Here is a 72089-nt window from a genome sequence, read left to right as displayed (position 1 = left end):
TGCCACTTAGTCACAGTCCCTATCTCAGTTGAGCCACCCACGACCCAGGTCTTTGAGATTACCGGGAGCATCCTTGATGAGGAGCCATTCCCAAGCCTATCACACCTGGAGTTGTCATCAGACCTATGTCTAGACACACTTTTGGGCCGTGAGTTGGATGCAGGATGTAGTGACCCAAACTTTTCCATGTTTATATATATTAACTGAGATTGATATTTACATGATTAAATGTTTCCAACATGTTAAGCAATCAAACTTGTTAAGACTTGATTAATTGAAATAGGTTTCATATAGACAATTGACCACCCAAGTTGACCGGTGATTCACGAACGTTAAAACTTGTAAAAACTATATGATGACATATATATGGTTATATATATAGTTAACATGATATTATGATAAGTAAACATATCATTAATTATATTAACAATGAAATACATATGTAAAAACAAGACTACTAACTTAATGATTTTGAAACGAGACATATATGTAACTATTATCGTTGTAACGACATTTAATGTATATATATCATATTAAGAGATATTCGTACATCATAATATCATGATAATATAATAATTTAAAATCTCTTTTGATATTATAAACATTGGGTTAACAACATTTAACAAGATCGTTAACCTAAAGGTTTCAAAACAACATTTACATGTAACGACTAACGATGACTTAACGACTCAGTTAAAATGTATATACATGTAGTGTTTTAATATGTATTCATACACTTTTGAAAGACTTCAAGACACTTATCAAAATACTTCTACTTAACAAAAATGCTTACAATTACATCCTCGTTCAGTTTCATCAACAATTCTACTCGTATGCACCCGTATTCGTACTCGTACAATACACAGCTTTTAGATGTATGTACTATTGGTATATACACTCCAATGATCAGCTCTTAGCAGCCCATGTGAGTCACCTAACACATGTGGGAACCATCATTTGGCAACTAGCATGAAATATCTCATAAAATTACAAAAATATGAGTAATCATTCATGACTTATTAACATGAAAACAAAATTACATATCCTTTATATCTAATCCATACACCAACAACCAAAAACACCTACAAACACTTTCATTCTTCAATTTTCTTCATCTAATTGATCTCTCTCAAGTTCTATCTTCAAGTTCTAAGTGTTCTTCATAAATTCCAAAAGTTCTAGTTTCATAAAATCAAGAATACTTTCAAGTTTGCTAGCTCACTTCCAATCTTGTAAGGTGATCATCCAACCTCAAGAAATCTTTGTTTCTTATAGTAGGTTATCATTCTAATATAAGGTAATAATCATATTCAAACTTTGGTTCAATTTCTATAACTATAACAATCTTATTTCAAGTGATGATCTTACTTGAACTTGTTTTCGTGTCATGATTCTGCTTCAAGAACTTCGTGCCATCCAAGGATCCATTGAAGCTAGATCCATTTTTCTATTTTCCAGTAGGTTTATCCAAGGAACTTAAGGTAGTAATGATGTTCATAACATCATTCAATTCATACATATAAAGCTATCTTATTCGGAGGTTTAAACTTGTAATCACTAGAACATAGTTTAGTTAATTCTAAACTTGTTCGCAAACAAAAGTTAATCCTTCTAACTTGACTTTTAAAATCAACTAAACACATGTTCTATATCTATATGATATGCTAACTTAATGATTTAAAACCTGGAAACACGAAAAACACCGTAAAACCGGATTTACGCCGTCGTAGTAACACCGCGGGCTGTTTTGGGTTAGTTAATTAAAAACTATGATAAACTTTGATTTAAAAGTTGTTATTCTGAGAAAATTATTTTTATTATGAACATGAAACTATATCCAAAAATTATGGTTAAACTCAAAGTGGAAGTATGTTTTCTAAAATGGTCATCTAGACGTCGTTCTTTCGACTGAAATGACTACCTTTACAAAAACGACTTGTAACTTATTTTTCCGACTATAAACCTATACTTTTTCTGTTTAGATTCATAAAATAGAGTTCAATATGAAACCATAGCAATTTGATTCACTCAAAACGGATTTAAAATGAAGAAGTTATGGGTAAAACAAGATTGGATAATTTTTCTCATTTTAGCTACGTGAAAATTTGTAACAAATCTATTCCAACCATAACTTAATCAACTTGTATTGTATATTATGTAATCTTGAGATACCATAGACACGTATACAATGTTTCGACCTATCATGTCGACACATCTATATATATTTCGGAACAACCATAGACACTCTATATGTGAATGTTGGAGTTAGCTATACAGGGTTGAGGTTGATTCCAAAATATATATAGTTTGAGTTGTGATCAATACTGAGATACGTATACACTGGGTCGTGGATTGATTCAAGATAATATTTATCGATTTATTTCTGTACATCTAACTGTGGACAACTAGTTGTAGGTTACTAACGAGGACAGCTGACTTAATAAACTTAAAACATCAAAATATATTAAAAGTGTTGTAAATATATTTTGAACATACTTTGATATATATGTATATATTGTTATAGGTTCGTGAATCAACCAGTGGCCAAGTCTTACTTCCCGACGAAGTAAAAATCTGTGAAAGTGAGTTATAGTCCCACTTTTAAAATCTAATATTTTTGGGATGAGAATACATGCAGGTTTTATAAATGATTTACAAAATAGACACAAGTACGTGAAACTACATTCTATGGTTGAATTATCGAAATCGAATATGCCCCTTGTTATTAAGTCTGGTAATCTAAGAATTAGGGAACAAACACCCTAATTGACGCGAATCCTAAAGATAGATCTATTGGGCTTAACAAACCCCATCCAAAGTACCGGATGCTTTAGTACTTCGAAATTTATATCATATCCGAAGGGTGTCCCGGAATGATGGGGATATTCTTATATATGCATCTTGTTAATGTCGGTTACCAGGTGTTCACCATATGAATGATTTTTATCTCTATGTATGGGATGTGTATTGAAATATGAAATCTTGTGGTCTATTATTATGATTTGATATATATAGGTTAAACCTATAACTCACCAACATTTTTGTTGACGTTTTAAGCATGTTTATTCTCAGGTGATTATTAAGAGCTTCCGCTGTCGCATACTTAAATAAGGACGAGATTTGGAGTCCATGCTTGTATGATATTGTGTAAAAACTGCATTCAAGAAACTTATTTTGTTGTACCATATTTGTATTATAAACCATTATGGTTTACACAATATCCTATTTGTATTGTAAACCATTATGTAAACCATTATTGTAAACCATTATGATATTGTGTAAACAGGATATTTTAGATTATCAAAGACTGACCATTACATAATGGTTTACAATACAAATAGGATATTGTGTAAACCATAATGGTTTACAATACAAATATGTTACAACAAAATAAGTTTCTTGAATGCAGTTTTTACACAATATCATACAAGCATGGACTCCAAATCTCGTCCTTATTTAAGTATGCGACAGCGGAAGCTCTTAATAATTACCTGAGAATAAACATGCTTAAAACGTCAACAAAAATGTTGGTGAGTTATAGGTTTAACCTATATATATCAAATCATAATAATAGACCACAAGATTTCATATTTCAATACACATCCCATACATAGAGATAAAAATCATTCATATGGTGAACACCTGGTAACCGACATTAACAAGATGCATATATAAGAATATCTCCATCATTCCGGGACACCCTTCGGATATGATATAAATTTCGAAGTACTAAAGCATCCGGTACTTTGGATGGGGTTTGTTAAGCCCAATAGATCTATCTTTAGGATTCGCGTCAATTAGGGTGTCTGTTCCCTAATTCTTAGATTACCAGACTTAATAACAAGGGGCATATTTTATTTCGATAATTCAACCATAGAATGTAGTTTCACGTACTTGTGTCTATTTTGTAAATCATTTATAAAACCTGCATGTATTCTCATCCCAAAAATATTAGATTTTAAAAGTGGGACTATAACTCACTTTCACAGATTTTTACTTCGTCGGGAAGTAAGACTTGGCCACTGGTTGATTCACGAACCTATAACAATATATACATATATATCAAAGTATGTTCAAAATATATTTACAACACTTTTAATATATTTTGATGTTTTAAGTTTATTAAGTCAGCTGTCCTCGTTAGTAACCTACAACTAGTTGTCCACAGTTAGATGTACAGAAACAAATCGATAAATATTATCTTGAATCAATCCACGACCCAGTGTATACGTATCTCAGTATTGATCACAACTCAAACTATATATATTTTGGAATCAACCTCAACCCTGTATAGCTAACTCCAACATTCACATATAGAGTGTCTATGGTTGTTCCGAAATATATATAGATGTGTCGACATGATAGGTCGAAACATTGTATACGTGTCTATGGTATCTCAAGATTACATAATATACAATACAAGTTGATTAAGTTATGGTTGGAATAGATTTGTTACAAATTTTCACGTAGCTAAAATGAGAAAAATTATCCAATCTTGTTTTACCCATAACTTCTTCATTTTAAATCCGTTTTGAGTGAATCAAATTGCTATGGTTTCATATTGAACTCTATTTTATGAATCTAAACAGAAAAAGTATAGGTTTATAGTCGAAAAAATAAGTTACAAGTCGTTTTTGTAAAGGTACTCATTTCAGTCGAAAGAACGACGTCTAGATGACCATTTTAGAAAACATACTTCCACTTTGAGTTTAACCATAATTTTTGGATATAGTTTCATGTTCATAATAAAAATAATTTTCTCAGAATAACAACTTTTAAATCAAAGTTTATCATAGTTTTTAATTAACTAACCCAAAACAGCCCGCGGTGTTACTACGACGGCGTAAATCCGGTTTTACGGTGTTTTTCGTGTTTCCAGGTTTTAAATCATTAAGTTAGCATATCATATAGATATAGAACATGTGTTTAGTTGATTTTAAAAGTCAAGTTAGAAGGATTAACTTTTGTTTGCGAACAAGTTTAGAATTAACTAAACTATGTTCTAGTGATTACAAGTTTAAACCTCCGAATAAGATAGCTTTATATGTATGAATTGAATGATGTTATGAACATCATTACTACCTTAAGTTCCTTGGATAAACCTACTGGAAAAGAGAAAAATGGATCTAGCTTCAATGGATCCTTGGATGGCTCGAAGTTCTTGAAGCAGAATCATGACACGAAAACAAGTTCAAGTAAGATCATCACTTGAAATAAGATTGTTATAGTTATAGAAATTGAACCAAAGTTTGAATATGATTATTACCTTGTATTAGAATGATAATATACTGTAAGAAACAAAGATTTCTTGAGGTTGGATGATCACCTTACAAGATTGGAAGTGAGCTAGCAAACTTGAAAGTATTCTTGATTTTATGAAACTAGAACTTTTGGAATTTATGAAGAACACTTAGAACTTGAAGATAGAACTTGAGAGAGATCAATTAGATGAAGAAAATTGAAGAATGAAAGTGTTTGTAGGTGTTTTTGGTCGTTGGTGTATGGATTAGATATAAAGGATATGTAATTTTGTTTTAATGTAAATAAGTCATGAATGATTACTCATATTTTTGTAATTTTATGAGATATTTCATGCTAGTTGCCAAATGATGGTTCCCACATGTGTTAGGTGACTCACATGGGCTGCTAAGAGCTGATCATTGGAGTGTATATACCAATAGTACATACATCTAAAAGCTGTGTATTGTACGAGTACGAATACGGGTGCATACGAGTAGAATTGTTGATGAAACTGAACGAGGATGTAATTGTAAGCATTTTTGTTAAGTAGAAGTATTTTGATAAGTGTCTTGAAGTCTTTCAAAAGTGTATGAATACATATTAAAACACTACATGTATATACATTTTAACTGAGTCGTTAAGTCATCGTTAGTCGTTACATGTAAATGTTGTTTTGAAACCTTTAGGTTAACGATCTTGTTAAATGTTGTTAACCCAATGTTTATAATATCAAAAGAGATTTTAAATTATTATATTATCATGATATTATGATGTACGAATATCTCTTAATATGATATATAAACATTAAATGTCGTTACAACGATAATCGTTACATATATGTCTCGTTTCAAAATCATTAAGTTAGTAGTCTTGTTTTTACATATGTATTTCATTGTTAATATTATTAATGATATGTTTACTTATCATAATATCATGTTAACTATATATATAACCATATATATGTCATCATATAGTTTTTACAAGTTTTAACGTTCGTGAATCACCGGTCAACTTGGGTGGTCAATTGTCTATATGAAACCTATTTCAATTAATCAAGTCTTAACAAGTTTGATTGCTTAACATGTTGGAAACATTTAATCATGTAAATATCAATCTCAGTTAATATATATAAACATGGAAAAGTTCGGGTCACTACAGTACCTACCCGTTAAATAAATTTCGTCCCGAAATTTTAAGCTGTTGAAGGTGTTGACGAATCTTCTGGAAATAGATGCGGGTATTTCTTCTTCATCTGATCTTCACGCTCCCAGGTGAACTCGGGTCCTCTACGAGCATTCCATCGAACCTTAACAATTGGTATCTTGTTTTACATAAGTCTTTTAACTTCACGATCCATTATTTCGACGGGTTCTTCGATGAATTGAAGTTTTTCGTTGATTTGGATTTCATCTAACGGAATAGTGAGATCTTCTTTAGCAAAACATTTCTTCAAATTTGAGACGTGGAAAGTGTTATGTACAGCCGCGAGTTGTTGAGGTAACTCTAGTCGGTAAGCTACTGTTCCGACACGATCAATAATCTTGAATGGTCCAATATACCTTGGATTTAATTTCCCTCGTTTACCAAATCGAACAACGCCTTTCCAAGGTGCAACTTTAAGCATGACCATCTCTCTAATTTCAAATTCTATATCTTTTCTTTTAATGTCAGCGTAGCTCTTTTGTCGACTTTGGGCGGTTTTCAACCGTTGTTGAATTTGGATGATCTTCTCGGTAGTTTCTTATATAATCTCCGGACCCGTAATCTGTCTATCCCCCACTTCACTCCAACAAATCGGAGACCTGCACTTTCTACCATAAAGTGCTTCAAACGGCGCCATCTCAATGCTTGAATGGTAGCTTTTGTTGTAGGAAAATTCTGCTAACGGTAGATGTCGATCCTAACTGTTTCCGAAATCAATAACACATGCTCGTAGCATGTCTTCAAGCGTTTGTATCGTCCTTTCGCTCTGCCCATCAGTTTGTGGATGATAGGCAGTACTCTTGTCTAGACGAGTTCCTAATGCTTTCTGTAATGTCTGCCAGAATCTTGAAATAAATCTGCCATCCCTATCAGAGATAATAGAGATTGGTATTCCATGTCTGGAGACGACTTCCTTCAAATACAGTCGTGCTAACTTCTCCATCTTGTCATCTTCTCTTATTGGTAGGAAGTGTGCTGATTTGGTGAGACGATCAACTATTACCCAAATAGTATCAAAACCACTTGCAGTCCTTGGCAATTTAGTGATGAAATCCATGGTAATGTTTTCCCATTTCCATTCCGGGATTTCGGGTTGTTGAAGTAGACCTGATGGTTTCTGATGCTCAGCTTTGACCTTAGAACACGTCAAACATTCTCCTACGTATTTAGCAACATCGGCTTTCATACCCGGCCACCAAAAATGTTTCTTGAGATCCTTATACATCTTCCCCGTTCCAGGATGTATTGAGTATCTGGTTTTATGAGCTTCTCTAAGTACCATTTCTCTCATATCTCCAAATTTTGGTACCCAAATCCTTTCAGCCCTATACCGGGTTCCGTCTTCCCAAATATTAAGATGCTTCTCCGATCCTTTGGGTATTTCATCCTTTAAATTTCCCTCTTTTAAAACTCCTTGTTGCGCCTCCTTTATTTGAGTAGTAATGTTATTATGAATCATTATATTCATAGATTTTACTCGAATGGGTTCTCTGTCCTTCCTGCTCAAGGCATCGGCTACCACATTTGCCTTCCCCGGGTGGTAACGAATCTCAAAGTCGTAATCATTCAACAATTCAATCCACCTACGCTGCCTCATATTCAGTTGTTTCTGATTAAATATGTGTTGAAGACTTTTGTGGTCGGTATATATAATACTTTTGACCCCATATAAGTATTGCCTCCAAGTCTTTAATGCAAAAACAACCGCGCCTAATTCCAAATCATGCGTTGTATAATTTTGTTCGTGAATCTTCAATTGTCTAGATGCTTAAGCAATCACCTTCGTTCGTTGCATTAATACACAACCGAGACCTTGCTTTGATGCATCACAATAAATCACAAAATCATCATTCCCTTCAGGCAATGACAATATAGGTGCCGTAGTTAGCTTTTTCTTCAATAACTGAAACGCTTTCTCTTGTTCATCATTCCATTCAAATTTCTTCCCTTTATGCGTTAATGCAGTCAAGGGTTTTGCTATTCTGGAAAAGTCTTGGATGAACCTTCTGTAGTAACCAGCTAGTCCTAAAAACTGGCGTATGTGTTTTGGAGTTTTCGGGGTTTCCCACTTTTCAACAGTTTCTATCTTTGCCAGATCCACCTTAATACCTTCTTTGTTCACTATGTGACCGAGGAATTGAACTTCTTCCAACCAAAATGCACACTTTGAAAACTTAGCGTACAATTCTTCCTTCCTCAATACTTCTAACACCTTTCTCAAATGTTCACCGTGTTCTTGGTCATTCTTTGAGTAAATAAGTATGTCATCAATGAAAACAATGACAAACTTGTCAAGGTATGGTCCACACACTCGGTTCATAAGGTCCATGAACACAGCTGGTGCATTAGTTAAACCAAACGGCATGACCATAAACTCGTAATGACCGTAACGTGTTCTGAAAGCAGTCTTTGGAATATCATCTTCTTTCACCCGCATTTGATGATACCCGGAACGTAAGTCAATCTTTGAATAAACAGACGAGCCTTGTAGTTGATCAAATAAGTCGTCGATTCTCGGTAGTGGGTAGCGATTCTTGATGGTAAGTTTGTTCAACTCTCGGTAGTTGATACACAACCTGAATGTACCATCTTTCTTCTTGACAAACAAAACAGGAGCTCCCCAAGGTGATGTGCTTGGTCGAATGAAACCACGCTCTAAAAGTTCTTGTAATTGGCTTTGCAGTTCTTTCATCTCACTGGGTGCGAGTCTGTAAGGAGCACGAGCTATTGGTGCAGCTCCTGGTATAAGATCTATTTGAAATTCAACGGATCGATGTGGGGGTAATCCCGGTAATTCTTTCGGAAATACATCGGGAAATTCTTTTGCGACGGGAACATCATTGATGCTCTTTTCTTCAGTTTGTACTTTCTCGACGTGTGCTAGAACAGCATAGCAACCTTTTCTTATTAGTTTTTGTGTCTTCAAATTACTAATAAGATGTAGCTTCGTGTTGCCCTTTTCTCCGTACACCATTAAGGGTTTTCCTTTTTCTCGTATAATGCGAATTGCATTTTTGTAACAAACGATCTCTGCTTTCACTTCTTTCAACCAGTCCATACCAATTATCACATCAAAACTCCCTAACTCTACTGGTATCAAATCAATCTTAAATGTTTCGCTAACCAGTTTAATTTCTCGATTTCGACATATATTATCTGCTGAAATTAATTTACCATTTGCTAATTCGAGTAAAAATTTACTATCCAAAGGCGTCAATGGACAACTTAATTTAGCACAAAAATCTCTACTCATATAGCTTCTATCCGCACCCGAATCAAATAAAACGTAAGCAGATTTATTGTCAATAAGAAACGTACCCGTAACAAGCTCCGGATCTTCCTGTGCCTCTGCCGCATTAATATTGAAAACTCTTCCGCGGCCTTGTCCATTCGTGTTCTCCTGGTTCGGGCAATTTCTAATAATGTGGCCCGGTTTTCCACATTTATAACAAACTACATTGGCATAGCTTGCTCTGACACTACTTGCTCCGCCATTACTCGTTCCGACACCATTTGTTCCTTTTGTTCTATTAACCCCTGGTCCGTAGACCTCACACTTCACCGCGCTATGACCATTTCTTTTACACTTGTTGCAAAATTTGGTGCAGAACCCCGAGTGATACTTTTCACACCTTTGGCATAGCTGTTTCTGATTGTTGTTGTTGTTGCGGTTATTATTGTTGTTGGGATGATTGTTGTAGTTGCTGTTGTTGTTGTTGTTGTTGTTGTTGTTGTTGAGCCGTTTGTTGTAGTTGCGATTGTTGTTGTTGTTGTTGTATTGGTGATTCTTATCACCATTTTCCTCCCACTTTCTTTTGACTTGCTTCACATTGACCTCTTCAGCAGTCTGTTCTTTAATTCTTTCTTCAATCTGGTTCACTAGTTTGTGAGCCATTCTACATGCCTGTTGTATGGAGGCGGGCTCGTGTGAACTTATATCTTCTTGGATTCTTTCCGGTAATCCTTTCACAAACGCGTCGATCTTCTCTTCCTCATCTTCGAATGCTCCCGGACACAATAGGCACAATTCTGTGAATCGTCTTTCGTACGTGGTAATATCAAATCCTTGGGTTCGTAACCCTCTAAGTTCTGTCTTGAGCTTATTGACCTCGGTTCTGGGACGGTACTTCTCGTTCATCAAGTGCTTGAATGCTGACCACGGTAGTGCGTACGCATCGTCTTGTCCCACTTGCTCTAGATAGGTATTCCACCATGTTAACATAGAACCTGTGAAGGTATGCGTAGCGTACTTCACTTTGTCCTCTTCAGTACACTTACTTATGGCAAACACCGATTCGACCTTCTCGGTCCACCGTTTCAATCCGATCGGTCCTTCAGTTCCATCAAATTCCAAAGGTTTGCAGGCAGTGAATTCTTTGTAGGTGCATCCTACACGATTTCCTGTACTGCTAGATCCAAGGTTATTGTTGGTATGTAGCGCAGCCTGTACTGCGGCTATGTTTGAAGCTAGAAAGGTACGGAATTCCTCTTCATTCATATTCACGGTGTGTCGAGTAGTCGGTGCCATTTCCTTCAAAATAGTTAAATGGAACAAGTTAATCATACATAATATTAAGAGTAGTTAATAGTATTTCGTAGCATAATATGAACTCATTTATAAAAGCTTTTTCTTCATATTAGCGTTTTATAAGTTTAAATTCGGGTAGTACCTACCCGTTAAGTTCATACTTAGTAGATAATATACAATTCAACTACTACAATTCTATATGAAAAACTGATTATAATAATATTTCGCGTTCAAACTTTTACACATAGCATGAAATATAGCACATAATAAATTTCGCGTTCAAACTTTTACAAACTTACAATACCGCTTATTTTACATATAGCATGAAATATAGCACATAATAAATTTGATACAAGATGGTTGTGAAGATAATTCTAGCTAGTACACAAGTCGTTCAGCAAAGGCAATAAAGACACGTAATTCATACGTCCAGAAACAAGTCATGCATTCTGGTTTTACTAGGATTACTTCCCATCCTTGGTCTTGTGGAACATAACCGTTATGGCCGTTGATAAGACAGCGTGTTGTAACGTCGTCAAAGGGACGAGGGTTACGTAATGTCCAACAGTCCCGTAATAATCTAAAAACCTCATTTCTTACCCCAATTACCGACTCCGTCACTTGTGGAAATGTTTTGTTTACTAGTTGTAGCCCGATGTTCTTGTTCTCACTTTGGTGAGAAGCGAACATTACTAATCCGTAAGCATAACATGCTTCTTTATGTTGCATGTTAGCCGCTTTTTCTAAATCACGAAGTCCAATATTCGGATATATTGAGTCAAAATAATTTCTTAACCCGTTGCGTAAAATAGCATTTGGGTTCCCCGCAATATATGCGTCAAAGTAAACACATCGTAACTTATGGGTTTCCCAATGTGATATCCCCCATCTTTCAAACGAAAGTCTCTTATAAACCAAGACATTCTTGGAACGTTCTTCGAATGTCTTACAAACTGATCTCGCCTTAAATAGTTGTGCCGAGGAATTCTGGCCGACTCTAGACAAGATTTCATCAATCATGTCTCCGGGTAGGTCTCTTAAAATATTGGGTTGTCTATCCATTTTGTGTTTTTAAACTGTAAAATAGACAAGAGTTAGATTCATAAAAAAAATACTTATTAATACAAGCAATTTTTACATATATCATAAAGCATAAGAACACTATATTACATATATTACACCACACGAATACAACTATCTTATTCCGACTCGTTCGTTTCTTCTTCTTCGATTTTCGTTCGTTTTGCCAAGTTTCTAGGGATATATGATGTTCCCCTAATACGAGCCGTCGTTATCCACATTGGTTTAGAAAAACCTGGTGGTTTAGAGGTTCCCGGGTCATTGTTACAACTTAAGGACTTCGGGGGTTGACGATACATATACAGTTCATCGGGGTTGGAATTAGATTTCTCTATTTTTATGCCCTTTCCCTTATTATTTTCTTTTGCCTTTTTAAATTCAGTTGGGGTAATTTCTATAACATCATCGGAATTCTCGTCGGAATCTGATTCATCGGAGAATTGGTAATCCTCCCAATATTTTGCTTCCTTGGCGGAAACACCATTGACCATAATTAACCTTGGTCGGTTGGTTGAGGATTTTCTTTTACTTAACCGTTTCATTATTTCCCCCACCGGTTCTATTTCTTCATCCGGTTCCGATTCTTCTTCCGGTTCCGATTCTTCTTCCGGTTCAGACTCTTCTTCCGGTTCCTCTTCGAGAACTTGTGAATCAGTCCACGAATCATTCCAATTTACATTTGACTCTTCATTATTATTAGGTGAGTCAATGGGACTTGTTCTAGAGGTAGACATCTATCACATAATATCAAACGCGTTAAGAGATTAATATATCACATAATATTCACATGTTAAAAATATATAGTTTCCAACAAAATTTGTTAAGCAATCATTTTTCAAGTAAACACGGTCGAAGTCCAGACTCACTAATGCATCCTAACAAACTAGATAAGACACACTAATACAAAATTCTGGTTCTCTAAGACCATCGCTCGGATACCAACTGAAATGTCCCGTTCTTATTGATTAAAAACGTTCCATATTAATTGATTTCTTTGCGAGGTTTTGACCTCTATATGAGACGTTTTTCAAAGATTACATTCATTTTTAAAACAAACCATAACCTTTATTTCATCAATAAAGGTTTAAAAAGCTTTACGTAGATTATCAAATAATGATAATCTAAAATATCCTGTTTACACACGACCATTACATAATGGTTTACAATACAAATATGTTACATCGAAATCTGTTTCTTGAATGCAGTTTTTACACAATATCATACAAGCATGGACTCCAAATCTCGTCCTTATTTTAGTATGCGACAGCGGAAGCTCTTAATATTCACCTGAGAATAAACATGCTTAAAACGTCAACAAAAATGTTGGTGAGTTATAGGTTTAACCCATATATATCAAATCGTAACAATAGACCACAAGATTTCATATTTCAATACACATCCCATACATAGAGATAAAAATCATTCATATGGTGAACACCTGGTAACCGACATTAACAAGATGCATATATAAGAATATCCCCATCATTCCGGGACACCCTTCGGATATGATATAAATTTCGAAGTACTAAAGCATCCGGTACTTTGGATGGGGTTTGTTAAGCCTAATAGATCTATCTTTAGGATTCGCGTCAATTAGGGTGTCTGTTCCCTAATTCTTAGATTACCAGACTTAATAACAAGGGGCATATTCGATTTCGATAATTCAACCATAGAATGTAGTTTCACGTACTTGTGTCTATTTTGTAAATCATTTATAAAACCTGCATGTATTCTCATCCCAAAAATATTAGATTTTAAAAGTGGGACTATAACTCACCTTCACAGATTTTTACTTCGTCGGGAAGTAAGACTTGGCCACTGGTTGATTCACGAACCTATAACAATATATACATATATATCAAAGTATGTTCAAAATATATTTACAACACTTTTAATATATTTTGATGTTTTAAGTTTATTAAGTCAGCTGTCCTCGTTAGTAACCTATAACTAGTCTATATGTGAATGTTGGAGTTAGCTATACAGGGTTGAGGTTGATTCCAAAATATATATAGTTTGAGTTGTGATCAATACTGAGATATGTATACACTGGGTCGTGGATTGATTCAAGATAATATTTATCGATTTATTTCTGTACATCTAACTATCGTAACATCATCATCATCTTTTTCATCATATTCGTTCTCATGCTTCACCATCATCTTCGTGATTAATAGAAGTCGTAACAGAAACGTAGAGTAACCATCGTTAGCGATTAGGGATCGAAAAAGAGAATAGCAAAATAAAATAAAATAAAGTAAAGAAAGTCGAGTGACGGTTGATGTGGGTTCGTGGTGGGAGGAGAGGGTGTCCCGGTGGTGGCAGCCGGTTAACAGTGGTGGTTGATAATCCACGGTGGTGGTGACCGTATGTGGTGGAGAGAGGTTGATGCCATGTGTACGTTCGTGTATATATGTATACATAGAAGAGAGGGAGAGTTAGAGAGAGAAGGAGGTGGTTGCGGTGGTTTGCGGCAGTCAGTGGTGGGGATTGGATGATGGTGGTGATGTTACGAAGATGATGATGGAGATGTTGTATGATGATGATCACGATGGTTACTGAGAAGATGAGGATCATGATAACGATGGCTATGACGATAGGTATAATGATGTACGTGATGATGATCACGATGATGATGATATTCATGGACAATTAGGATGATGTGGATAAGAAGATGATGATGATAATTGTCATGTACTGTAACAATAATAGGATGATACCAACTTCAAAAAAAAAAAAAAAGTCGTGAGTTTGCTTTTACAGGATCCCACTTGCGTTTTTTTTTATGGTATATTTCTTCTTTAAGTTACTCTTAATATTAATTATCATTATTATTATTATTACTATTTTTATTAATATTATTATTAATATGTTACTATGATTTGTTTTTAGTTAATATAATTAGTATTTTTATTATTATCATCATTATCCTTAATATTAGTATTATTATTAACAATATTAAAAGAATTACTATAAGAATTATAATTACACTTATAAGTGATAAACTGCTTTTGACATATTAAATAAATAAAAGTGCAAAATAAAACAAGAAAGTAATTAATGGTTCATTGGTTTAGTAGTGGGTTTGTTGGACAGGAGGGCCTGGGTTCAAAACCAGGCAACAACAAAATAATTTTTTTTTTTATTTAAAACCAAAGAAGCTGTCTTGATAAGTATGGGCCTGCTGGGCCGAAATTGTTCCTAGACCGAAATAAGACATGATTTTAATTGGGCCGTGTAGGAATTAATTTGTTGGGCCGAAATAGAATTAAGCGGGTTAAATAAATGAAAGTCTGGCTATTAATCAGGAAAATAGAATTGGAGCAATGGTTAAGGGGTGTTATAGGTAAGCATGAGGTCGCGGGTTCGAGTCCGAACTGGGTCATTAACATTCTTTTTAAAAGCTTATCACTATGAGATAGCTATGTTTTTATTATTATTATTATTATTATTAATTATTATTTTCAGCATTAACATGATTTATATTATTATTATTATTAACATCCTTTTATCTAATAAATATTAGATACATAAAGGCATAATTGATACATAGCATAATTATATTAGTATTACGTAACAATTAGAGAATAAACACTATACAACTATAAATATATATATATATATATATATATATATATATATATATATATATATATATATATATATATATATATATATATATATATATATATATAATATATATTAATAAATAAAATTATGTGATTTCCATTATATATTTTAATATATATACAAATGATATAGGTTCGTGAATCAGAGGCCAACCCTACATTTGTTCAATATCGTAATATGTATTTTTACTACAAAATACATTAGGTGAGTTTTCATTACTCCCTTTTTATATATATTTTTGGGACTGAGAATACATGCGCTGCTTTTATAAATGTTTTACGATATAGACACAAGTAATTGAAACTACATTCTATGGTTGAATTATCGAAATCGAATATGCCCCTTTTTATTAAGTCTGGTAATCTAAGAATTAGGGAACAGACACCCTAATTGACGCGAACTCTAAAGATAGATCTATCGGGCCCAACAAGCCCCATCCAAAGTACCGGATGCTTTAGTACTTCGAAATTTATATCATGTCCGAAGGAGGATCCCGGAATGATGGGGATATTCTTATATGCATATTGTGAATGTCGGTTACCAGGTGTTCAATCCATATGAATGATATTTTTGTCTCTATGCATGGGACGTATATTTATGAGAAATGAAAATCTTGTGGTCTATTAAAATGATGTAAATAATTATTTATGTTAAACTAATGAACTCACCAACCTTTTGGTTGACATTTGAAAGCATGTTTATTCTCAGGTACGAAAGAAATCTTCCGCTGTGCATTTGCTCATGTTATAGATATTATTTGGAGTCATTCATGGCATATTTCAAAAGACGTTGCATTCGAGTCGTCGAGTTCATCAAGATTATTATTAAGTCAATTACAGTTGGATATATTATGAAATGGTATGCATGCCTGTCAACTTTCGATGTAATGAAAGATTGTCTTTTTAAAAACGAATGCAATGTTTGTAAAACGTATCATATAGAGGTCAAGTACCTCGCGATGTAATCAATTGATGTGAATCGTTTATAATCGATATGGACTTCGTCCGGATGGATTAGGACGGGTCTTCACAGTTGGTATCTATATTAATTGAGATTGATATTTACATGATTAAATGTTTCCAACATGTTAAGCAATCAAACTTGTTAAGACTTGATTAATTGAAATATGTTTCATATAGACAATTGACCACCCAAGTTGACCGGTGATTCACGAACGTTAAAACTTGTAAAAACTATATGATGACATATATATGGATATATATATAGTTAACATGATACTATGATAAGTAAACATATCATTAAGTATATTAACAATGAACTACATATGTAAAAACAAGACTACTAACTTAATGATTTTTAAACGAGACATATATGTAACGATTATCGTTGTAAAGACATTTAATGTATATGTATCATATTAAGATATATTCATACATGATAATATCATGATAATATAATAATTTAAAATCTCATTTGATATTATAAACATTGGGTTAACAACATTTAACAAGATCGTTAACCTAAAGGTTTCAAAACAACACTTACATGTAACGACTAACGATGACTTAACGACTCAGTTAAAATGTATATACATGTAGTGTTTTAATATGTATAATATTAAGTTATGGTTGATACCAACTGAAATGTCCCGTTCTTATTGATTAACAACGTTCCATATTAATTGATTTCGTTGCGAGGTTTTGACCTCTATATGAGACGTTTTTCAAAGACTGCATTCATTTTAAAACAAACCATAACCTTTATTTCATCAATAAAGGTTTAAAAAGCTTTACGTAGATTATCAAATAATGATAATCTAAAATATCCTGTTTACACACGACCATTACATAATGGTTTACAATACAAATATGTTACAACAAAATAAGTTTCTTGAATGCAGTTTTTACACAATATCATACAAGCATGGACTCCAAATCTCGTCCTTATTTAAGTATGCGATAGCGGAAGCTCTTAATAATCACCTGAGAATAAACATGCTTAAAACGTCAACAAAAATGTTGGTGAGTTATAGGTTTAACCTATATATATCAAATCATAATAATAGACCACAAGATTTCATATTTCAATACACATCCCATACATAGAGATAAAAATCATTCATATGGTGAACACCTGGTAACCGACATTAACAAGATGCATATATAAGAATATCCCTATCATTCCGGGACACCCTTCGGATATGATATAAATTTCGAAGTACTAAAGCATCCGGTACTTTGGATGGGGTTTGTTAAGCCCAATAGATCTATCTTTAGGATTCGCGTCAATTAGGGTGTCTGTTCCCTAATTCTTAGATTACCAGACTTAATAACAAGGGGCATATTCGATTTCGATAATTCAACCATAGAATGTAGTTTCACGTACTTGTGTCTATTTTGTAAATCATTTATAAAACCTGCATGTATTCTCATCCCAAAAATATTAGATTTTAAAAGTGGGACTATAACTCATTTTCACAGATTTTTACTTCGTCGGGAAATAAGACTTGGCCACTGGTTGATTCACGAACCTATAACAATATATACATATATATCAAAGTATGTTCAAAATATATTTACAACAGTTTTAATATATTTTGATGTTTTAAGTTTATTAAGTCAGCTGTCCTCGTTAGTAACCTACAACTAGTTGTCCACAGTTAGATGTACAGAAATAAATCGATAAATATTATCTTGAATCAATCCACGACCCAGTTTATACGTATCTCAGTATTGATCTCAACTCAAACTATATATATTTTGGAATCAACCTCAACCCTGTATAGCTAACTCCAACATTCACATATAGAGTGTCTATGGTTGTTCCGAAATATATATAGATGTGTCGACATGATAGGTCGAAACATTGTATACGTGTCTATGGTATCTCAAGATTACATAATATACAATACAAGTTGATTAAGTTATGGTTGGAATAGATTTGTTACAAATTTTCACGTAGCTAAAATGAGAAAAATTATCCAATCTTGTTTTACCCATAACTTCTTCATTTTAAATCCGTTTTGAGTGAATCAAATTGCTATGGTTTCATATTGAAATCTATTTTATGAATCTAAACAGAAAAAGTATAGGTTTATAGTCAGAAAAATAAGTTACAAGTCGTTTTTGTAAAGGTAGTCATTTCAGTCGAAAGAACGACGTCTAGATGACCATTTTAGAAAACATACTTCCACTTTGAGTTTAACCATAATTTTTGGATATAGTTTCATGTTCATAATAAAAATAATTTTCTCAGAATAACAACTTTTAAATCAAAGTTTATCATAGTTTTTAATTAACTAACCCAAAACAGCCCGCGGTGTTACTACGACGGCGTAAATCCGGTTTTACGGTGTTTTTCGTGTTTCCAGGTTTTAAATCATTAAGTTAGCATATCATATAGATATAGAACATGTGTTTAGTTGATTTTAAAAGTCAAGTTAGAAGGATTAACTTTTGTTTGCGAACAAGTTTAGAATTAACTAAACTATGTTCTAGTGATTACAAGTTTAAACCTCCGAATAAGATAGCTTTATATGTATGAATTGAATGATGTTATGAACATCATTACTACCTTAAGTTCCTTGGATAAACCTACTGGAAAAGAGAAAAATAGATCTAGCTTCAATGGATCCTTGGATGGCTCGAAGTTCTTAAAGCAGAATCATGACACGAAAACAAGTTCAAGTAAGATCATCACTTGAAATAAGATTGTTATAGTTATAGAAATTGAACCAAAGTTTGAATATGATTATTACCTTGTATTAGAATGATAACCTACTGTAAGAAACAAAGATTTCTTGAGGTTGGATGATCACCTTACAAGATTGGAAGTGAGCTAGCAAACTTGAAAGTATTCTTGATTTTATGAAACTAGAACTTTTGGAATTTATGAAGAACACTTAGAACTTGAAGATAGAACTTGAGAGAGATCAATTAGATGAAGAAAATTGAAGAATGAAAGTGTTTGTAGGTGTTTTTGGTCGTTGGTGTATGGATTAGATATAAAGGATATGTAATTTTGTTTTCATGTAAATAAGTCATGAATGATTACTCATATTTTTGTAATTTTATGAGATATTTCATGCTAGTTGCCAAATGATGGTTCCCACATGTGTTAGGTGACTCACATGGGCTGCTAAGAGCTGATCATTGGAGTGTATATACCAATAGTACATACATCTAAAAGCTGTGTATTGTACGAGTACGAATACGGGTGCATACGAGTAGAATTGTTGATGAAACTGAACGAGGATGTAATTGTAAGCATTTTTGTTAAGTAGAAGTATTTTGATAAGTGTCTTGAAGTCTTTCAAAAGTGTATGAATACATATTAAAACACTACATGTATATACATTTTAACTGAGTCGTTAAGTCATCGTTAGTCGTTACATGTAAATGTTGTTTTGAAACCTTTAGGTTAACGATCTTGTTAAATGTTGTTAACCCAATGTTTATAATATCAAAAGAGATTTTAAATTATTATTTTATCATGATATTATGATGTACGAATATCTCTTAATATGATATATATACATTAAATGTCGTTACAACGATAATAGTTACATATATGTCTCGTTTCAAAATCATTAAGTTAGTAGTCTTGTTTTTACATATGTATTTCATTGTTAATATAATTAATGATATGTTTACTTATCATAATATCATGTTAACTATATATATAACCATATATATGTCATCATATAGTTTTTACAAGTTTTAACGTTCGTGAATCACCGGTCAACTTGGGTGGTCAATTGTCTATATGAAACCTATTTCAATTAATCAAGTCTTAACAAGTTTAATAAAGGTTTAAAAAGCTTTACGTAGATTATAAAATAATGATAATCTAAAATATCATGTTTACACACGACCATTACATAATGGTTTACAATACAAATATGTTACAACAAAATAAGTTTCTTGAATGCAGTTTTTACACAATATCATACAAGCATGGACTCCAAATCTCGTCCTTAAATAAGGTTACTAACGATTATATCTAATCCATACACCAACGACCAAAAACACCTACAAACACTTTCATTCTTCAATTTTCTTCATCTAATTGATCTCTCTCAAGTTCTATCTTCAAGTTCTAAGTGTTCTTCATAAATTCCAAAAGTTCTAGTTTCATAAAATCAAGAATACTTTCAAGTTTGCTAGCTCACTTCCAATCTTGTAAGGTGATCATCCAACCACAAGAAATCTTTGTTTCTTACAGTAGGTTATCATTCTAATACAAGGTAATAATCATATTCAAACTTTGGTTCAATTTCTATAACTATAACAATCTTATTTCAAGTGATGATCTTACTTGAACTTGTTTTCGTGTCATGATTCTACTTCAAGAACTTCGAGCCATCCAAGGATCCATTGAAGCTAGATCCATTTTTCTATTTTCCAGTAGGTTTATCCAAGGAACTTAAGGTAGTAATGATGTTCATAACATCATTCGATTCATACATATAAAGCTATCTTATTCGAAGGTTTAAACTTGTAATCACTAGAACATAGTTTAGTTAATTCTAAACTTGTTCGCAAACAAAAGTTAATCCTTCTAACTTGACTTTTAAAATCAACTAAACACATGTTCTATATCTATATGATATGCTAACTTAATGATTTAAAACCTGGAAACACGAAAAACACCGTAAAACCGGATTTACGCCGTCGTAGTAACACCGCGGGCTGTTTTAGGTTAGTTAATTAAAAACTATGATAAACTTTGATTTAAAAGTTGTTATTCTGAGAAAATGATTTTTATTATGAACATGAAACTATATCCAAAAATTATGGTTAAACTCAAAGTGGAAGTATGTTTTCTAAAATGGTCATCTAGACGTCGTTCTTTCGACTGAAATGACTACCTTTACAAAAACGACTTGTAACTTATTTTTCCTACTATAAACCTATACTTTTTCTGTTTAGATTCATAAAATAGAGTTCAATATGAAACCATAGCAATTTGATTCACTCAAAACGGATTTAAAATGAAGAAGTTATGGGTAAAACAAGATTGGATAATTTTTCTCATTTTAGCTACGTGAAAATTGGTAACAAATCTATTCCAACCATAACTTAATCAACTTGTATTGTATATTATGTAATCTTGAGATACCATAGACACGTATACAATGTTTCGACCTATCATGTCGACACATCTATATATATTTCGGAACAACCATAGACACTCTATATGTGAATGTTGGAGTTAGCTATACAGGGTTGAGGTTGATTCCAAAATATATATAGTTTGAGTTGTGATCAATACTGAGATACGTATACACTGGGTCGTGGATTGATTCAAGATAATATTTATCGATTTATTTCTGTACATCTAACTGTGGACAACTAGTTATAGGTTACTAACGAGGACAGCTGACTTAATAAACTTAAAACATCAAAATATATTAAAAGTGTTGTAAATATATTTTGAACATACTTTGATATATATGTATATATTGTTATAGGTTCGTGAATCAACCAGTGGCCAAGTCTTACTTCCCGACGAAGTAAAAATCTGTGAAGGTGAGTTATAGTCCCACTTTTAAAATCTAATATTTTTGGGATGAGAATACATGCAGGTTTTATAAATGATTTACAAAATAGACACAAGTACGTGAAACTACATTCTATGGTTGAATTATCAAAATCGAATATGCCCCTTTTTATTAAGTCTGGTAATCTAAGAATTAGGGAACAGACACCCTAATTGACGCGAATCCTAAAGATAGATCTATTGGGCCTAACAAACCCCATCCAAAGTACCGGATGCTTTAGTACTTCGAAATTTATATCATATCCGAAGGGTGTCCCGGAATGATGAGGATATTCTTATATATGCATCTTGTTAATGTCGGTTACCAGGTGTTCACCATATGAATGATTTTTATCTCTATGTATGGGATGTGTATTGAAATATGAAATCTTGTGGTCTATTGTTACGATTTGATATATATGGGTTAAACCTATAACTCACCAACATTTTTGTTGACGTTTAAAGCATGTTTATTCTCAGGTGAATATTAAGAGCTTCCGCTGTTGCATACTAAAATAAGGACTAGATTTGGAGTCCATGTTTGTATGATATTGTGTAAAAAATGCATTCAAGAAACTGATTTCGATGTAACATATTTGTATTGTAAACCATTATGTAATGGTCGTGTGTAAACAGGATATTTTAGATTATCATTATTTGATAATCTACGTAAAGCTTTTTAAACCTTTATTTATGAAATAAAGGTTATGGTTTGTTTTAATTATTTCCTAATCGTTTCTTTTAATAGATTTTAATCGTCTTTTATATCGTGTTCATAATAATGATAATAATAGTAATCAAAATAATTAGGTGTTACAAATATTTATTTTAATTACACTAATATTAATAATGATAGTTACTATAACATTATTAACGATAATACTAATAATTATCTTAATGATAATATAGTAATAATAATAATAACAATAACAATAACCATTTTTAAATAATGATATATATATTAATAATGATAATAATAATAATAATTATAATAATAATAATAATAATAATACCAATAATAATAATAATAATAATAATAATAATAATAATAATAATAATAATAATAATAATAATAATAATAATAATAATAATAATAATAATATTAATAATAATAATTGGATAATAATAATAATACTAATTATAACTTTAACGATAATCAATATTAATATAAGTTCACCTAACTATTATATATACCGACCACAAAAGTCTTCAACACATATTTAATCAGAAACAACTGAATATGAGGCAGCGTAGGTGGATTGAATTGTTGAATGATTACGACTTTGAGATCCGTTACCACCCGGGGAAGGCAAATGTGGTAGCTGATGCCTTGAGCAGGAAGGACAGAGAACCCATTCGAGTAAAATCTATGAATATAATGATTCATAATAACATTACTACTCAAATAAAGGAGGCGCAACAAGGAGTTTTAAAAGAGGGAAATTTAAAGGATGAAATACCCAAAGGATCGGAGAAGCATCTTAATATTCGGGAAGACGAAACCCGGTATAGGGCTGAAAGGATTTGGGTACCAAAATTTAGAGATATGAGAGAAATGGTACTTAGAGAAGCTCATAAAACCAGATACTCAATACATCCTGGAACGGGGAAGATGTACAAGGATCTCAAGAAACATTTTTGGTGGCCGGGTATGAAAGCCGATGTTGCTAAATACGTAGGAGAATGTTTGACGTGTTCTAAGGTCAAAGCTGAGCATCAGAAACCATCAGGTCTACTTCAACAACCCGAAATCCCGAAATGGAAATGGGAAAACATTACCATGGATTTCATCACTAAATTGCCAAGGACTGCAAGTGGTTTTTATACTATTTGGGTAATAGTTGATCGTCTCACCAAATCATCACACTTCCTACCAATAAGAGAAGATGACAAGATGGAGAAGTTAGCACGACTGTATTTGAAGGAAGTCGTCTCCAGACATGGAATACCAATCTCTATTATCTCTGATAGGGATGGCAGATTTATTTCAAGATTCTGGCAGACATTACAGCAAGCATTAGGAACTCGTCTAGACATGAGTACTGCCTATCATCCACAAACTGATGGGCAGAGCAGTTTCTTGAATGCAGTTTTTACACAATATCATACAAGCATGGACTCCAAATCTCGTCCTTATTTAAGTATGCGACAGCGGAAGCTCTTAATAATCACCTGAGAATAAACATGCTTAAAACGTCAACAAAAATGTTGGTGAGTTATAGGTTAAACCTATATATATCAAATCATAATAATAGACCACAAGATTTCATATTTCAATACACATCCCATACATAGAGATAAAAATCATTCATATGGTGAACACCTGGTAACCGACATTAACAAGATGAATATATAAGAATATCCCCATCATTCCGGGACACCCTTCGGATATGATATAAATTTCGAAGTACTAAAGCATCCGGTACTTTGGATGGGGTTTGTTAAGCCCAATAGATCTATCTTTAGGATTCGCGTCAATTAGGGTGTCTGTTCCCTAATTCTTAGATTACCAGACTTAATAACAAGGGGCATATTCGATTTCGATAATTCAACCATAGAATGTAGTTTCACGTACTTGTGTCTATTTTGTAAATCATTTATAAAACCTGCATGTATTCTCATCCCAAAAATATTAGATTTTAAAAGTGGGACTATAACTCACTTTCACAGATTTTTACTTCGTCGGGAAGTAAGACTTGGCCACTGGTTGATTCACGAACCTATAACAATATATACATATATATCAAAGTATGTTCAAAATATATTTACAACACTTTTAATATATTTTGATGTTTTAAGTTTATTAAGTCAGCTGTCCTCGTTAGTAACCTACAACTAGTTGTCCACAGTTAGATGTACAGAAATAAATCGATAAATATTATCTTGAATCAATCCACGACCCAGTGTATACGTATCTCAGTATTGATCACAACTCAAACTATATATATTTTGGAATCAACCTCAACCCTGTATAGCTAACTCCAACATTCACATATAGAGTGTCTATGGTTGTTCCGAAATATATATAGATGTGTCGACATGATAGGTCGAAACATTGTATACGTGTCTATGGTATCTCAAGATTACATAATATACAATACAAGTTGATTAAGTTATGGTTGGAATAGATTTGTTACAAATTTTCACGTAGCTAAAATGAGAAAAATTATCCAATCTTGTTTTACCCATAACTTCTTCATTTTAAATCCGTTTTGAGTGAATCAAATTGCTATGGTTTCATATTGAACTCTATTTTATGAATCTAAACAGAAAAAGTATAGGTTTATAGTCAGAAAAATAAGTTACAAGTCGTTTTTGTAAAGGTAGTCATTTCAGTCGAAAGAACGACGTCTAGATGACCATTTTAGAAAACATACTTCCACTTTGAGTTTAACCATAATTTTTGGATATAGTTTCATGTTCATAATAAAAATAATTTTCTCAGAATAACAACTTTTAAATCAAAGTTTATCATAGTTTTTAATTAACTAACCCAAAACAGCCCGCGGTGTTACTACGACGGCGTAAATCCGGTTTTACGGTGTTTTTCGTGTTTCCAGGTTTTAAATCATTAAGTTAGCATATCATATAGATATAGAACATGTGTTTAGTTGATTTTAAAATTCAAGTTAGAAGGATTAACTTTTGTTTGCGAACAAGTTTAGAATTAACTAAACTATGTTCTAGTGATTACAAGTTTAAACCTCCGAATAAGATAGCTTTATATGTATGAATTGAATGATGTTATGAACATCATTACTACCTTAAGTTCCTTGGATAAACCTACTGGAAAAGAGAAAAATGGATCTAGCTTCAATGGATCCTTGGATGGCTCGAAGTTCTTGAAGCAGAATCATGACACGAAAACAAGTTCAAGTAAGATCATCACTTGAAATAAGATTGTTATAGTTATAGAAATTGAACCAAAGTTTGAATATGATTATTACCTTATATTAGAATTATAACCTACTGTAATAAACAAAGATTTCTTGAGGTTGGATGATCACCTTACAAGATTGGAAGTGAGCTAGCAAACTTGAAAGTATTCTTGATTTTATGAAACTAGAACTTTTGGAATTTATGAAGAACACTTAGAACTTGAAGATAGAACTTGAGAGAGATCAATTAGATGAAGAAAATTGAAGAATGAAAGTGTTTGTTGGTGTTTTTGGTCGTTGGTGTATGGATTAGATATAAAGGATATGTAATTTTGTTTTCATGTAAATAAGTCATGAATGATTACTCATATTTTTGTAATTTTATGAGATATTTCATGCTAGTTGCCAAATGATGGTTCCCACATGTGTTAGGTGACTCACATGGGCTGCTAAGAGCTGATCATTGGAGTGTATATACCAATAGTACATACATCTAAAAGCTGTGTATTGTACGAGTACGAATACGGGTGCATACGAGTAAGTTATGTTAATTAATTAGAAATATACACTGGTATTAATTAATGGTTGTGTAGATACCAATTGTTAAGGTTCGATGGAATGCTCGTAGAGGACCCGAGTTCACCTGGGAGCGTGAAGATCAGATGAAGAAGAAATACCCGCATCTATTTCCAGAAGATTCGTCAACACCTTCAACAGCTTAAAATTTCGGGACGAAATTTATTTAACGGGTAGGTACTGTAGTGACCCGAACTTTTCTATGTTTATATATATTAACTGAGATTGATATTTACATGATTAAATGTTTCCAACATGTTAAGCAATCAAACTTGTTAAGACTTGATTAATTGAAATAGGTTTCATATAGACAATTGACCACCCAAGTTGACCGGTGATTCACGAACGTTAAAACTTGTAAAAACTATATGATGACATATATATGGTTATATATATATTTAACATGATATTATGATAAGTAAACATATCATTAATTATATTAACAATGAAATACATATGTAAAAACAAGACTACTAACTTAATGATTTTGAAACGAGACATATATGTAACGATTATCGTTGTAACGACATTTAATGTATATATATCATATTAAGAGATATTCGTACATCATAATATCATGATAATATAATAATTTAAAATCTCTTTTGATATTATAAACATTGGGTTAACAACATTTAACAAGATCGTTAACCTAAAGGTTTCAAAACAACATTTACATGTAACGACTAACGATGACTTAACGACTCAGTTAAAATGTATATACATGTAGTGTTTTAATATGTATTCATACACTTTTGAAAGACTTCAAGACACTTATCAAAATACTTCTACTTAACAAAAATGCTTACAATTACATCCTCGTTCAGTTTCATCAACAATTCTACTCGTATGCACCCGTATTCGTACTCGTACAATACACAGCTTTTAGATGTATGTACTATTGGTATATACACTCCAATGATCAGCTCTTAGCAGCCCATGTGAGTCACCTAACACATGTGGGAACCATCATTTGGCAACTAGCATGAAATATCTCATAAAATTACAAAAATATGAGTAATTATTCATGACTTATTTACATGAAAAAAAAATTACATATCCTTTATATCTAATCCATACACCAACGACCAAAAACACCTACAAACACTTTTATTCTTCAATTTTCTTCATCTAATTGATCTCTCTCAAGTTCTATCTTCAAGTTCTAAGTGTTCTTCATAAATTCCAAAAGTTCTAGTTTCATAAAATCAAGAATACTTTCAAGTTTGCTAGCTCACTTCCAATCTTGTAAGGTGATCATCCAACCTCAAGAAATCTTTGTTTCTTACAGTAGGTTATCATTCTAATACAAGGTAATAATCATATTCAAACTTTGGTTCAATTTCTATAACTATAACAATCTTATTTCAAGTGATGATCTTACTTGAACTTGTTTTCGTGTCATGATTCTGCTTCAAGAACTTCGAGCCATCCAAGCATCCATTGAAGCTAGATCCATTTTTCTCTTTTCCAGTAGGTTTATCCAAGGAACTTAAGGTAGTAATGATGTTCATAACATCATTCAATTCATACATATAAAGCTATCTTATTCGGAGGTTTAAACTTGTAATCACTAGAACATAGTTTAGTTAATTCTAAACTTGTTCGCAAACAAAAGTTAATCCTTCTAACTTGACTTTTAAAATCAACTAAACACATGTTCTATATCTATATGATATGCTAACTTAATGATTTAAAACCTGGAAACACGAAAAACACCGTAAAACCGGATTTACGCCGTCGTAGTAACACCGCGGGCTGTTTTGGGTTAGTTAATTAAAAACTATGATAAACTTTGATTTAAAAGTTGTTATTCTGAGAAAATTATTTTTATTATGAACATGAAACTATATCCAAAAATTATGGTTAAACTCAAAGTGGAAGTATGTTTTCTAAAATGGTCATCTAGACGTCGTTCTTTCGACTGAAATGACTACCTTTACAAAAACGACTTGTAACTTATTTTTCCGACTATAAACCTATAGTTCTTCTATTTAGATTCATAAAATAGAGTTCAATATGAAACCATAGCAATTTGATTCATTCAAAACGGATTTAAAATGAAGAAGTTATGGGTAAAACAAGATTGGATAATTTTTCTCATTTTAGCTACGTGAAAATTTGTAACAAATCTATTCCAACCATAACTTAATCAACTTGTATTGTATATTATGTAATCTTGAGATACCATAGACACGTATACAATGTTTCGACCTATCATGTCGACACATCTATATATATTTCGGAACAACCATAGACACTCTATATTTGAATGTTGGAGTTAGCTATACAGGGTTGAGGTTGATTCCAAAATATATATAGTTTGAGTTGTGATCAATACTGAGATACGTATACACTGGGTCGTGGATTGATTCAAGATAATATTTATCGATTTATTTCTGTACATCTAACTGTGGACAACTAGTTATAGGTTACTAACGAGGACAGCTGACTTAATAAACTTAAAACATCAAAATATATTAAAAGTGTTGTAAATATATTTTGAACATACTTTGATATATATGTATATATTGTTATAGGTTCGTGAATCGACCAGTGGCCAAGTCTTACTTCCCGACGAAGTAAAAATCTGTGAAGGTGAGTTATAGTCCCACTTTTAAAATCTAATATTTTTGGGATGAGAATACATGCAGGTTTTATAAATGATTTACAAAATAGACACAAGTACGTGAAACTACATTCTATGGTTGAATTATCGAAATCGAATATGCCCCTTTTTATTAAGTCTGGTAATCTAAGAATTAGGGAACATACACCCTAATTGACGCGAATCCTAAAGATAGATCTATTAGGCCTAACAAACCCCATCCAAAGTACCGGATGCTTTAGTACTTCGAAATTTATATCATATCCGAAGGGTGTCCCGGAATGATGGGGATATTCTTATATATGCATCTTGTTAATGTCGGTTACCAGGTGTTCACCATATGAATGATTTTTATCTCTATGTATGGGATGTGTATTGAAATATGAAATCTTATGGTCTATTGTTACGATTTGATATATATGGGTTAAACCTATAACTCACCAACATTTTTGTTGACGTTTAAAGCATGTTTATTCTCAGGTGAATATTAAGAGCTTCCGCTGTTGCATACTAAAATAAGGACTAGATTTGGAGTCCATGTTTGTATGATATTGTGTAAAAACTGCATTCAAGAAACTGATTTCGATGTAACATATTTGTATTGTAAACCATTATGTAATGGTCGTGTGTAAACAGGATATTTTAGATTATCATTATTTGATAATCTACGTAAAGCTTTTTAAACCTTTATTTATGAAATAAAGGTTATGGTTTGTTTTAAAAATGAATGCAATCTTTGAAAAACGTCTCATATAGAGGTCAAAACCTCGCAACGAAATCAATTAATATGGAACGGTTTTAATCAATAAGAATGGGACATTTCAGTTGGTATCAGAGCAACTAAAATGTCCCGTTCTTATTGATTAACAACGTTCCATATTAATTGATTTCGTTGCGAGGTTTTGACCTCTATATGAGACGTTTTTCAAAGACTGCATTCATTTTAAAACAAACCATAACCTTTATTTCATCAATAAAGGTTTAAAAAGCTTTACGTAGATTATCAAATAATGATAATCTAAAATATCCTGTTTACACACGACCATTACATAATGGTTTACAATACAAATATGTTACAACAAAATAAGTTTCTTGAATGCAGTTTTTACACAATATCATACAAGCATGGACTCCAAATCTCGTCCTTATTTAAGTATGCGACAGCGGAAGCTCTTAATAATCACCTGAGAATAAACATGCTTAAAACGTCAACAAAAATGTTGGTGAGTTATAGGTTTAACCTATATATATCAAATCATAATAATAGACCACAAGATTTCATATTTCAATACACATCCCATACATAGAGATAAAAATCATTCATATGGTGAACACCTGGTAACCGACATTAACAAGATGCATATATAAGAATATCCCCATCATTCCGGGACACCCTTCGGATATGATATAAATTTCGAAGTACTAAAGCATCCGGTACTTTGGATGGGGTTTGTTAAGCCCAATAGATCTATCTTTAGGATTCGCGTCAATTAGGGTGTGTGTTCCCTAATTCTTAGATTACCAGACTTAATAACAAGGGGCATATTCGATTTCGATAATTCAACCATAGAATGTAGTTTCACGTACTTGCTTCTATTTTGTAAATCATTTATAAAACCTGCATGTATTCTCATCCCAAAAATATTAGATTTTAAAAGTGGGACTATAACTCACTTTCACAGATTTTTACTTCGTCGGGAAGTAAGACTTGGCCACTGGTTGATTCACGAACCTATAACAATATATACATATATATCAAAGTATGTTCAAAATATATTTACAACACTTTTAATATATTTTGATGTTTTAAGTTTATTAAGTCAGCTGTCCTCGTTAGTAACCTACAACTAGTTGTCCACAGTTAGATGTACAGAAATAAATCGATAAATATTATCTTGAATCAATCCACGACCCAGTGTATACGTATCTCAGTATTGATCACAACTCAAACTATATATATTTTGGAATCAACCTCAACCCTGTATAGCTAACTCCAACATTCACATATAGAGTGTCTATGGTTGTTCCAAAATATATATAGATGTGTCGACATGATAGGTCGAAACATTGTATACGTGTCTATGGTATCTCAAGATTACATAATATACAATACAAGTTGATTAAGTTATGGTTGGAATAGATTTGTTACAAATTTTCACGTAGCTAAAATGAGAAAAATTATCCAATCTTGTTTTACCCATAACTTCTTCATTTTAAATCCGTTTTGAGTGAATCAAATTGCTATGGTTTCATATTGAACTCTATTTTATGAATCTAAACAGAAAAAGTATAGGTTTATAGTCGGAAAAATAAGTTACAAGTCTTTTTTGTAAAGGTAGTCATTTCAGTCGAAAGAACGACGTCTAGATGACCATTTTAGAAAACATACTTCCACTTTTAGTTTAACCATAATTTTTGGATATAGTTTCATGTTCATAATAAAAATAATTTTCTAAGAATAACAACTTTTAAATCAAAGTTTATCATAGTTTTTAATTAACTAACCCAAAACAGACCGCGGTGTTACTACGACGGCGTAAATCCGGTTTTACGGTGTTTTTCGTGTTTCCAGGTTTTAAATCATTAAGTTAGCATATCATATAGATATAGAACATGTGTTTAGTTGATTTTAAAAGTCAAGTTAGAAGGATTAACTTTTGTTTGCGAACAAGTTTAGAATTAACTAAACTATGTTCTAGTGATTACAAGTTTAAACCTCCGAATAAGATAGCTTTATATGTATGAATTGAATGATGTTATGAACATCATTACTACCTTAAGTTCCTTGGATAAACCTACTGGAAAAGAGAAAAATGGATCTAGCTTCAATGGATCCTTGGATGGCTCGAAGTTCTTGAAGCAGAATCATGACACGAAAACAAGTTCAAGTAAGATCATCACTTGAAATAAGATTGTTATAGTTATAGAAATTGAACCAAAGTTTGAATATGATTATTACCTTGTATTAGAATGATAACCTACTGTAAGAAACAAAGATTTCTTGAGGTTGGATGATCACCTTACAAGATTGGAAGTGAGCTAGCAAACTTGAAAGTATTCTTGATTTTATGAAACTAGAACTTTTGGAATTTATGAAGAACACTTAGAACTTGAAGATAGAACTTGAGAGAGATCAATTAGATGAAGAAAATTGAAGAATGAAAGTGTTTTTAGGTGTTTTTGGTCGTTGGTGTATGGATTAGATATAAAGGATATGTAATTTTGTTTTCATGTAAATAAGTCATGAATGATTACTCATATTTTTGTAATTTTATGAGATATTTCATGCTAGTTGCCAAATGATGGTTCCCACATGTGTTAGGTGACTCACATGGGCTGCTAAGAGCTGATCATTGGAGTGTATATACCAATAGTACATACATCTAAAAGCTGTGTATTGTACGAGTACGAATACGGGTGCATACGAGTAGAATTGTTGATGAAACTGAACGAGGATGTAATTGTAAGCATTTTTGTTAAGTAGAAGTATTTTGATAAGTGTCTTGAAGTCTTTCAAAAGTGTATGAATACATATTATATCAAATCGTAACAATAGACCACAAGATTTCATATTTCAATACACATCCCATACATAGAGATAAAAATCATTCATATGGTGAACACCTGGTAACCGACATTAACAAGATGCATATATAAGAATATCCCCATCATTCCGGGACACCCTTCGGATATGATATAAATTTCGAAGTACTAAAGCATCCGGTACTTTGGATGGGGTTTGTTAGGCCCAATAGATCTATCTTTAGGATTCGCGTCAATTAGGGTGTCTGTTCCCTAATTCTTAGATTACCAGACTTAATAACAAGGGGCATATTCGATTTCGATAATTCAACCATAGAATGTAGTTTCACGTACTTGTGTCTATTTTGTAAATCATTTATAAAACCTGCATGTATTCTCATCCCAAAAATATTAGATTTTAAAAGTGGGACTATAACTCACCAACTTTTTTGTTGACGTTTAAAGCATGTTTATTCTCAGGTGAATATTAAGAGCTTCCGCTGTTGCATACTAAAATAAGGACTAGATTTGGAGTCCATGTTTGTATGATATTGTGTAAAAACTGCATTCAAGAAACTGATTTCGATGTAACATATTTGTATTGTAAACCATTATGTAATGGTCGTGTGTAAACAGGATATTTTAGATTATCATTATTTGATAATCTACGTAAAGCTTTTTAAACCTTTATTTATGAAATAAAGGTTATGGTTTGTTTTAAAAATGAATGCAATCTTTGAAAAACGTCTCATATAGAGGTCAAAACCTCGCAACGAAATCAATTAATATGGAACGTTTTTAATCAATAAGAACGGGACATTTCAGTCCCAAAAATATTAGATTTTAAAAGTGGGACTATAACTCACTTTCACAGATTTTTACTTCGTCGGGAAGTAAGATTTGGCCACTGGTTGATTCACGAACCTATAACAATATATACATATATATCAAAGTATGTTCAAAATATATTTACAACACTTTTAATATATTTTGATGTTTTAAGTTTATTAAGTCAGCTGTCCTCGTTAGTAACCTACAACTAGTTGTCCACAGTTAGATGTACAGAAATAAATCGATAAATATTATCTTGAATCAATCCACGACCCAGTGTATACGTATCTCAGTATTGATCACAACTCAAACTATATATATTTTGGAATCAACCTCAACCCTGTATAGCTAACTCCAACATTCACATATAGAGTGTCTATGGTTGTTCCGAAATATATATAGATGTGTCGACATGATAGGTCGAAACATTGTATACGTGTCTATGGTATCTCAAGATTACATAATATACAATACAAGTTGATTAAGTTATGGTTGGAATAGATTTGTTACAAATTTTCACGTAGCTAAAATGAGAAAAATTATCCAATCTTGTTTTACCCATAACTTCTTCATTTTAAATCCGTTTTGAGTGAATCAAATTGCTATGGTTTCATATTGAACTCTATTTTATGAATCTAAACAGAAAAAGTATAGGTTTATAGTCGGAAAAATAAGTTACAAGTCATTTTTGTAAAGGTAGTCATTTCAGTCGAAAGAACGACGTCTAGATGACCATTTTAGAAAACTTACTTCCACTTTGAGTTTAACCATAATTTTTGGATATAGTTTCATGTTCATAATAAAAATAATTTTCTCAGAATAACAACTTTTAAATCAAAGTTTATCATAGTTTTTAATTAACTAACCCAAAACAGCCCGCGGTGTTACTACGACGGCGTAAATCCGGTTTTACGGTGTTTTTCGTGTTTCCAGGTTTTAAATCATTAAGTTAGCATATCATATAGATATAGAACATGTGTTTAGTTGATTTTAAAAGTCAAGTTAGAAGGATTAACTTTTGTTTGCGAACAAGTTTAGAATTAACTAAACTATGTTCTAGTGATTACAAGTTTAAACCTCCGAATAAGATAGCTTTATATGTATGAATTGAATGATGTTATGAACATCATTACTATCTTAAGTTCCTTGGATAAACCTACTAGAAAAGAGAAAAATGGATCTAGCTTCAATGGATCCTTGGATGGCTCGAAGTTCTTGAAGCAGAATCATGACACGAAAACAAGTTCAAGTAAGATCATCACTTGAAATAAGATTGTTATAGTTATAGAAATTGAACCAAAGTTTGAATATGATTATTACCTTGTATTAGAATGATAACCTACTGTAAGAAACAAAGATTTCTTGAGGTTGGATGATCACCTTACAAGATTGGAAGTGAGCTAGCAAACTTGAAAGTATTCTTGATTTTATGAAACTAGAACTTTTGGAATTTATGAAGAACACTTAGAACTTGAAGATAGAACTTGAGAGAGATCAATTAGATGAAGAAAATTGAAGAATGAAAGTGTTTGTAGGTGTTTTTGGTCGTTGGTGTATGGATTAGATATAAAGGATATGTAATTTTGTTTTCATGTAAATAAGTCATGAATGATTACTCATATTTTTGTAATTTTATGAGATATTTCATGCTAGTTGCCAAATGATGGTTCCCACATGTGTTAGGTGACTCACATGGGCTGCTAAGAGCTGATCATTGGAGTGTATATACCAATAGTACATACATCTAAAAGCTATGTATTGTACGAGTACGAATACGGGTGCATACGAGTAGAATTGTTGATGAAACTGAACGAGGATGTAATTGTAAGCATTTTTGTTAAGTAGAAGTATTTTGATAAGTGTCTTGAAGTCTTTCAAAAGTGTATGAATACATATTAAAACACTACATGTATATACATTTTAACTGAGTCGTTAAGTCATCGTTAGTCGTTACATGTAAATGTTGTTTTGAAACCTTTAGGTTAACGATCTTGTTAAATGTTGTTAACCCAATGTTTATAATATCAAAAGAGATTTTAAATTATTATATTATCATGATATTATGATGTACGAATATCTCTTAATATGATATATATACATTAAATGTCGTTACAACGATAATCGTTACATATATGTCTCGTTTCAAAATCATTAAGTTAGTAGTCTTGTTTTTACATATGTATTTCATTGTTAATATAATTAATGATATGTTTACTTATCATAATATCATGTTAACTATATATATAACCATATATATGTCATCATATAGTTTTTACAAGTTTTAACGTTCGTGAATCACCGGTCAACTTGGGTGGTCAATTGTCTATATGAAACCTATTTCAATTAATCAAGTCTTAACAAGTTTGATTGCTTAACATGTTGGAAACATTTAATCATGTAAATATCAATCTCAGTTAATATATATAAACATGGAAAAGTTCGGGTCACTACAGTACCTACCCGTTAAATAAATTTCGTCCCGAAATTTTAAGCTGTTGAAGGTGTTGACGAATCTTCTGGAAATAGATGCGGGTATTTCTTCTTCATCTGATCTTCACGCTCCCAGGTGAACTCGGGTCCTCTACGAGCATTCCATCGAACCTTAACAATTGGTATCTTGTTTTGCTTAAGTCTTTTAACCTCACGATCCATTATTTCGACGGGTTCTTCGATGAATTGAAGTTTTTCGTTGATTTGGATTTCATCTAACGGAATAGTGAGATCTTCTTTAGCAAAACATTTCTTCAAATTCGAGACGTGGAAAGTGTTATGTACAGCCGCGAGTTGTTGACGTAACTCTAGTCGGTAAGCTACTGTTCCGACACGATCAATAATCTTGAATGGTCCAATATACCTTGGATTTAATTTCCCTCGTTTACCAAATCGAACAACGCCTTTCCAAGGTGCAACTTTAAGCATGACCATCTATCCAATTTCAAATTCTATATCTTTTCTTTTAATGTCAGCGTAGCTCTTTTGTCGACTTTAGGCGGTTTTCAACCGTTGTTGAATTTGGATGATCTTCTCGGTAGTTTCTTGTATAATCTCCGAACCCGTAATCTGTCTATCCCCCACTTCACTCCCACAAATCGGAGACCTGCACTTTCTACCATAAAGTGCTTCAAACGGCGCCATCTCAATGCTTGAATGGTAGCTGTTGTAGGAAAATTCTGCTAACGGTAGATGTCGATCCCAACTGTTTCCGAAATCAATAACACATGCTCGTAGCATGTCTTCAAGCGTTTGTATCGTCCTTTCGCTCTGCCCATCAGTTTGTGGATGATAGGCAGTACTCATGTCTAGACGAGTTCCTAATGCTTGCTGTAATGTCTGCCAGAATCTTGAAATAAATCTGCCATCCCTATCAGAGATAATAGAGATTGGTATTCCATGTCTGGAGACGACTTCCTTCAAATACAGTCGTGCTAACTTCTCCATCTTGTCATCTTCTCTTATTGGTAGGAAGTGTGCTGATTTGGTGAGACGATCAACTATTACCCAAATAGTATCAAAACCACTTGCAGTCCTTGGCAATTTAGTGATGAAATCCATGGTAATGTTTTCCCATTTCCGTTCCGGGATTTCGGGTTGTTGAAGTAGACCTGATGGTTTCTGATGCTCAGCTTTGACCTTAGAACATGTCAAACATTCTCCTACGTATTTAGCAACATCGGCTTTCATACCCGGCCACCAAAAATGTTTCTTGAGATCCTTGTACATCTTCCCCGTTCCAGGATGTATTGAGTATCTGGTTTTATGAGCTTCTCTAAGTACCATTTCTCTCATATCTCCAAATTTTGGTACCCAAATCCTTTCAGCCCTATACCGGGTTCCGTCTTCCCGAATATTAAGATGCTTCTCCGATCCTTTGGGTACTTCATCCTTTAAATTTCCCTCTTTTAAAACTCCTTGTTGCACCTCCTTTATTTGAGTAGTAATGTTATTATGAATCATTATATTCATAGATTTTACTCGAATGGGTTCTCTGTCCTTCCTGCTCAAGGCATCGGCTACCACATTTGCCTTCCCCGGGTGGTAACGAATCTCAAAGTCGTAATCATTCAACAATTCAATCCACCTACGCTGCCTCATATTCAGTTGTTTCTGATTAAATATGTGTTGAAGACTTTTGTGGTCGGTATATATAATACTTTTGACCCCATATAAGTAGTGCCTCCAAGTCTTTAATGCAAAAACAACCGCGCCTAATTCCAAATCATGCGTTGTATAATTTTGTTCGTGAATCTTCAATTGTCTAGATGCATAAGCAATCACCTTCGTTCGTTGCATTAATACACAACCGAGAACTTGCTTTGATGCATCACAATAAATCACAAAATCATCATTCCCTTCAGGCAATGACAATATAGGTGCCGTAGTTAGCTTTTTCTTCAATAACTGAAACGCTTTCTCGTGTTCATCATTCCATTCAAATTTCTTCCCTTTATGCGTTAATGCAGTCAAGGGTTTTGCTATTCTGGAAAAGTCTTGGATGAACCTTCTGTAGTAACCAGCTAGTCCTAAAAACTGGCGTATGTGTTTCGGAGTTTTCGGGGTTTCCCACTTTTCAACAGTTTCTATCTTTGCCGGATCCACCTTAATACCTTCTTTGTTCACTATGTGACCGAGGAATTGAACTTCTTCCAACCAAAAAATGCACACTTTGAAAACTTAGCGTACAATTCTTCCTTCCTCAATACTTCTAACACCTTTCTCAAATGTTCACCGTGTTCTTGGTCATTCTTTGAGTAAATAAGTATGTCATCAATGAAAACAATGACAAACTTGTCAAGGTATGGTCCACACACTCGGTTCATAAGGTCCATGAACACAGCTGGTGCATTAGTTAAACCAAACGGCATGACCATAAACTCGTAATGACCGTAACGTGTTCTGAAAGCAGTCTTTGGAATATCATCTTCTTTCACCCGCATTTGATGATACCCGGAACGTAAGTCAATCTTTGAATAAACAGACGAGCCTTGTAGTTGATCAAATAAGTCGTCGATTCTCGGTAGTGGGTAGCGATTCTTGATGGTAAGTTTGTTCAACTCTCGGTAGTCGATACACAACCTGAATGTACCATCTTTCTTCTTGACAAACAAAACAGGAGCTCCCCAAGGTGATGTGCTTGGTCGAATGAAACCACGCTCTAAAAGTTCTTGTAATTGGCTTTGCAGTTCTTTCATCTCACTGGGTGCGAGTCTGTAAGGAGCACGAGCTATTGGTGCAGCTCCTGGTACAAGATCTATTTGAAATTCAACGGATCGATGTGGGGGTAATCCCGATAATTCTTTCGGAAATACATCGGGAAATTCTTTTGCGACGGGAACATCATTGATGCTATTTTCTTCAGTTTGTACTTTCTCGACGTGTGCTAGAACAGCATAGCAACCTTTTCTTATTAGTTTTTGTGCCTTCAAATTACTAATAAGATGTAGCTTCGTGTTGCCCTTTTCTCCGTACACCATTAAGGGTTTTCCTTTTTCTCGTATAATACGAATTGCATTTTTGTAACAAACGATCTCTGCTTTCACTTCTTTCAACCAGTCCATACCGATTATCACATCAAAACTCCCTAACTCTACTGGTATCAAATCAATCTTAAATGTTTCGCTAACCAGTTTAATTTCTCGATTTCGACATATATTATCTGCTGAAATTAATTTACCATTTGCTAATTCGAGTAAAAATTTACTATCCAAAGGCGTCAATGGACAACTTAATTTAGCACAAAAATCTCTACTCATATAGCTTCTATCCGCACCCGAATCAAATAAAACGTAAGCAGATTTATTGTCAATAAGAAACGTACCCGTAACAAGATCCGGGTCTTCCTGTGCCTCTGCCGCATTAATATTGAAAACTCTTCCGCGGCCTTGTCCATTCGTGTTCTCCTGGTTCGGGAAATTTCTAATAATGTGGCCCGGTTTTCCACATTTATAACAAACTACATTGGCATAGCTTGCTCCGACACTACTTGCTCCGCCATTACTCATTCCGACACCATTTGTTCCTTTTGTTCTATTAACCCCTGGTCCGTAGACCTCACACTTCGCCGCGCTATGACCATTTCTTTTACACTTGTTGCAAAATTTGGTGCAGAACCCCGAGTGATACTTTTCACACCTTTGGCATAGCTGTTTCTGATTGTTGTTGTTGTTGCGGTTATTATTGTTGTTGGGATGATTGTTGTAGTTGTTGTTGTTGTTGTTGTTGTTGAGCCGTTTGTTGTAGTTGCGATTGATGTTGCGATTGTTGTTGTTGTTGTATTGGTGATTCTTATCACCATTTTCCTCCCACTTTCTTTTGACTTGCTTCACATTGACCTCTTCAGCAGTCTGTTCTTTAATTCTTTCTTCAATCTGGTTCACTAGTTTGTGAGCCATTCTACATGCCTGTTGTATGGAGGCGGGCTCGTGTGAACTTATATCTTCTTGGATTCTTTCCGGTAATCCTTTCACAAACGCGTCGATCTTCTCTTCCTCATCTTCGAATGCTCCCGGACACAATAGGCACAATTCTGTGAATCGTCTTTCGTACGTGGTAATATCAAATCCTTGGGTTCGTAACCCTCTAAGTTCTGTCTTGAGCTTATTGACCTCGGTTCTGGGACGGTACTTCTCGTTCATCAAGTGCTTGAATGCTGACCACGGTAGTGCCTACGCATCATCTTGTCCCACTTGCTCTAGATAGGTATTTCACCATGTTAACGCAGAACCTGTGAAGGTATGCGTAGCGTACTTCACTTTGTCCTCTTCAGTACACTTACTTATGGAAAACACCGATTCGACCTTCTCGGTCCACCGTTTCAATCCGATCGGTCCTTCGGTTCCATCAAATTCCAAAGGTTTGCAGGCAGTGAATTCTTTGTAGGTACATCCTACACGATTTCCTGTACTGCTAGATCCAAGGTTATTGTTGGTATATAGCGCAGCCTGTACTGCGGCTATGTTTGAAGCTAGAAAGGTACGGAATTCCTCTTCATTCATATTCACGGTGTGTCGAGTAGTCGGTGCCATTTCCTTCAAAATAGTTAAATGGAACAAGTTAATCATACAGAATATTAAGAGTAGTTAATAGTATTTCGTAGCATAATATGAACTCATTTATAAAAGCTTTTTCTTCATATTAGCGTTTTATAAGTTTAAATTCGGGTAGTACCTACCCGTTAAGTTCATACTTAGTAGCTAATATACAATTCAACTACTACAATTCTATATGAAAAACTGATTATAATAATATTTCGCGTTCAAACTTTTACACAATATTTTACAAACTTACAATACCGCTTATTTTACATATAGCATGAAATATAGCACATAATAAATTTGATACAAGATGGTTGTGAAGATAATTCTAGCTAGTACACAAGTCGTTCAGCAAAGGCAATAAAGACACGTAATTCATACGTCCAGAAACAAGTCATGCATTCTGGTTTTACTAGGATTACTTCCCATCCTTGGTCTTGTGGAACATAACCGTTATGGCCGTTGATAAGACAGCGTGTTGTAACGTCGTCAAAGGGACGAGGGTTACGTAATGTCCAACAGTCCCGTAATAATCTAAAAACCTCATTTCTTACCCCAATTACCGACTCCGTCACTTGTGGAAATGTTTTGTTTAATAGTTGTAGCCCGATGTTCTTGTTCTCACTTTGGTGAGAAGCGAACATTACTAATCCGTAAGCATAACATGCTTCTTTATGTTGCATGTTAGCCGCTTTTTCTAAATCACGAAGTCCAATATTCGGATATATTGAGTCAAAATAATTTCTTAACCCGTTGCGTAAAATAGCATTTGGGTTCCCCGCAATATATGCGTCAAAGTAAACACATCGTAACTTATGGGTTTCCCAATGTGATATCCCCCATCTTTCAAACGAAAGTCTCTTATAAACCAAGACATTCTTGGAACGTTCTTCGAATGTCTTACAAACTGATCTCGCCTTAAATAGTTGTGCCGAGGAATTCTGGCCGACTCTAGACAAGATTTCATCAATCATGTCTCCGGGTAGGTCTCTTAAAATATTGGGTTGTCTATCCATTTTGTGTTTTTAAACTGTAAAATAGACAAGAGTTAGATTCATAAAAAAAAATACTTATTAATACAAGCAATTTTTACATATATCATAAAGCATAAGAACACTATATTACATATATTACACCACACGAATACAACTATCTTATTCCGACTCGTTCGTTTCTTCTTCTTCGATTTTTGTTCGTTTTGCCAAGTTTCTAGGGATATATGATGTTCCCCTAATACGAGCCGTCGTTATCCACATTGGTTTAGAAAAACCTGGTGGTTTAGAGGTTCCCGGGTCATTGTTACAACTTAAGAACTTCGGGGGTTGACGATACATATACAGTTCATCGGGGTTGGAATTAGATTTCTCTATTTTTATGCCCTTTCCCTTATTATTTTCTTTTACCTTTTTAAATTCAGTTGGGGTAATTTCTATAACATCATCGGAATTCTCGTCGGAATCTGATTCATCGGAGAATTGGTAATCCTCCCAATATTTTGCTTCCTTGGCGGAAACACCATTGACCATAATTAACCTTGGTCGGTTGGTTGAGGATTTTCTTTTACTTAACCGTTTCATTATTTCCCCCACCGGTTCTATTTCTTCATCCGGTTCCGATTCTTCTTCCGGTTCCGATTCTTCTTCCGGTTCCGACTCTTCTTCCGGTTCCTCTTCGAGAACTTGTGAATCAGTCCACGAATCATTCCAATTTACATTTGACTCTTCATTATTATTAGGTGAGTCAATGGGACTTGTTCTAGAGGTAGACATCTATCACATAATATCAAACGCGTTAAGAGATTAATATATCACATAATATTCACATGTTAAAAATATATAGTTTCCAACAAAATTTGTTAAGCAATCATTTTTCAAGTAAACACGGTCGAAGTCCAGACACACTAATGCATCCTAACAAACTAGATAAGACACACTAATATAAAATTCTGGTTCTCTAAGACCATCGCTCGGATACCAACTGAAATGTCCCGTTCTTATTGATTAACAACGTTCCATATTAATTGATTTCGTTGCGAGGTTTTGACCTCTATATGAGACGTTTTTCAAAGACTGCATTCATTTTAAAACAAACCATAACCTTTATTTCATCAATAAAGGTTTAAAAAGCTTTACGTAGATTATCAAATAATGATAATCTAAAATATCCTGTTTACACACGACCATTACATAATGGTTTACAATACAAATATGTTACAACAAAATAAGTTTCTTGAATGCAGTTTTTACACAATATCATACAAGCATGGACTCCAAATCTCGTCCTTATTTAAGTATGCGACAGCGGAAGCTCTTAATAATCACCTGAGAATAAACATGCTTAAAACGTCAACAAAAATGTTGGTGAGTTATAGGTTTAACCTATATATATCAAATCATAATAATAGACCACAAGATTTCATATTTCAATACACATTCCATACATAGAGATAAAAATCATTCATATGGTGAACACCTGGTAACCGACATTAACAAGATGCATATATAAGAATATCCCCATCATTCCGGGACACCCTTCGGATATGATATAAATTTCGAAGTACTAAAGCATCCGGTACTTTGGATGGGGTTTGTTAAGCCCAATAGATCTATCTTTAGGATTCGCGTCAATTTGGGTGTCTGTTCCCTAATTCTTAGATTACCAGACTTAATAACAAGGGGCATATTCGATTTCAATAATTCAACCATAGAATGTAGTTTCACGTACTTGAGTCTATTTTGTAAATCATTTATAAAACCTGCATGTATTCTCATCCCAAAAATATTAGATTTTAAAAGTGGGACTATAACTCACTTTCACAGATTTTTACTTCGTCGGGAAGTAAGACTTGGCCACTGGTTGATTCACGAACCTATAACAATATATACATATATATTAAAGTATGTTCAAAATATATTTACAACACTTTTAATATATTTTGATGTTTTAAGTTTATTAAGTCAGCTGTCCTCGTTAGTAACCTACAACTAGTTGTCCACAGTTAGATGTACAGAAATAAATCGATAAATATTATCTTGAATCAATCCACGACCCAGTGTATACGTATCTCAGTATTGATCACAACTCAAACTATATATATTTTGGAATCAACCTCAACCCTGTATAGCTAACTCCAACATTCACATATAGAGTGTCTATGGTTGTTCCGAAATATATATAGATGTGTCGACATGATAGGTCGAAACATTGTATACGTGTCTATGGTATCTCAAGATTACATAATATACAATACAAGTTGATTAAGTTATGGTTGGAATAGATTTGTTACAAATTTTCACGTAGCTAAAATGAGAAAAATTATCCAATCTTGTTTTACCCATAACTTCTTCATTTTAAATCCGTTTTGAGTGAATCAAATTGCTATGGTTTCATATTGAACTCTATTTTATGAATCTAAACAGAAAAAGTATAGGTTTATAGTCGGAAATATAAGTTACAAGTCGTTTTTGTAAAGGTAGTCATTTCAGTCGAAAGAACGACGTCTAGATGACCATTTTAGAAAACATACTTCCACTTTGAGTTTAACTATAATTTTTGGATATAGTTTCATGTTCATAACAAAAATAATATTAGCTACGTGAAATTTTTTAAAAATCTATTCCAACCATAACTTAATCAACTTGTATTGTATATTATGTAATCTTGAGATACCATAGACACGTATACAATGTTTCGACCTATCATGTCGACACATCTATATATATTTCGGAACAACCATAGACACTCTATATGTGAATGTTGGAGTTAGCTATACAGGGTTGAGGTTGATTCCAAAATATATATAGTTTGAGTTGTGATCAATACTGAGATACGTATACACTGGGTCGTGGATTGATTCAAGATAATATTTATCGATTTATTTCTGTACATCTAACTGTGGACAACTAGTTGTAGGTTACTAACGAGGATAGCTGACTTAATAAACTTAAAACATCAAAATATATTAAAAGTGTTGTAAATATATTTTGAACATACTTTGATATATATGTATATATTGTTATAGGTTCGTGAATCAACCAGTGGCCAAGTCTTACTTCCCGACGAAGTAAAAATCTGTGAAAGTGAGTTATAGTCCCACTTTTAAAATCTAATATTTTTGGGATGAGAATACATGCAGGTTTTATAAATGATTTACAAAATAGACACAAGTACGTGAAACTACATTCTATGGTTGAATTATCGAAATCGAATATGCCCCTTGTTATTAAGTCTGGTAATCTAAGAATTAGGGAACAGACACCCTAATTGACGCGAATCCTAAAGATAGATCTATTGGGCTTAACAAACCCCAAGCAAAGTACCGGATGCTTTAGTACTTCGAAATTTATATCATATCCGAAGGGTGTCCCGGAATGATGGGGATATTCTTATATATGCATCTTGTTAATGTCGGTTACCAGGTGTTCACCATATGAATGATTTTTATCTCTATGTATGGGATGTGTATTGAAATATAAAATCTTGTGGTCTATTATTATGATTTGATATATATAGGTTAAACCTATAACTCACCAACATTTTTGTTGACGTTTTAAGCATGTTTATTCTCAGGTGATTATTAAGAGCTTCCGCTGTCGCATACTTAAATAAGGACGAGATTTGGAGTTCATACAAACTGAAATGTCCCGTTCTTATTGATTAACAACGTTCCATATTAATTGATTTCGTTGCGAGGTTTTGACCTCTATATGAGACGTTTTTCAAAGACTGCATTCATTTTAAAACAAACCATAACCTTTATTTCATCAATAAAGGTTTAAAAAGCTTTACGTAGATTATCAAATAATGATAATCTAAAATATCCTGTTTACACACGACCATTACATAATGGTTTACAATACAAATATGTTACAACAAAATAAGTTTCTTGAATGCAGTTTTTACACAATATCATACAAGCATGGACTCCAAATCTCGTCCTTATTTAAGTATGCGACAGCGGAAGCTCTTAATAATCACCTGAGAATAAACATGCTTAAAACGTCAACAAAAATGTTGGTGAGTTATAGGTTTAACCTATATATATCAAATCATAATAATAGACCACAAGATTTCATATTTCAATACACATTCCATACATAGAGATAAAAATCATTCATATGGTGAACACCTGGTAACCGACATTAACAAGATGCATATATAAGAATATCCCCATCATTCCGGGACACCCTTCGGATATGATATAAATTTCGAAGTACTAAAGCATCCGGTACTTTGGATGGGGTTTGTTAAGCCCAATAGATCTATCTTTAGGATTCGCGTCAATTAGGGTGTCTGTTCCCTAATTCTTAGATTACCAGACTTAATAACAAGGGGCATATTCGATTTCGATAATTCAACCATAGAATGTAGTTTCACGTACTTGTGTCTATTTTGTAAATCATTTATAAAACCTGCATGTATTCTCATCCCAAAAATATTAGATTTTAAAAGTGGGACTATAACTCACTTTCACAGATTTTTACTTCGTCGGGAAGTAAGACTTGGCCACTGGTTGATTCACGAACCTATAACAATATATACATATATATCAAAGTATGTTCAAAATATATTTACAACACTTTTAATATATTTTGATGTTTTAAGTTTATTAAGTCAGCTGTCCTCGTTAGTAACCTACAACTAGTTGTCCACAGTTAGATGTACAGAAATAAATCGATAAATATTATCTTGAATCAATCCACGACCCAGTGTATACGTATCTCAGTATTGATCACAACTCAAACTATATATATTTTGGAATCAACCTCAACCCTGTATAGCTAACTCCAACATTCACATATAGAGTGTCTATGGTTGTTCCGAAATATATATAGATGTGTCGACATGATAGGTCGAAACATTGTATACGTGTCTATGGTATCTCAAGATTACATAATATACAATACAAGTTGATTAAGTTATGGTTGGAATAGATTTGTTACAAATTTTCACGTAGCTAAAATGAGAAAAATTATCCAATCTTGTTTTACCCATAACTTCTTCATTTTAAATCCGTTTTGAGTGAATCAAATTGCTATGGTTTCATATTGAACTCTATTTTATGAATCTAAACAGAAAAAGTATAGGTTTATAGTCGGAAAAATAAGTTACAAGTCGTTTTTGTAAAGGTAGTCATTTCAGTCGAAAGAACGACGTCTAGATGACCATTTTAGAAAACATACTTCCACTTTGAGTTTAACTATAATTTTTGGATATAGTTTCATGTTCATAACAAAAATAATATTAGCTACGTGAAAATTTTTAAAAATCTATTCCAACCATAACTTAATCAACTTGTATTGTATATTATGTAATCTTGAGATACCATAGACACGTATACAATGTTTCGACCTATCATGTCGACACATCTATATATATTTCGGAACAACCATAGACACTCTATATGTGAATGTTGGAGTTAGCTATACAGGGTTGAGGTTGATTCCAAAATATATATAGTTTGAGTTGTGATCAATACTGAGATACGTATACACTGGGTCGTGGATTGATTCAAGATAATATTTATCGATTTATTTCTGTACATCTAACGGTGGACAACTAGTTGTAGGTTACTAACGAGGATAGCTGACTTAATAAACTTAAAACATCAAAATATATTAAAAGTGTTGTAAATATATTTTGAACATACTTTGATATATATGTATATATTGTTATAGGTTCGTGAATCAACCAGTGGCCAAGTCTTACTTCCCGACGAAGTAAAAATCTGTGAAAGTGAGTTATAGTCCCACTTTTAAAATCTAATATTTTTGGGATGAGAATACATGCAGGTTTTATAAATGATTTACAAAATAGACACAAGTACGTGAAACTACATTCTATGGTTGAATTATCGAAATCGAATATGCCCCTTGTTATTAAGTCTGGTAATCTAAGAATTAGGGAACAGACACCCTAATTGACGCGAATCCTAAAGATAGATCTATTGGGCTTAACAAACCCCAAGCAAAGTACCGGATGCTTTAGTACTTCGAAATTTATATCATATCCGAAGGGTGTCCCGGAATGATGGGGATATTCTTATATATGCATCTTGTTAATGTCGGTTACCAGGTGTTCACCATATGAATGATTTTTATCTCTATGTATGGGATGTGTATTGAAATATGAAATCTTGTGGTCTATTATTATGATTTGATATATATAGGTTAAACCTATAACTCACCAACATTTTTGTTGACGTTTTAAGCATGTTTATTCTCAGGTGATTATTAAGAGCTTCCGCTGTCGCATACTTAAATAAGGACGAGATTTGGAGTTCATACAAACTGAAATGTCCCGTTCTTATTGATTAACAACGTTCCATATTAATTGATTTCGTTGCGAGGTTTTGACCTCTATATGAGACGTTTTTCAAAGACTGCATTCATTTTAAAACAAACCATAACCTTTATTTCATCAATAAAGGTTTAAAAAGCTTTACGTAGATTATCAAATAATGATAATCTAAAATATCCTGTTTACACACGACCATTACATAATGGTTTACAATACAAATATGTTACAACAAAATAAGTTTCTTGAATGCAGTTTTTACACAATATCATACAAGCATGGACTCCAAATCTCGTCCTTATTTAAGTATGCGACAGCGGAAGCTCTTAATAATCACCTGAGAATAAACATGCTTAAAACGTCAACAAAAATGTTGGTGAGTTATAGGTTTAACCTATATATATCAAATCATAATAATAGACCACAAGATTTCATATTTCAATACACATCCCATACATAGAGATAAAAATCATTCATATGGTGAACACCTGGTAACCGACATTAACAAGATGCATATATAAGAATATCCCCATCATTCCGGGACACCCTTCGGATATGATATAAATTTCGAAGTACTAAAGCATCCGGTACTTTGGATGGGGTTTGTTAAGCCCAATAGATCTATCTTTAGGATTCGCGTCAATTAGGGTGTCTGTTCCCTAATTCTTAGATTACCAGACTTAATAAAAAGGGGCATATTCGATTTCGATAATTCAACCATAGAATGTAGTTTCTCGTACTTGTGTCTACTTTGTAAATCATTTATAAAACCTGCATGTATTCTCATCCCAAAAATATTAGATTTTAAAAGTGGGACTATAACTCACTTTCACAGATTTTTACTTCGTCGGGAAGTAAGACTTGGCCACTGGTTGATTCACGAACCTATAACAATATATACATATATATCAAAGTATGTTCAAAATATATTTACAACACTTTTAATATATTTTGATGTTTTAAGTTTATTAAGTCAGCTGTCCTCGTTAGTAACCTACAACTAGTTGTCCACAGTTAGATGTACAGAAATAAATCGATAAATATTATCTTGAATCAATCCACGACCCAGTGTATACGTATCTCAGTATTGATCACAACTCAAACTATATATATTTTGGAATCAACCTCAACCCTATATAGCTAACTCCAACATTCACATATAGAGTGTCTATGGTTGTTCCGAAATATATGTAGATGTGTCGACATGATAGGTCGAAACATTGTATACGTGTCTATGGTATCTCAAGATTACATAATATACAATACAAGTTGATTAAGTTATGGTTGGAATAGATTTGTTACAAATTTTCACGTAGCTAAAATGAGAAAAATTATCCAATCTTGTTTTACCCATAACTTCTTCATTTTAAATCCGTTTTGAGTGAATCAAATTGCTATGGTTTCATATTGAACTCTATTTTATGAATCTAAACAGAAAAAGTATAGGTTTATAGTCGGAAAAATAAGTTACAAGTCGTTTTTGTAAAGGTAGTCATTTCAGTCGAAAGAACGACGTCTAGATGACCATTTTAGAAAACATACTTCCACTTTGAGTTTAACCATAATTTTTGGATATAGTTTCATGTTCATAATAAAAATAATTTTCTCAGAATAACAACTTTTAAATCAAAGTTTATCATAGTTTTTAATTAACTAACCCAAAACAGCCCGTGGTGTTACTACGACGACGTAAATCCGGTTTTACGGTGTTTTTCGTGTTTCCAGGTTTTAAATCATTAAGTTAGCATATCATATAGATATAGAACATGTGTTTAGTTGATTTAAAAAGTCAAGTTAGAAGGATTAACTTTTGTTTGCGAACAAGTTTAGAATTAACTAAACTATGTTCTAGTGATTACAAGTTTAAACCTCCGAATAAGATAGCTTTATATGTATGAATTGAATGATGTTATGAACATCATTACTACCTTAAGTTCCTTGGATAAACCTACTGGAAAAGAGAAAAATGGATCTAGCTTCAATGGATCCTTGGATGGCTCGAAGTTCTTGAAGCAGAATCATGACACGAAAACAAGTTCAAGTAAGATCATCACTTGAAATAAGATTGTTATAGTTATAGAAATTGAACCAAAGTTTGAATATGATTATTACCTTGTATTAGAATGATAACCTACTGTAAGAAACAAAGATTTCTTGAGGTTGGATGATCACCTTACAAGATTGGAAGTGAGCTAGCAAACTTGAAAGTATTCTTGATTTTATGAAACTAGAACTTTTGGAATTTATGAAGAACACTTAGAACTTGAAGATAGAACTTGAGAGAGATCAATTAGATGAAGAAAATTGAAGAATGAAAGTGTTTGTAGGTGTTTTTGGTCGTTGGTGTATGGATTAGATATAAAGGATATGTAATTTTGTTTTCATGTAAATAAGTCATGAATGATTACTCATATTTTTGTAATTTTATGAGATATTTCATGCTAGTTGCCAAATGATGGTTCCCACATGTGTTAAGTGACTCACATGGGCTGCTAAGAGCTGATCATTGGAGTGTATATACCAATAGTACATACATCTAAAAGCTGTGTATTGTACGAGTACGAATACGGGTGCATACGAGTAGAATTGTTGATGAAACTGAACGAGGATGTAATTGTAAGCATTTTTGTTAAGTAGAAGTATTTTGATAAGTGTCTTGAAGTCTTTCAAAAGTGTATGAATACATATTAAAACACTACATGTATGTACATTTTAACTGAGTTGTTAAGTCATCGTTAGTCGTTACATGTAAATGTTGTTTTGAAACCTTTAGGTTAACGATCTTGTTAAATGTTGTTAACCCAATGTTTATAATATCAAAAGAGATTTTAAATTATTATATTATCATGATATTATGATGTATGAATATCTCTTAATATGATACATATACATTAAATGTCTTTACAACGATAATCGTTACATATATGTCTCGTTTAAAAATCATTAAGTTAGTAGTCTTGTTTTTACATATGTAGTTCATTGTTAATATACTTAATGATATGTTTACTTATCATAGTATCATGTTAACTATATATATATCCATATATATGTCATCATATAGTTTTTACAAGTTTTAACGTTCGTGAATCACCGGTCAACTTGGGTGGTCAATTGTCTATATGAAACATATTTCAATTAATCAAGTCTTAACAAGTTTGATTGCTTAACATGTTGGAAACATTTAATCATGTAAATATCAATCTCAATTAATATATATAAACATGGAAAAGTTCGGGTCACTACAGTACCTACCCGTTAAATAAATCTCGTCCCGAAATTTTAAGCTGTTGAAGGTGTTGACGAATCTTCTGGAAATAGATGCGGGTATTTCTTCTTCATCTGATCTTCACGCTCCCAGGTGAACTCGGGTCCTCTACGAGCATTCCATCGAACCTTAACAATTGGTATCTTGTTTTGCTTAAGTCTTTTAACCTCACGATCCATTATTTCGACGGGTTCTTCGATGAATTGAAGTTTTTCGTTGATTTGGATTTCATCTAACGGAATAGTGAGATCTTCTTTAGCAAAACATTTCTTCAAATTCGAGATGTGGAAAGTGTTATGTACAGCCGCGAGTTGTTGAGGTAACTCTAGTCGGTAAGCTACTGGTCCGACACGATCAATAATCTTGAATGGTCCAATATACCTTGGATTTAATTTCCCTCGTTTACCAAATCGAACAACGCCTTTCCAAGGTGCAACTTTAAGCATGACCATCTCTCCAATTTCAAATTCTATATCTTTTCTTTTAATGTCAGCGTAGCTCTTTTGTCGACTTTGGGCGGTTTTCAACCGTTGTTGAATTTGGATGATCTTCTCGGTAGTTTCTTGTATAATCTCCGGACCCGTAATCTGTCTATCCCCCACTTCACTCCAATAAATCGGAGACCTGCACTTTCTATCATAAAGTGCTTCAAACGGCGCCATCTCAATACTTGAATGGTAGCTGTTGTTGTAGGAAAATTCTGCTAACGGTAGATGTCGATCCCAACTGTTTCCGAAATCAATAACACATGCTCGTAGCATGTCTTCAAGCGTTTGTATCGTCCTTTCGCTCTGCCCATCAGTTTGTGGATGATAGGCAGTACTCATGTCTAGAAGATTAAAAGACTTAAGCAAAATTGATGCAAAACCCTAACAAACGTTTTACAATATTTGATTAATATATTGTTATAAACCATTTAATCATGTTGATGTGCTGTGTATTGTATCTCAACATTTCAGTTGGTATCCGAGCGATGGTCTTAGAGAACCAGAATTTTGCATTAGTGTGTCTTATCTAGTTTGTTAGGATGCATTAGTGAGTCTGGACTTCGACCGTGTTTACTTGAAAAATGATTGCTTAACAAATTTTGTTGGAAACTATATATTTTTAACATGTGAATATTATGTGATATATTAATCTCTTAACGCATTTGATATTATGTGATAGATGTCTACCTCTAGAACAAGTCCCATTGACTCACCTAATAATAATGAAGAGTCAAATGTAAATTGGAATGATTCGTGGACTGATTCACAAGTTCTCGAAGAGGAACCGGAAGAAGAGTCGGAACCGGAAGAAGAATCGGAACCGGAAGAAGAATCGGAACCGGATGAAGAAATAGAACCGGTGGGGGAAATAATGAAACGGTTAAGTAAAAGAAAATCCTCAACCAACCGACCAAGGTTAATTATGGTCAATAGTGTTTCCGCCAAGGAAGCAAAATATTGGGAGGATTACCAATTCTCCGATGAATCAGATTCCGACGAGAATTCCGATGATGTTATAGAAATTACCCCAACTGAATTTAAAAAGGCAAAAGAAAATAATAAGGGAAAGGGCATAAAAATAGAGAAATCTAATTCCAACCCCGATGAACTGTATATGTATCGTCAACCCCCGAAGTCCTTAAGTTGTAACAATGACCCGGGAACCTCTAAACCACCAGGTTTTTCTAAACCAATGTGGATAACGACGGTTCGTATTAGGGGAACATCATATATCCCTAGAAGCTTGGCAAAACGAACAAAAATCGAAGAAGAAGAAACGAACGAGTCGGAATAAGATAGTTGTATTCGTGTGGTGTAATATATGTAATATACTGTTCTTATGCTTTATGATATATGTAAAAATTGCTTGTATTAATAAGTATTTTTTTTATGAATCTAACTCTTGTCTATTTTACAGTTTAAAAACACAAAATGGATAGACAACCCAATATTTTAAGAGACCTACCCGGAGACATGATTGATGAAATCTTGTCTAGAGTCGGCCAGAATTCCTCGACACAACTATTTAAGGCGAGATCAGTTTGTAAGACATTTGAAGAACGTTCCAAGAATGTCTTGGTTTATAAGAGACTTTCGTTTGAAAGATGGGGGATATCACATTGGGAAACCCATACGTTACGATGTGTTTACTTTGACGCATATATTGCGGAGAACCCAAATGCTATTTTACGCAACGGGTTAAGAAATTATTTTGACTCAATATATCCGAATATTGGACTTCGTGATTTAGAAAAAGCGGCTAACATGCAACATAAAGAAGCATGTTATGCTTACGGATTAGTAATGTTCGCTTCTCACCAAAGTGAGAACATGAACATCGGGCTACAACTATTAAACAAAACATTTCCACAAGTGACGGAGTCGGTAATTGGGGTAAGAAATGAGGTTTTTAGATTATTACGGGACTGTTGGACATTACGTAACCCTCGTCCCTTTGACGACATTACAACACGCTGTCTTATCAACGGCCATAACAGTTATGTTCCACAAGACCAAGGATGGGAAGTAATCCTAGTAAAACCAGAATGCATGACTTGTTTCTGGACGTATGAATTACGTGTCTTTATTGCCTTTGCTGAACGACTTGTGTACTAGCTAGAATTATCTTCACAACCATCTTGTATCAAATTTATTATGTGCTATATTTCATGCTATATGTAAAATAAGCGGTATTGTAAGTTTGTAAAATATTGTGTAAAAGTTTGAACGCGAAATATTATTATAATCAGTTTTTCATATAGAATTGTAGTAGTTGAATTGTATATTAGCTATTAAGTATGAACTTAACGGGTAGGTACTACCCGAATTTAAACTTATAAATCGCTAATATGAAGAAAACGCTTTTATAAATGAGTTCATATTATGCTACGAAATACTATTAACTACTCTTAATATTCTGTATGATTAACTTGTTCCATTTAACTATTTTGAAGGAAATGGCACCGACTACTCCACACACCGTGAATATGAATGAAGAGGAATTCCGTACCTTTCTAGCTTCAAACATAGCCGCAGTACAGGCTGCGCTACATACCAACAATAACCTTGGATCTAGCAGTACAGGAAATCGTGTAGGATGCACCTACAAAGAATTCACTGCCTGCAAACCTTTGGAATTTGATGGAACCGAAGGACCGATCGGATTGAAACGGTGGACCGAGAAGGTCGAATCGGTGTTTGCCATAAGTAAGTGTACTGAAGAGGACAAAGTGAAGTACGCTACGCATACCTTCACAGGTTCTGCGTTAACATGGTGGAATACCTATCTAGAGCAAGTGGGACAAGACGATGCGTACGCACTACCGTGGTCAGCATTCAAGCACTTGATGAACGAGAAGTACCGTCCCAGAACCGAGGTCAATAAGCTCAAGACAGAACTTAGAGGGTTACGAACCCAAGGATTTGATATTACCACGTACGAAAGACGATTCACAGAATTGTGCCTATTGTGTCCGGGAGCATTCGAAGATGAGGAAGAGAAGATCGACGCGTTTGTGAAAGGGTTACCGGAAAGAATCCAAGAAGATATAAGTTCACACGAGCCCGCCTCCATACAACAGGCATGTAGAATGGCTCACAAACTAGTGAACCAGATTGAAGAAAGAATTAAAGAACAGACTGCTGAAGAGGTCAATGTGAAGCAAGTCAAAAGAAAGTGGGAGGAAAATGGTGATAAGAATCACCAATACAACAACAACAATCGCAACATCAATCGCAACTACAACAAACGGCTCAACAACAACAACAACAACAACAACAACAGCAACTACAACAATCATCCCAACAACAATAATAACCGCAACAACAACAACAATCAGAAACAGCTATGCCAAAGGTGTGAAAAGTATCACTCGGGGTTCTGCACCAAATTTTGCAACAAGTGTAAAAGAAATGGTCATAGCGCGGCGAAGTGTGAGGTCTACGGACCAGGGGTTAATAGAACAAAAGGAACAAATGGTGTCGGAACGAGTAATGGCGGAGCAAGTAGTGTCGGAGCAAGCTATGCCAATGTAGTTTGTTATAAATGTGGAAAACCGGGCCACATTATTAGAAATTGCCCGAACCAGGAGAACACGAATGGACAAGGCCGCGGAAGAGTTTTCAATATTAATGCGGCAGAGGCACAGGAAGACCCGGAGCTTGTTACGGGTATATTTCTTATTGACAATAAATCTGCTTACGTTTTATTTGATTCGGGTGCCGATAGAAGCTATATGAGTAGAGATTTTTGTGCTAAATTAAGTTGTCCATTGACGCCTTTGGATAGTAAATTTTTACTCGAATTAGCAAATGGTAAATTAATTTCAGCAGATAATATATGTCGAAATCGAGAAATTAAACTGGTTAGCGAAACATTTAAGATTGATTTGATACCAGTAGAGTTAGGGAGTTTTGATGTGATAATCGGTATGGACTGGTTGAAAGAAGTGAAAGCAGAGATCGTTTGTTACAAAAATGCAATTCGCATTATACGAGAAAAAGGAAAACCCTTAATGGTGTACGGAGAAAAGGGCAACACGAAACTACATCTTATTAGTAATTTGAAGGCACAAAAACTAATAAGAAAAGGTTGCTATGCTGTTCTAGCACACGTTGAGAAAGTACAAACTGAAGAAAAGAGCATCAATGATGTTCCCATCGCAAAAGAATTTCCCGATGTATTTCCGAAAGAATTACCGGGATTACCCCCACATCGATCCGTTGAATTTCAAATAGATCTTGTACCAGGAGCTGCACCAATAGCTCGTGCTCCTTACAGACTAGCACCCAGTGAGATGAAAGAACTGCAAAGCCAATTACAAGAACTTTTAGAGCGTGGTTTCATTCGACCAAGCACATCACCTTGGGGAGCTCCTGTTTTGTTTGTCAAGAAGAAAGATGGTACATTCAGGTTGTGTATCGACTACCGAGAGTTGAACAAACTTACCATCAAGAATCGCTACCCACTACCGAGAATCGACGACTTATTTGATCAACTACAAGGCTCGTCTGTTTATTCAAAGATTGACTTACGTTCCGGGTATCATCAAATGCGGGTGAAAGAAGATGATATTCCAAAGACTGCTTTCAGAACACGTTACGGTCATTACGAGTTTATGGTCATGCCGTTTGGTTTAACTAATGCACCAGCTGTGTTCATGGACCTTATGAACCGAGTGTGTGGACCATACCTTGACAAGTTTGTCATTGTTTTCATTGATGACATACTTATTTACTCAAAGAATGACCAAGAACACGGTGAACATTTGAGAAAGGTGTTAGAAGTATTGAGGAAGGAAGAATTGTACGCTAAGTTTTCAAAGTGTGCATTTTGGTTGGAAGAAGTTCAATTCCTCGGTCACATAGTGAACAAAGAAGGTATTAAGGTGGATCCGGCAAAGATAGAAACTGTTGAAAAGTGGGAAACCCCGAAAAATCCGAAACACATACGCCAGTTTTTAGGACTAGCTGGTTACTACAGAAGGTTCATCCAAGACTTTTCCAGAATAGCAAAACCCTTGACTGCATTAACGCATAAAGGGAAGAAATTTGAATGGAATGATGAACAAGAGAAAGCGTTTCAGTTATTGAAGAAAAAGCTAACTACGGCACCTATATTGTCATTGCCTGAAGGGAATGATGATTTTGTGATTTATTGTGATGCATCAAAGCAAGGTCTCGGTTGTGTATTAATGCAATGAACGAAGGTAATTGCTTATGCATCTAGACAATTAAAGATTCACGAACAAAATTATACAACGCATGATTTGGAATTAGGCGCGGTTGTTTTTGCATTAAAGACTTGGAGGCACTACTTATATGGGGTCAAAAGTATTATATATACCGACCACAAAAGTATTCAACACATATTTAATCAGAAACAACTGAATATGAGGCAGCGTAGGTGGATTGAATTGTTGAATGATTACGACTTTGAGATTCGTTACCACCCGGGGAAGGCAAATGTGGTAGCCGATGCCTTGAGCAGGAAGGACAGAGAACCCATTCGAGTAAAATCTATGAATATAATGATTCATAATAACATTACTACTCAAATAAAGGAGGCGCAACAAGGAGTTTTAAAAGAGGGAAATTTAAAGGATGAAATACCCAAAGGATCGGAGAAGCATCTTAATATTCGGGAAGACGGAACCCGGTATAGGGCTGAAATGATTTGGGTACCAAAATTTGGAGATATGAGAGAAATGGTACTTAGAGAAGCTCATAAAACCAGATACTCAATACATCCTGGAACGAGGAAGATGTACAAGGATCTCAAGAAACATTTTTGGTGGCCGGGTATGAAAGCCGATGTTGCTAAATACGTAGGAAAATGTTTGACGTGTTCTAAGGTCAAAGCTGAGCATCAGAAACCATCAGGTCTACTTCAACAACCCGAAATCCCGGAATGGAAATGGGAAAATATTACCATGGATTTCATCACTAAATTGCCAAGGACTGCAAGTGGTTTTGATACTATTTGGGTAATAGTTGATCGTCTCACCAAATCAGCACATTTCCTACCAATAAGAGAAGATGACAAAATGGAGAAGTTAGCACGACTGTATTTGAAGGAAGTCATCTCCAGACATGGAATACCAATCTCTATTATCTCTGATAGGGATGGCAGATTTATTTCAAGATTCTGGCAGACATTACAGCAAGCATTAGGAACTCGTCTAGACATGAGTACTGCCTATCATCCACAAACTGATGGGCTGAGCGAAAGGACGATACAAACGCTTGAAGACATGCTACGAGCATGTGTTATTGATTTCGGAAACAGTTGGGATCGACATCTACCGTTAGCAGAATTTTCCTACAACAACAGCTACCATTCAAGCATTGAGATGGCGCCGTTTGAAGCACTTTATGGTAGAAAGTGCAGGTCTCCGATTTGTTGGAGTGAAGTGGGGGATAGACAGATTACGGGTCCGGAGATTATACAAGAAACTACCGAGAAGATCATCCAAATTCAACAACGGTTGAAAACCGCCCAAAGTCGACAAAAGAGCTACGCTGACATTAAAAGAAAAGATATAGAATTTGAAATTGGAGAGATGGTCATGCTTAAAGTTGCACCTTGGAAAGGCATTGTTCGATTTGGTAAACGAGGGATATCCTGTTTACACACGACCATTACATAATGGTTTACAATACAAATATGTTACAACAAAATAAGTTTATTGAATGCAGTTTTTACACAATATCATACAAGCATGGACTCCAAATCTCGTCCTTATTTAAGTATGCGACAGCGGAAGCTCTTAATAATCACCTGAGAATAAACATGCTTAAAACGTCAACAAAAATGTTGGTGAGTTATAGGTTTAACCTATATATATCAAATCATAATAATAGACCACAAGATTTCATATTTCAATACACATCCCATACATAGAGATAAAAATCATTCATATGGTGAACACCTGGTAACCGACATTAACAAGATGCATATATAAGAATATCCCCATCATTCTGGGACACCCTTCGGATATGATATAAATTTCGAAGTACTAAAGCATCCGGTACTTTGGATGGGGTTTGTTAAGCCCAATAGATCTATCTTTAGGATTCGCGTCAATTAGGGTGTCTGTTCCCTAATTCTTAGATTACCAGACTTAATAACAAGGGGCATATTCGATTTCGATAATTCAACCATAGAATGTAGTTTCACGTACTTGTGTCTATTTTGTAAATCATTTATAAAACCTGCATGTATTCTCATCCCAAAAATATTAGATTTTAAAAGTGGGACTATAACTCACTTTCACAGATTTTTACTTCGTCGGGAAGTAAGACTTGGCCACTGGTTGATTCACGAACCTATAACAATATATACATATATATCAAAGTATGTTCAAAATATATTTACAACACTTTTAATATATTTTGATGTTTTAAGTTTATTAAGTCAGCTGTCTTCGTTAGTAACCTACAACTAGTTGTCCACAGTTAGATGTACAGAAATAAATCGATAAATATTATCTTGAATCAATCCACGACCCAGTGTATACGTATCTCAGTATTGATCACAACTCAAACTATATATATTTTGGAATCAACCTCAACCCTGTATAGCTAACTCCAACATTCACATATAGAGTGTCTATGGTTGTTCCGAAATATATATAGATGTGTCGACATGATAGGTCGAAACATTGTATACGTGTCTATGGTATCTCAAGATTACATAATATACAATACAAGTTGATTAAGTTATGGTTAGAATAGATTTGTTACAAATTTTCACGTAGCTAAAATGAGAAAAATTATCCAATCTTGTTTTACCCATAACTTCTTCATTTTAAATCCGTTTTGAGTGAATAAAATTGCTATGGTTTCATATTGAACTCTATTTTATGAATCTAAACAGAAAAAGTATAGGTTTATAGTCGGAAAAATAAGTTACAAGTCGTTTTTGTAAAGGTAGTCATTTCAGTCGAAAGAACGACGTCTAGATGACCATTTTAGAAAACATACTTCCACTTTGAGTTTAACCATAATTTTTGGATATAGTTTCATGTTCATAATAAAAATAATTTTCTCAGAATAACAACTTTTAAATCAAAGTTTATCATAGTTTTTAATTAACTAACCCAAAACAGCCCGCGGTGTTACTACGACGGCGTAAATCCGGTTTTACGGTGTTTTTCGTGTTTCCAGGTTTTAAATCATTAAGTTAGCATATCATATAGATATAGAACATGTGTTTAGTTGATTTTAAAAGTCAAGTTAGAAGGATTAACTTTTGTTTGCGAACAAGTTTAGAATTAACTAAACTATGTTCTAGTGATTACAAGTTTAAACCTCCGAATAAGATAGCTTTATATGTATGAATTGAATGATGTTATGAACATCATTACTACCTTAAGTTCCTTGGATAAACCTACTGGAAAAGAGAAAAATGGATCTAGCTTCAATGGATCCTTGGATGGCTCGAAGTTCTTGAAGCAGAATCATGACACGAAAACAAGTTCAAGTAAGATCATCACTTGAAATAAGATTGTTATAGTTATAGAAATTGAACCAAAGTTTGAATATGATTATTACCTTGTATTAGAATGATAACCTACTGTAAGAAACAAAGATTTCTTGAGGTTGGATGATCACCTTACAAGATTGGAAGTGAGCTAGCAAACTTGAAAGTATTCTTGATTTTATGAAACTAGAACTTTTGGAATTTATGAAGAACACTTAGAACTTGAAGATAGAACTTGAGAGAGATCAATTAGATGAAGAAAATTGAAGAATAAAAGTGTTTGTAGGTGTTTTTGGTCGTTGGTGTATGGATTAGATATAAAGGATATGTAATTTTGTTTTCATGTAAATAAGTCATGAATGATTACTCATATTTTTGTAATTTTATGAGATATTTCATGCTAGTTGCCAAATGATGGTTCCCACATGTGTTAGGTGACTCACATGGCTGCTAAGAGCTGATCATTGGAGTGTATATACCAATAGTACATACATCTAAAAGCTGTGTATTGTACGAGTACGAATACGGGTGCATACGAGTAGAATTGTTGATGAAACTGAACGAGGATGTAATTGTAAGCATTTTTGTTAAGTAGAAGTATTTTGATAAGTGTCTTGAAGTCTTTCAAAAGTGTATGAATACATATTAAAACACTACATGTATATACATTTTAACTGAGTCGTTAAGTCATCGTTAGTCGTTACATGTAAATGTTGTTTTGAAACCTTTAGGTTAACGATCTTGTTAAATGTTGTTAACCCAATGTTTATAATATCAAAAGAGATTTTAAATTATTATATTATCATGATATTATGATGTACGAATATCTCTTAATATGATATATATACATTAAATGTCGTTACAACGATAATCGTTACATATATGTCTCGTTTCAAAATCATTAAGTTAGTAGTCTTGTTTTTACATATGTATTTCATTGTTAATATAATTAATGATATGTTTACTTATCATAATATCATGTTAACTATATATATAACCATATATATGTCATCATATAGTTTTTACAAGTTTTAACGTTCGTGAATCACCGGTCAACTTGGGTGGTCAATTGTCTATATGAAACCTATTTCAATTAATCAAGTCTTAACAAGTTTGATTGCTTAACATGTTGGAAACATTTAATCATGTAAATATCAATCTCAGTTAATATATATATAAACATGGAAAAGTTCGGGTCACTACAGTACCTACCCGTTAAATAAATTTCGTCCCGAAATTTTAAGCTGTTGAAGGTGTTGACGAATCTTCTGGAAATAGATGCGGGTATTTCTTCTTCATCTGATCTTCACGCTCCCAGGTGAACTCGGGTCCTCTACGAGCATTCCATCGAACCTTAACAATTGGTATCTTGTTTTGCTTAAGTCTTTTAACCTCACGATCCATTATTTCGACGGGTTCTTCGATGAATTGAAGTTTTTCGTTGATTTGGATTTCATCTAAAAGAATAGTGAGATCTTCTTTAGCAAAACATTTCTTCAAATTCGAGACGTGGAAAGTGTTATGTACAGCCGCGAGTTGTTGAGGTAACTCTAGTCGGTAAGCTACTGTTCCGACACGATCAATAATCTTGAATGGTCCAATATACCTTGGATTTAATTTCCCTCGTTTACCAAATCGAACAACGCCTTTCCAAGGTGCAACTTTAAGCATGACCATCTCTCCAATTTCAAATTCTATATCTTTTCTTTTAATGTCAGCGTAGCTCTTTTGTCGACTTTGGGCGGTTTTCAACCGTTGTTGAATTTGGATGATCTTCTCGGTAGTTTCTTGTATAATCTCCGGACCCGTAATCTGTCTATCCCCCACTTCACTCCAATAAATCGGAGACCTGCACTTTCTACCATAAAGTGCTTCAAACGGCGCCATCTCAATGCTTGAATGGTAGCTGTTGTTGTAGGAAAATTCTGCTAACGGTAGATGTCGATCCCAACTGTTTCCGAAATCAATAACACATGCTCGTAGCATGTCTTCAAGCGTTTGTATCGTCCTTTCGCTCTGCCCATCAGTTTGTGGATGATAGGCAGTACTCATGTCTAGACGAGTTCCTAATGCTTGCTGTAATGTCTGCCAGAATCTTGAAATAAATCTGCCATCCCTATCAGAGAAAATCGAGATTGGTATTCCATGTCTGGAGACGACTTCCTTCAAATACAGTCGTGCTAACTTCTCCATCTTGTCATCTTCTCTTATTGGTAGGAAGTGTGCTGATTTGGTGAGACGATCAACTATTACCCAAATAGTATCAAACCCACTTGCAGTCCTTGGCAATTTAGTGATGAAATCCATGGTAATGTTTTCCCATTTCCATTCCGGGATTTCGGGTTGTTGAAGTAGACCTGATGGTTTCTGATGCTCAGCTTTGACCTTAGAACACGTCAAACATTCTCCTACGTATTTAGCAACATCGGCTTTCATACCCGGCCACCAAAAATGTTTCTTGAGATCCTTGTACATCTTCCCCGTTCCAGGATGTATTGAGTATCTGGTTTTATGAGCTTCTCTAAGTACCATTTCTCTCATATCTCCAAATTTTGGTACCCAAATCCTTTCAGCCCTATACCGGGTTCCGTCTTCCCGAATATTAAGATGCTTCTCCGATCCTTTGGGTATTTCATCCTTCAAATTTCCCTCTTTTAAAACTCCACTAAGATATCTCCACATAAATAAGTTCTATACACAAAATAAAGTCGTTTACGGTCTGTTCCGGGGTTTATTATGAAGGAAAAAGAAGTGAAGAGAAGAGGAACGAAAAGAAGAGAATTTTAACCATAACTGAAATGTTTTAACAAACTACATCTATATATATTAATACCCAACAACAATAATAACCGCAACAACAACAACAATCAGAAACAGCTATGCCAAAGGTGTGAAAAGTATCACTCGGGGTTCTGCACCAAATTTTGCAACAAGTGTAAAAGAAATGGTCATAGCGCGGCGAAGTGTGAGGTCTACGGACCAGGGGTTAATAGAACAAAAGGAACAAATGGTGTCGGAACGAGTAATGGTGGAGCAAGTAGTGTCGGAGCAAGCTATGCCAATGTAGTTTGTTATAAATGTGGAAAACTGGGCCACATTATTAGAAATTGCCCGAACCAGGAGAACACGAATGGACAAGGCCGCGGAAGAGTTTTCAATATTAATGCGGCAGAGGCACAGGAAGACCCGGAGCTTGTTACGGGTACGTTTCTTATTGACAATAAATCTGCTTACGTTTTATTTGATTCGGGTGCGGATAGAAGCTATATGAGTAGAGATTTTTGTGCTAAATTAAGTTGTCCATTGACGCCTTTGGATAGTAAATTTTTACTCGAATTAGCAAATGGTAAATTAATTTCAGCAGATAATATATGTCAAAATCGAGAAATTAAACTGGTTAGCGAAACATTTAAGATTGATTTGATACCAGTAGAGTTAGGGAGTTTTGATGTGATAATCGGTATGGACTGGTTGAAAGAAGTGAAAGCAGAGATCGTTTGTTACAAAAATGCAATTCGCATTATACGAGAAAAAGGAAAACCCTTAATGGTGTACGGAGAAAAGGGCAACACGAAGCTACATCTTATTAGTAATTTGAAGGCACAAAAACTAATAAGAAAAGGTTGCTATGCTGTTCTAGCACACGTCGAGAAAGTACAAACTGAAGAAAAGAGCATCAATGATGTTCCCGTCGCAAAAGAATTTCCCGATGTATTTCCGAAAGAATTACCGGGATTACCCCCACATCGATCCGTTGAATTTCAAATAGATCTTGTACCAGGAGCTGCACCAATAGCTCGTGCTCCTTACAGACTCGCACCCAGTGAGATGAAAGAACTGCAAAGCCAATTACAAGAACTTTTAGAGCGTGGTTTCATTCGACCAAGCACATCACCTTGGGGAGCTCCTGTTTTGTTTGTCAAGAAGAAAGATGGTATATTCAGGTTGTGTATCGACTACCGAGAGTTGAACAAACTTACCATCAAGAATCGCTACCCACTACCGAGAATCGACGACTTATTTGATCAACTACAAGGCTCGTCTGTTTATTCAAAGATTGACTTACGTTTCGGGTATCATCAAATGCGGGTGAAAGAAGATGATATTCCAAAGACTACTTTCAGAACACGTTACGGTCATTATGAGTTTATGGTCATGCCGTTTGGTTTAACTAATGCACCAGCTGTGTTCATGGACCTTATGAACCGAGTGTGTGGACCATACCTTGACAAGTTTGTCATTGTTTTCATTGATGACATACTTATTTACTCAAAGAATGACCAAGAACACGGTGAACATTTGAGAAAGGTGTTAGAAGTATTGAGGAAGGAAGAATTGTACGCTAAGTTTTCAAAGTGTGCATTTTGGTTGGAAGAAGTTCAATTCCTCGGTCACATAGTGAACAAAGAAGGTATTAAGGTGGATCCGGCAAAGATAGAAACTGTTGAAAAGTGGGAAACCCCGAAAACTCCGAAACACATACGCCAGTTTTTAGGACTAGCTGGTTACTACAGAAGGTTCATCCAAGAGTTTTCCAGAATTGCAAAACCCTTGACTGCATTAACGCATAAAGGGAAGAAATTTGAATGGAATGATGAACAAGAGAAAGCGTTTCAGTTATTGAAGAAAAAGCTAACTACGGCACCTATATTGTCATTGCCTGAAGGGAATGATGATTTTGTGATTTATTGTGATGCATCAAAGCAAGGTCTCGGTTGTGTATTAATGCAATGAACGAAGGTGATTGCTTATGCATCTAGACAATTGAAGATTCACGAACAAAATTATACAACGCATGATTTGGAATTAGGTGCGGTTGTTTTTGCATTAAAGACTTGGAGGCACTACTTATATGGGGTCAAAAGTATTATATATACCGACCACAAAAGTCTTCAACACATATTTAATCAGAAACAACTGAATATGAGGCAGCGTAGGTGGATTGAATTGTTGAATGATTACGACTTTGAGATTCGTTACCACCCGGGGAAGGCAAATGTGGTAGCCGATGCCTTGAGCAGGAAGGACAGAGAACCCATTCGAGTAAAATCTATGAATATAATGATTCATAATAACATTACTACTCAAATAAAGGAGGCGCAACAAGGAGTTTTAAAAGAGGGAAATTTAAAGGATGAAATACCCAAAGGATCGGAGAAGCATCTTAATATTCAGGAAGACGGAACCCGGAATAGGGCTGAAAGGATTTGGGTACCAAAATTTGGAGATATGAGAGAAATGGTACTTAGAGAAGCTCATAAAACCAGATACTCAATACATCCTGGAACGGGGAAGATGTACAAGGATCTCAAGAAACATTTTTGGTGGCCGGGTATGAAAGCCGATGTTGCTAAATACGTAGGAGAATGTTTGACGTGTTCTAAGATCAAAGCTGAGCATCAGAAACCATCAGGTCTACTTCAACAACCCGAAATCCCGGAATGGAAATGGGTAAACATTACCATGGATTTCATCACTAAATTGCCAAGGACTGCAAGTGGTTTTGATACTATTTGGGTAATAGTTGATCGTCTCACCAAATCAGCACACTTCCTACCAATAAGAGAAGATGACAAGATGGAGAAGTTAGCATGACTGTATTTGAAGGAAGTCGTCTCCAGACATGGAATACTAATCTCTATTATCTCTGATAGGGATGGCAGATTTATTTCAAGATTCTGGCAGACATTACAGCAAGCATTAGGAACTCGTCTAGACATGAGTACTGCCTATCATCCACAAACTGATGGGCAGAGCTAAAGGACGATACAAACGCTTGAAGACATGCTACGAGCATGTGTTATTGATTTCGGAAACAGTTGGGATCGACATCTACCGTTAGCAGAATTTTCCTACAACAACAGCTACCATTCAAGCATTGAGATGGCGCCGTTTGAAGCACTTTATGGTAGAAAGTGCAGGTCTCTGATTTGTTGGAGTGAAGTGGGGGATAGACAGATTACGGGTCCGGAGATTATACAAGAAACTACCGAGAAGATCATCCAAATTCAACAACGGTTGAAAACCGCCCAAAGTCGACAAAAGAGCTACGCTGACATTAAAAGAAAAGATATAGAATTTGAAATTGGAGAGATGGTCATGCTTAAAGTTGCACCTTGGAAAGGCGTTGTTCGATTTGGTAAACGAGGGAAATTAAATCCAAGGTATATTGGACCATTCAAGATTATTGATCGTGTCGGAACAGTAGCTTACCGATTAGAGTTACCTCAACAACTCGCGGCTGTACATAACACTTTCCACGTCTCGAATTTGAAGAAATGTTTTGCTAAAGAAGATCTCACTATTCCGTTAGATGAAATCCAAATCAACGAAAAACTTCAATTCATCGAAGAACCCGTCGAAATAACCATATATATCAAATCGTAACAATAGACCACAAGATTTCATATTTCAATACACATCCCATACATAGAGATAAAAATCATTCATATGGTGAACACCTGGTAACCGACATTAACAAGATGCATATATAAGAATATCCCCATCATTCCGGGACACCCTTCGGATATGATATAAATTTCGAAGTACTAAAGCATCCGGTACTTTGGATGGGGTTTGTTAAGCCCAATAGATCTATCTTTAGGATTCGCGTCAATTAGGGTGTATGTTCCCTAATTCTTAGATTACCAGACTTAATAACAAGGGGCATATTCGATTTCGATAATTCAACCATAGAATGTAGTTTCACGTACTTGTGTCTATTTTGTAAATCATTTATAAAACCTGCATGTATTCTCATCCCAAAAATATTAGATTTTAAAAGTGGGACTATAACTCACCAACATTTTTGTTGACGTTTAAAGCATGTTTATTCTCAGGTGAATATTAAGAGCTTCCGCTGTTGCATACTAAAATAAGGACTAGATTTGGAGTCCATGTTTGTATGATATTGTGTAAAAACTGCATTCAAGAAACTGATTTCGATGTAACATATTTGTATTGTAAACCATTATGTAATGGTCGTGTGTAAACAGGATATTTTAGATTATCATTATTTGATAATCTACGTAAAGCTTTTTAAACCTTTATTTATGAAATAAAGGTTATGGTTTGTTTTAAAAATGAATGCAATCTTTGAAAAACGTCTCATATAGAGGTCAAAACCTCGCAACGAAATCAATTAATATGGAACGTTTTTAATCAATAAGAACGGGACATTTCAGTTGGTATCAGAGCCAACTGAAATGTCCCGTTCTTATTGTTTAACAACGTTCGATATTAATTGATTTCGTTGCGAGGTTTTGACCTCTATATGAGACGTTTTTCAAAGACTGCATTCATTTTAAAACAAACCATAACCTTTATTTCATCAATAAAGGTTTAAAAAGCTTTACGTAGATTATCAAATAATGATAATATAAAATATCCTGTTTACACACGACCATTACATAATGGTTTACAATACAAATATGTTACAACAAAATAAGTTTCTTGAATGCAGTTTTTACACAATATCATACAAGCATGGACTCCAAATCTCGTCCTTATTTAAGTATGCGACAGCGGAAGCTCTTAATAATCACCTGAGAATAAACATGCTTAAAACGTCAACAAAAATGTTGGTGAGTTATAGGTTTAACCTATATATATCAAATCATAATAATAGACCACAAGATTTCATATTTCAATACACATCCCATACATAGAGATAAAAATCATTCATATGGTGAACATCTGGTAACCGACATTAACAAGATGCATATATAAGAATATCCCCATCATTCCGGGACACCCTTCGGATATGATATAAATTTCGAAGTACTAAAGCATCCGGTACTTTGGATGGGGTTTGTTAAGCCCAATAGATCTATCTTTAGGATTCGCGTCAATTAGGGTGTCTGTTCCCTAATTCTTAGATTACCAGACTTAATAACAAGGGGCATATTCGATTTCGATAATTCAACCATAGAATGTAGTTTCACGTACTTGTGTCTATTTTGTAAATCATTTATAAAACCTGTATGTATTCTCATCCCAAAAATATTAGATTTTAAAACTGGGACTATAACTCACTTTCACAGATTTTTACTTCGTCGGGAAGTAAGACTTGGCCACTGGTTGATTCATGAACCTATAACAATATATACATATATATCAAAGTATGTTCAAAATATATTTACAACACTTTTAATATATTTTGATGTTTTAAGTTTATTAAGTCAGCTGTCCTCGTTAGTAACCTACAACTAGTTGTCCACAGTTAGATGTACAGAAATAAATCGATAAATATTATCTTGAATCAATCCACGACCCAGTGTATACGTATCTCAGTATTGATCACAACTCAAACTATATATATTTTGGAATCAACCTCAACCCTGTATAGCTAACTCCAACATTCACATATAGAGTGTCTATGGTTGTTCCGAAATATATATAGATGTGTCGACATGATAGGTCGAAACATTGTATACGTGTCTATGGTATCTCAAGATTACATAATATACAATACAAGTTGATTAAGTTATGGTTGGAATAGATTTGTTACAAATTTTCACGTAGCTAAAATGAGAAAAATTATCCAATCTTGTTTTACCCATAACTTCTTCATTTTAAATCCGTTTTGAGTGAATCAAATTGCTATGGTTTCATATTGAACTCTATTTTATGAATCTAAACAGAAAAAGTATAGGTTTATAGTCGGAAAAATAAGTTACAAGTCGTTTTTGTAAAGGTAGTCATTTCAGTCGAAAGAACGACGTCTAGATGACCATTTTAGAAAACATACTTCCACTTTGAGTTTAACCATAATTTTTGGATATAGTTTCATGTTCATAATAAAAATAATTTTCTCAGAATAACAACTTTTAAATCAAAGTTTATCATAGTTTTTAATTAACTAACCCAAAACAGCCCGCGGTGTTACTACGACGGCGTAAATCCGGTTTTACGGTGTTTTTCTTATTTCCAGGTTTTAAATCATTAAGTTAGCATATCATATAGATATAGAACATGTGTTTAGTTGATTTTAAAAGTCAAGTTAGAAGGATTAACTTTTGTTTGCGAACAAGTTTAGAATTAACTAAACTATGTTCTAGTGATTACAAGTTTAAACCTCCGAATAAGATAGCTTTATATGTATGAATTGAATGATGTTATGAACATCATTACTACCTTAAGTTCCTTGTATAAACCTACTGGAAAAGAGAAAAATGGATCTAGCTTCAATGGATCCTTGGATGGCTCGAAGTTCTTGAAGCAGAATCATGACACGAAAACAAGTTCAAGTAAGATCATCACTTGAAATAAGATTGTTATAGTTATAGAAATTGAACCAAAGTTTGAATATGATTATTACCTTATATTAGAATGATAACCTACTGTAAAAAACAAAGATTTCTTGAGGTTGGATGATCACCTTACAAGATTGGAAGTGAGCTAGCAAACTTGAAAGTATTCTTGATTTTATGAAACTAGAACTTTTGGAATTTATGAAGAACACTTAGAACATGAAGATAGAACTTGAGAGAGATCAATTAGATGAAGAAAATTGAAGAATGAAAGTGTTTGTAGGTGTTTTTGGTCGTTGGTGTATGGATTAGATATAAAGGATATGTAATTTTGTTTTCATGTAAATAAGTCATGAATGATTACTCATATTTTTGTAATTTTATGAGATATTTCATGCTAGTTGCCAAATGATGGTTCCCACATGTGTTAGGTGACTCACATGGGCTGCTAAGAGCTGATCATTGGAGTGTATATACCAATAGTACATACATCTAAAAGCTGTGTATTTTACGAGTACGAATACGGGTGCATACGAGTAGAATTGTTGATGAAACTGAACGAGGATGTAATTGTAAGCATTTTTGTTAAGTAGAAGTATTTTGATAAGTGTCTTGAAGTCTTTCAAAAGTGTATGAATACATATTAAAACACTACATGTATATACATTTTAACTGAGTCGTTAAGTCATCGTTAGTCGTTACATGTAAATGTTGTTTTGAAACCTTTAGGTTAACGATCTTGTTAAATGTTGTTAACCCAATGTTTATAATATCAAAAGAGATTTTAAATTATTATATTATCATGATATTATGATGTACGAATATCTCTTAATATGATATATATACATTAAATGTCGTTACAACGATAATCGTTACATATATGTCTCGTTTCAAAATCATTAAGTTAGTAGTCTTGTTTTTACATATGTATTTCATTGTTAATATAATTAATGATATGTTTACTTATCTTAATATCATGTTAACTATATATATAACCATATATATGTCATCATATAGTTTTTACAAGTTTTAACGTTCGTGAATCACCGGTCAACTTGGGTGGTCAATTGTCTATATGAAACCTATTTCAATTAATCAAGTCTTAACAAGTTTGATTGCTTAACATGTTGGAAACATTTAATCACGTAAATATAAATCTCAATTAATATATATAAACATGGAAAAGTTCGGGTCACTACAGTACCTACCCGTTAAATAAATTTCGTCCCGAAATTTTAAGCTGTTGAAGGTGTTGACGAATCTTCTGGAAATAGATGCGGGTATTTCTTCTTCATCTGATCTTCACGCTCCCAGGTGAACTCGGGTCCTCTACGAGCATTCCATCGAACCTTAACAATTGGTATCTTGTTTTGCTTAAGTCTTTTAACCTCACGATCCATTATTTCGACGGGTTCTTCGATGAATTGAAGTTTTTCGTTGATTTGGATTTCATCTAACGGAATAGTGAGATCTTCTTTAGCAAAACATTTCTTCAAATTCGAGACGTGGAAAGTGTTATGTACAGCCGCGAGTTGTTGAGGTAACTCTAGTCGGTAAGCTACTGGTCCGACACGATCAATAATCTTGAATGGTCCAATATACCTTGGATTTAATTTCCCTCGTTTACCAAATCGAACAACGCCTTTCCAAGGTGCAACTTTAAGCATGACCATCTCTCCAATTTCAAATTCTATATCTTTTCTTTTAATGTCAGCGTAGCTCTTTTGTCGACTTTGGGCGGTTTTCAACCGTTGTTGAATTTGGATGATCTTCTCGGTAGTTTCTTGTATAATCTCCGGACCCGTAATCTGTCTATCCCCCACTTCACTCCAACAAATCGGAGACCTGCACTTTCTACCATAAAGTGCTTCAAACGGCGCCATCTCAATGCTTGAATGGTAGCTGTTGTTGTAGGAAAATTCTGCTAACGGTAGATGTCGATCCCAACTGTTTCCGAAATCAATAACACATGCTCGTAGCATGTCTTCAAGCGTTTGTATCGTCCTTTTGCTCTGCCCATCAGTTTGTGGATGATAGGCAGTACTCATGTCTAGACGAGTTCCTAATGCTTGCTGTAATGTCTGCCAGAATCTTGAAATAAATCTGCCATCCCTATCAGAGATAATAGAGATTGGTATTCCATGTCTGGAGACGACTTCCTTCAAATACAGTCGTGCTAACTTCTCCATCTTGTCATCTTCTCTTATTGGTAGGAAGTGTGCTGATTTGGTGAGACGATCAACTATTACCCAAATAGTATCAAAACCACTTGCAGTCCTTGGCAATTTAGTGATGAAATCCATGGTAATGTTTTCCCATTTCCATTTCGGGATTTCGGGTTGTTGAAGTAGACCTGATGGTTTCTGATGCTCAGCTTTGACCTTAGAACACGTCAAACATTCTCCTACGTATTTAGCAACATCGGCTTTCATACCCGGCCACCAAAAATGTTTCTTGAGATCCTTGTACATCTTCCCCGTTCCAGGATGTATTGAGTATCTGGTTTTATGAGCTTCTCTAAGTACCATTTCTCTCATATCTCCAAATTTTGGTACCCAAATCCTTTCAGCCCTATACCGGGTTCCGTCTTCCCGAATATTAAGATGCTTCTCCGATCCTTTGGGTATTTCATCCTTTAAATTTCCCTCTTTTAAAACTCCTTGTTGCGCCTCCTTTAT

The sequence above is a fragment of the Rutidosis leptorrhynchoides genome, chromosome 2, assembly GCF_046630445.1.
Source record: "Rutidosis leptorrhynchoides isolate AG116_Rl617_1_P2 chromosome 2, CSIRO_AGI_Rlap_v1, whole genome shotgun sequence".
Taxonomy (NCBI): domain Eukaryota; kingdom Viridiplantae; phylum Streptophyta; class Magnoliopsida; order Asterales; family Asteraceae; genus Rutidosis; species Rutidosis leptorrhynchoides.
This window is presented reverse-complemented; position numbering follows the sequence as displayed.